The sequence below is a fragment of the Lissotriton vulgaris genome, chromosome 10 (assembly GCF_964263255.1).
Source record: "Lissotriton vulgaris chromosome 10, aLisVul1.2, whole genome shotgun sequence".
NCBI lineage: Eukaryota > Metazoa > Chordata > Amphibia > Caudata > Salamandridae > Lissotriton > Lissotriton vulgaris.
The window spans coordinates 76,646,239-76,718,327 of record NC_141698.1 but is presented as its reverse complement, the minus strand read 5'-3'; positions in this window follow the sequence as shown (position 1 = coordinate 76,718,327).

Here is a 72,089-nt window from a genome sequence, read left to right as displayed (position 1 = left end):
GTCCTTAGGATCCATCACGTCCAATCCACTGTACTGTTTGAATGCTTTCAGCAATCTCTCATAGAACTCGTGAACGGTCTCTTTAGGTTCCTGAGTTGTTCGATCTATCTTAACCCAGTCTATGTCCTGCACCGGCACTTTCTCCTTTAACCATGCAATTACCCTTTCGTACTTTTCCATGACTCTCTCTGATGGACCATTTGTCCGGGCATCCCTCGCGGGTTCACAAGTGGTCCATTCGACATTAAGTTTGCATGCCGTCCACAAATCTCCGGGTACGACAATGTCAAACAAAGTATTCAAGTCGATCCACAACACCTTAGAGATCTTCACGAATCTCTCTACCTGTTTATACCACTCAACGGGGTTCTCCCTTAGCTTTGGAAAGGAATTGGTAAATGCCGCTAGATCCCCCCTACTCCAGGGCACATGCACGTAGCTTCCGTTCGCAATTTCTCGCAAAGGGAAAGCTTCCATTCGCATTAGCCCTCCCTCCGGGGACCCCGGAAGTATACTCCTTCTGACGGTTCCCCTCTTGGACCATCTTTCCTCCCATTTATCCAAATCCCTCCATACTCTGATATTCTGGATCAGTTCTTTTATGTGTATTCTCAGCCCAATCGTCCTACGCTCATCTAGATCTTGATCCGTGCAATTTAGCCTATGGTTACCCTGTAAAGCTTTAGTTCGTGATAGGTCTATCATATACCTGTTTGCCAAATTAGATAAATTTTCATGAACTGACCTCGCTTTCCGAGTAACATCTTTAGACATAAACAGTATTTCATCCGGTTCATACAGCTCTATCCTTTCTATTGGCAATGTGCCGTCTATTATTTCCTCTAAGTCTGATTTTAAACTCATTACATCGAGCCGTTTTGCTTTTATCTCAGCTCTCAGTATCTCACTCCTAGGTGGTTCCTTTACATCCCTCTCACCCCCACTACGAGTCCTACGTCTGGGCACAGGTGAGTTATGAGGAGTTCTTCTCGCTTCTCTTTGTTCCCACCTCTCTAGATCCCAAGCCTTCCCATCCTTCCTTGGGGTATGGTGGAACAATGATCTATTCCCCATCACTGCATCCTGTCTTTTCGGTTCGGACTCTTTAGGTGCGAGATAGGATCCCCCGTTCTGTTCTATAGCACTGCAACTCCCTTGCTGTCTGGTGTCGCTCAATAAATGATAAGATCCTTCACGGTCCTCCATGTTTCCGCGATCTCTTCCGTGATCACCGGATGTATGGCGAGACCCTTCGCGACTCCCTATATTCTCGTGACTCCAATGTCGCACATTTTCGCCCAGGGCATGGTGAGTGCACCTGAAACTATCTCGGTACTCCTGCGTCTTTCGTTCCCCCTCACTAAGAATGAGGCGAGGCACTCCCCCACACCCTGCACTCCTGTCGTCGCACTCTTGTCTACTGCCACTGGTGGTATGGCAAGTATCTCCTTTGCTTCCTTGACTCCCTCTTTCCCACTCCGGGCTGTTTCGCCAGCTCCGCAGTGAGAGAGGATCCTATTATCCTGATCTCTCCACTCTGCTTCTGTTTCTAATCTTTTATTCTGAGTCTCTTCGGCAGCATCCCATTCTTTCAAATACTCCCTTAATTCCTTAAAGGATTTCGGTTTCGGTCCCCTCAAATCCATATGTCCTCTCTGACCCCCTTGTTCTATCCAAGGACCCGTTGCTGAATCCAATGGGGTACTTCGACTCCTTGGTCCGAGCAACTGCTTTTGGGAATTGATCGTATTATTCCTACTTTCTATCTCTGCCCTTTCCCTGTCCCATCGTGCCTGTTCCTCCTGCTGGGCTCCCTCTGGGTTGTAGATTGACACTATAGGACCTATGGTAACAGGTACTTGTAGAGCGTCGGGCAGTTGATACGACCTAGCACGCTCCGTTTCTGGCGCCTTCTGGACCACGAATCTTCCTACTACTCTCTGTATGGGACTAGATTGAGGTATCTCCTCACCTTTCTTGGGGTCCCACTCTGATGTGGGGAGCGATTTATATTCCCCCCACCTAGCTCCGTCCCCTTGCTGTAATTCGGGACTTTCGGCTTCTCTGTTGTACGGAGGTGGTCTATCTAACAATAGCCTCTCTATCAGATCCTCATCTGGCTCGCTATCCTCGTCTTCTTCTAGAGGTTTCTTTTCTCCCGTAACCTCAAGCATTGGGTACAGTTTGTCTGCTTCTATCTTTTCCACTTTTTAGCTTCGTCATCCCATTTAGCATCCTGCACTGCTTTTACCGATCGTCTCACTCTTTCTTGGCGCCTATTCAAGCTCTTATCGTGTGCCGCCCTGAACCATGCATTAAGGGCTTCGAACTGTGTTGGCCTCGGTAGAGGTCTCGTTGCAAGCATTATCGCTTTCAGTTGGTTCAATGTTTCTACCCTAAACGTCCCGTATCTCGGGAACGTTAGTTCCTTATTCCCTTCTGTTAGCTTATTCCACTCAGAGATCCATAGTATTGAGTGTAAGCCTACATTCACTGCCATATAATAAGCTGGTGTGCCTTCTGGTGGGGCTTCTTCCCCTGCATACATGTTTCCTTTATCTCTCTTAAAGATCGCCCTTAAACGTTTAAAACACTTCATTTTCAAAAATCTACGATTTTCCTTAATTACTCTTCCTTATTTACGTCCCGATGACAAACCACCAATCTCTGCGCGGCTCTCGCTAACCAGCCTATCTCAGCGCGGTTCTACGCTGACCGGCCAATCTCAGCGCGGCTCTACGCTGACGTCACTCGTCCCCTCTGCAGCAGTTCCCCTCCTTTCTCAGCTTGCCTCGCGGTCTTGCATACGTCTCATTCACACGCCGAAAAATGACTACTTCCGTCCAAGCGATCACTTTTCTCTGACTGTACGGCCACAGTCTAACTGTAATTGTCACCTCAACTGGCGAGACGTCTTCCTCTCACTTCGGACGCTCGCCTTAACTGATAGGTTACTTACACACAGTAAACGTACGACCAGCGTCCGTTACTCATACACTCACTCAAACAATCCCCCTATCATCGGTCTGCGGGCGATCAATGGTACCTCATGACCCCCTTTAATGGTAGACAATTACTCTGGGTGTTCGATACACCCGAACCACTTAAGCCCTCTCTGGACTTAAGATTTTATCCGGTTGCGCGCGCTCACAACCTTCCCTCAATCACACTACAGGCATTCATCTCCGCTTGACATTACAACACAGGTACAACATAAAACACCGCAATCTGGCAACGCATGACCCTTATACTCACTCTCGACCGACTCTGCTGCTTTTCTCTCGACGCACCGTCAGCACCTTCTTCGGCAGGGATTCTTCTTCTGGTCGTCGATGACTAGGGACCTTGGGGTAATCTAGACCTGACCTAGGTTGCCTTCCTCAAGAAGAAAACCATCTTTCTCTGCTACCAACTGCGGGGAATGAGATTTTGATACCTTTTCTGATCACTTAAATACCTATCTCATTCATCATTTTGGATCGATTATTTTCTGTCATTGAGTAAAAGGCAAACCCCACATAGGTTAGATCAACCCAATAGACTGACGCAACTCTGAAGAACCACTTACAATTGATATAGTTTAAAAGTTTAATATAAAATCAGAATTGAGTGTATATACAATCCTCTCAGGATAAGATTCAACAAATATACAGGAACTAAAAGGAACATAAATTCCCTAAAGAACCTCAGTCTACAAAAGAATACAATTAAAATCAATTCAAGAATCAACAGATTAAAAAGCATAGATACAAAGTGGTTCCGTTGCGTCATCTATAAAAAGAGAAATAAACAAGTTAAATCTGTCCCTACACTATGCTAGATAACATCCCTACTTCGCAAGTTCCTTACCCTAAAAAGGTGTCAGCAGTTTGACTTCCTAAGAAGTTCAAACTCTCTTAGCCTCTAGAGGTAACTTATGTCGAGAAGCAGTACCCTTTCTGCCTACCCATCCGCTCTCTAAGGGTCCTCGGCCTACTGCTCTCTTGCGCTCTGCTCTCTGATCTTCTGTTCTGCGCTCTGAGCTCTTCGCTAACTTCTCCCCTGGGTGCTGTCCCTAAATACACAATCACCGTATGGATGGAACGCCCCTTTGACGCCCACCATGTGGTCATTACATATGATCTCATTCTCTAGGTCTTTCCATAGCTTCGTCTCTTCGCGTCGTCCGTTAAGTTGACCTTTCTTCTTAGACGCCATCTTCGTCTTCGTGCTGGTGACTTCATTGACATTCCATTTGACACTTTCAGAGCAAAGTCTATCACCTCATCAGAACTCTATTCTTTACGACTATATTCGTAACCTCATTTGGTCCTGTGAACGGTCATTCCTAAACAAGACCCAAATTCCAAGCATCTCTTATCTCACTTAGGCCATAAACTTCGTCTAGCATTGTCACTTGAAATTTAACAAGACCTTTGACTCTTGGCTCGCACGTTTAGATCAAAGCTATCCATGATTCCTGTGAGCCCACTAAATTACATGTAGCAGACTACACTCCTGCGAACCCTTGGTCAGTCAGGTTAAAATCACACATGACCAAACTCTTCTAACATTCCTACAAACTCTTCTACACAGTATAACCTTTAACACACATTTATATATATCGAATTTAGCAAATCCTTTAACTATAAGCGAATGCATCTCACATAAAATACAACATTATACTCGTGCTTACACAGTGATATATATATGCTACATATTTCTTTACTTTGCATTTCGTAACGTTTCTCCCTGTTATAATTACATACGTTCTCTCCTAGCACGTTTTACTATTCTTAAGCATTTCTACACATTTCTATATTAGCCCACTACGTATACGGGCCTTCTAATTCTAATGCACATTCTAAAGTGAATACAAATACATCTCCTATCACATTGGTTACTTCGGTTAATTTTACATTATAAGTGCTACTTCATGTTACAACTTCTACGTTTATGCGATATGCTTGTGAATATGGTATAGATATACTTTTTATTCAAATTGCGCTCTCTCAGTACAAACAACGGCAGCAGGGTGCTTGTCTAGTCCTATACAAAATACCAATAACAGCAAGGTGTGGGTGTAAGGCCCACTCCTACACATCACTTACACCAACATAGAGCATGCACCAGGTCATATATCTGGCACTTGCAGCAGCAGGAAGGATGCGTTCGCCCTGTGTCCAGCCCCGCACACATCTGAACCGGCCGTGCCAGCGAGCATGTGAATGTCAGCCCCTACAGACCTCAATGACAGAAGCAGGACGCGTACGGCATTTCGAGCCCCACGCAGACACAGCAATGCTTTCAAACCAGCTGCCTGTGACCAGGACTCACCATGGAGGTGGACAACTTCCTTTTGACCCGATTGGCTGTCCACAGCATCCTGGAGGGTCTGTTTGGGGTCCATGCGGGCTCGGTCGCCGTCAGCAGGGTTCAGACACGAGGTTTAGCTTGCCGTGCGCGCCTCGCACCAAGCCCTGGACAGTGGACTCCGAGACCCGGCGGAGCCGCCTGCACTGCCCCGGCCAGCCCTGCGCAGGGGAGCTCGGTATGTCTGGGATGCCCTGTGAGTGAACCACAGCTTTGTGTGCTTGGTTTGTGGGTGTGCTGTAGTTGCGCTTTGGGGTGCGCCATGGCGAGGGGACGGCACAATACGTTCCCCAAACCAAGCAAATATCCTCACCAGGCCAAAGGATAGTAGTGCTGCTGCTCTTTTTCTCAGAGTTTTTTTTTTCCAGTAGCTGGAGGGCAGGGTCTTTACACAAAAGTTAGGAGTTATTCAGATAGAAGGCAAGTTCTTTATTTAATGTTAGGCCATTATAGCTAATGTCTCCTTGTGCCTGTTACGGCTCCATCCTTCCTCCGACTCTAATCAGCTGCTAGACTTCACCCACAACCCAGACCCAGACATTCCATACACCGTCACACTTCACAGGATAAACCTCAACAACAGCATGCACACGCAGCCTATGCCTCACATGCACGTCACTAGTTTTTAGAGCTGAAGCCAAACTGTAGTCTGTTTCCCAGCGTACTTTTCAGTTATGGAGCCAACACTTGGTAGCTTGAAGGAGGCATGATTGTACCACCGCAGCACAGCTCATAACCAGCCAATGCACCAGAGATTTATAACATTTTTAGGACAGTGCCCCCACTTGCTACAGCACCATATCCAAAAGACAAGCAAGAACAGGCAGAAACCACTACCTTCGGCCTCTTATGTCCGTTTTGATTAATAAAATCGGTCCCTACTTCCAGTTGTCCGGTTCGCGTGGAGTCATCAGCCGCTCATTATTCAAATGGGAACTATCAATTCTGTGCATTGCATCTCCCACAAAGATGGCCAAGGGAAGACTGCCAAGAGCAGTGACCAGTTCCTCTAACCGGAATCCAGCATCTAACTCCTCCTTTTCAGTTACAGAGAGCACCGAAGGAGGCGCCTCGCTCAGATATTTTTCTATCTCTTCCGTGCTTGCTGATATGTCTGAGGAGTAGAGATCTGTATAGAACTGTTTAAAGACCTCCCTTACCTGTCCTAGCTCTGTTACCATATTTCCTTGAGTATCAGCAATTTATTTAATATCTGCTGCTTTACATTGTTTTTATGTGCTCTGTTTAATCTGTTTAAATAATTATTTTAGGCAATTATACGTATTCTCCATTTGTATTGCACTTTTAAAGCTTTGCAAGTTCTTGTGTGCCTCTCTAGTTTAGGTTGCCATCTTGGTAGTATTTCCGGTGGGAAGTTTAGACACTTAGAGTCCCATATATCGGTCGACCAAGTGTAAAACACAAAACAGCGAAATAGGCAAATGGACATAACAACCAGTAAATTGCTTTATCTGGGTAAAATGCTATTATCTGCTGGAATTAATTTTACATGACGTTCTAGGTGTATTCTTGTAAAATGTGTTTTATATAGTATTGTTCATGCTAGTGAAACAATAAGAACTCGCTTTTTTTAATGCCGACATCACCCATCCACCCCTCTCAAGTCACTGCAAGTCATCTAGCTGACTATCTGGAAGAGTTAGGTTTCTTCTATTTACGGCAGCTTACCATATTTCTTCTATGTGATTTTCTGTATCTGGGACAAAAATCAGGCCAGGTTCTTAATTTTCTAGATACTATGGAGACCTTTGGCCTAAAACTCTTTTCAAAACACCCCACACACACTGCAGGGCATCTTTTAGACCCCATTTGTTCTGCAATGAGCTTGCTAGTGAGATAAAATTGGAATCAAGCCATTTAAAATCTGTCCAATCCGGCCAAATCACAGAGAAGGCAATCTCCAATTTTAATGACTATTTGGGCCATGTGTATCAAGCTAAATTGCTTTCGCAAACGCTGAAATTTCAGCGTTTGCGATCGCAATTTAGCTGTGTGCTATGTAGATAAGTTTAAACTTACTCGCAAAATAGGGAATCACAAAAATTGGGATTCCTTATTTTGCGCAAGCATTTAGAGAATCGCAATTTGCGATTCCCTAAATGCTATGCTAGTAGGCATTGCAATTTGGAATATTGCCTAAAGAAATCACAAATTACCACCCACTTCAAGTTGGTGGTAATTTGCGATTTCCTTTAAAAAAGCACTTTTTTGCTTTTTTTAAAGTGCCCTGTGGCACACATACATGCCCTCAGGGCATGTATGTGTGCCACATGTGAACACATGCACATTTCAGGGGTGCAACAGGGTGCCTTTTTGGAACCCCTGCACCCTTGAAATTGCGTGCGCAATTTGCGAGTACATATTGGGTACTAGCAAATTGCGCATGCAATTCCCATTCATTCCTATGGGCCTCTTGGCCCTTAGGAAGGAATGGGAAGCCAATCCTTAATTGCGACTCGCAATTTGCGAGTCGCAATTAAGAAATGCGAGGGAATTGCAAAAAAAAGCTCATTTTTATTTACATATCGTTTTGCAATTCTCAAATAGAGATTCTCTAAAAATCGCTATTTGAGAATCGCAAATGAATTCTTTCATATATATGCCCTTAAGACTCTTATATTGCCCATACAACACAAAATGAAAATACTGCTCAAGAAGGATAACCCTTGGTTCTCTTCAAGCTTACCTGCAAGTAAATTAGAACTGCGCAAGCTGTAGCATCTCCGGTTTAGATCTTATGTCATAGATAGATAGATAGATAGATAGATAGATAGATAGATAGATAGATAGATAGATAGATAGATAGATAGATAGATAGATAGATAGATAGATAGATAGATAGACAGACAGACAGACAGACAGACAGACAGACAGACAGACAGACAGACAGACAGACAGACAGACAGACAGGCAGGCAGATAGATCATTTCAATTGTTGACACTTAGTGACTAATTCAGCGGGTTGGGTAACTGTCAGTGGCGGCACCTCCGGTAAGGTGGAGAAGTGTTGCCCCACTGGCAAAAAGGAAAAATAAAATGACAATAACGTATCGTTATTGTCACTTTATTTTACCAATTGATTGCAGCCTCTGTGCGGTGTGGGGATAGGCTGGTCAGAGCAGCCTTTACAACGAAAGTAGTTGTAAAGGCATGAGTGGTAAAAGCACATGCGATGTAACAAAATGTGTAGTAATGAATACGAGTTATTACAACGGTATGCAGGGAAACAGCCACGGTGTAATGGCTGTTTCCCCGACCAATCATTTCATGCGCACTTTGCATGTTCCTACCAGGCTGTATTACACAGCTTGATAGGAACATGCACAGGCTCCATGTTCGAGACTGAGCGCCGATCCACGGCACTCAGACCAATCACGACACTGCATTGCAGTGTTGTGATTGGCTCAGGGGAGCCTGTGTGTTGGGTGCTTCCTGCAGCTGGCAGGACTACAGGAAGGAAGAGGAAGCAGGGGAGGAGGCGGCCGGTTGTTCTAAGGTAAGTTTTTTTGTTGGTGTTAATTAACCCCGCCTGCACGCCTCACCACCCCGTCCAGTAGCAGCCGCTACTGATGACTGTACATATGATACTCTGCAGAAAGTACTACAGAATCTATTATTTAAATTGACTTGGTCATTAGCTTCCAATTTGCTCCATATAAATAGAGAAAAAGAGTCAAATGTTCTAAACAAGTATGCAGAGCAAAAATCAATTTGGTCCACATCTAATTGCGTTCACATTTGTAAGGGATGTCACGTTTAGAAGGGGAACAGCAAGTTGTTGTGTCATGTTACAAGCTTCTTACAGCCGCATGTACTGACAAATTCAAATTGGGGCAAATTCTGCTGCGTAGGTGTTTAGAGCGGAAATCAGTTCCTTATCTGATAATTATTAACTTTGAGGTTGTTTATGTAGTCTGCTTTATCTACTTCATATTCAACGAGCTTTATTCGTAAATAAATAAGGAAGTCTGCACCACCTGAATGTAGAATTACTAATTTCAGTGATTCACAAAACTCTTCCAGGTTATTCCTGGGAACCCACACTAGCCACAGTTTTTCAGGTGTAGCATTCGAAATGTTCTGTAAATTTCATTCTTATATATAAGAATATACTAGTTTACATTCATGGGTGTGGAAAATAACACATGCTCACTTTTTTACTCCACAAAGAAAACATTGATCCACTTCTTTTTTTTAATTTTTTTTTTAATTCTTTTTTATTGTTAACAGGCTGACAAGGAAAGAGTACATTAAAACATAAATGCATAAGTTTAACATATATAGACCATATTAAGCATATAATAGAACAAGTAGGCCATAAGTTATTATGGAAAAGAAAAAAGAAAAAAAGAAAAGAGAGGATAAGCCACCTGAGAAATAACAGAGTTATAACAGTTTCTTTTTAGCAGTAATACAAAGAGTTATCCAAAATCAATTCATAATGATTTTTCCACTAGATCCAGAGAAAAATAAAAATATAACGTTATCGCTCTATAAAAGTTCCCCAAATTTTTTCATACTTTTTCAATGAGCGTATACCTCTAATATTTGCTAAAGCTAATTCCATTGAATGTATCTCGGTTACCAATGCACCCCAATCCCAAACCTTGGGTGTTTCTGAGCTGGTCCAAGCTCTAGCCAGAGTTAGCTTAGCGCAAGACATAAGTATCGTGGCCAGAGCGGCCTGTGGAAAGGAAACAAGATAAGTGTCTAATAGAACCGAAGTAGCCGTTAACGTAGGTAACTGGATCTGTTTCATTTTCAGGACATTTTCAATTTCGCACCAAAAGGTCCTAAGATTGGGACACGAGAATAACATATGTACCAAATCAGCTGCTTCTGTAAAGCATTTGGGGCATTTTGTGCGGTCACTGTAGATGTTATTGGATGACCATTTAGAAATTCTTTCCGGGGTGTAATACAGCATACAAGTTGTTCTGAATTGTTGAAGTCTTAAGCTAGATGATCGTACCCGTTTATTGATGTTTGTCAGGGAACTCTCTATCTGTTTAGATGTTATATTTGAACCCAATATTCTGATCCATTTGCCGGCCAGTGTAATACAATCGTTTGATTTAAAGTTGGTAAGAGATCTATATGCTTCGCTTATTACAGATTTATTTTTTAGTGAATATAGACAAGTCCATATATCACATTCAGTAGCCTCCAAGATTTGTTTTTTATTAATCAAATAATCATGTATTTGTAAATATTTGTACCTCATGTTTTCAGGCAAATTGTATAATATTTTCAAAGTGTTAAATTCCAGAAATCCTTGTGTGCCATATAGGTCCCCTAAAACAACAATTCCTGATCTAAGCCAACCACGTTCAATATTATTGTTAAATATACTTGGAAGGCCTGGATTACTCCATAATGGAAGCTTTGAGTGAAAAAAGCTAGTATTACAGAATAAGAGTATATTGCCCCAAATCTTTGTTATGTCTCTTGCGGTCTTAAATTTTACCCTTTTATAGTAATTAGGGTCATTAGTTCTAAACAGGAACATATTCGAATCGGACTTTAGCATAAAAGAGTGAAAGAACAGAGTCCTTCCTTCATTAAGTAAAGAGCGAAGGCGAGTAAAAAAAGCGGACCAAAAATATAATTTAAAGTCAGGAAAATTGAGCCCTCCTTCATTCGTGTTATTTTTCATATATTTCAACGATCTTCCTTCTTTTTTGTACCCCCAAATAAAGCTACTCAGTACGCCATCAAGTTTCTTAAAAAATTGGTTATTTAAAGCGAGTGGTATAGATCGAAATAAATACACATATTTGGGCAATACCTTCATCTTGATCAGATTAATTCTACCGATTAAGTTCAAAGGTAGTCTATGCCAGTTTTTTTTAATAATAGGCTGGTAGATTTAGTTAGTTCATTATAAATTATATTCTTGATTTCCTGTAGTTTGGCCGTTATTTTAACCCCGAGATATGTAGCAATATGGCAGATCTCAGGCACAGTCACAGTTGGAGTATAATTGGCTATTATTTGTGTTTTTTGTAGATTTAGTTTATAACCCGCCACATTCCCATATTTCCCGGCCTCTGATGCTATTCCCTTTAATGCCTCGACTATGTCTTCTGTATAAACCGCGATGTCGTCGGCATATGCAGTTATTTTCAATTCTTGTAGTCCTGATCTAAATGGTGTAATCTGAGTTTGTGATTGAAGGGCAAACAAAAAAGGTTCCAGTGAGAGAGCAAATAAAAGAGGTGATAAAGGGCAACCCTGACGGGTTCCTCCCTGAATTGAAAAATCTGAGGATGCCAGCCCCCCGTAACTGGTGTATGCTGTTGGATTATCATATAATGCTTGTATGCACATCAGAAATTGTCCCCCAAACCCAATTTTGGACAATACGCACCAGAGAAAGTCCCACCCCACTCGGTCAAAAGCTTTTTCAGCGTCTAATAGAATCATACCGAGTGGGGTGGATTCAGTCTCTGCAACGTCGAATGCAGTGATGGCCATATTAACGTGTATGGTGGTGTCTCTCCCAGTTATAAAGCCATGCTGTTGTGGGTTGATGATCTGGGGCATAATAGGAGCAAGTCTTAGTGCTAAAATGTTGGCAAATATTTTTGCGTCTGTATTTATTAAAGAGATAGGGTGGTATGACCCTTTCTCTTCCTTTGGTTTGCCTTTCTTCAAGAAGAATATTATTTTTGCCCTGTTCCAGGATTTAGGTGTCTTTCCATCTGAGCCTACAGACTGTATAACTTTTAATAGCAGTTGTTCAAGTTCGTTTAGGCATAGTTTGTATATTTCTAAGGGTATAGTATCTTCCCCTGCCGCTTTTCCTACTGGTAATGAGGCAATAGCTTGATGTAGTTTAGCCATTGTTATATCATCGGAGAGTGAATCTATCTCTGGCCTGTGTTGTGTATCTGTAGTGTGATCTTCAATGTATTTCTGTATGTCATCTAGATTAGGCACCATTTCTGGAGTGTATAGAGTTCTATAAAAGTCGGCGAATTGTTCTAAGATGTCTTGTGGTTGGGTATAGATTTTATTACCTGCCCCCGTATTTTTGTAATTATGGAGTTTGCCCTGTCCTCAGCAGCTTTATGAGCTAGTATTTTCCCAATTTTGCCCCCCCCCTCATATTGTGTTATTTTGAATTTGTGTAAGTTGTTTGTACTTTTGAGTATAAATTTAGTCTTGGTTTCATTTTTAAGTGAACAAAGTTTAAGACCAATTTCTGTACTTGTTGATAAGTTAGACCGAAGTGCGGATGATAGTAGTTCTTCTTGAATAGTTTTTTTTGACAACAATAAATCTTTATTTTTTTTAAGTTCTAGATTTAGTCTGATCACATAAGTCTGAGTAAAGCCCCTGATTCTTGCCTTACAGGCATCCCATACTATAGCAGGTGAAGCTGAGTTTATATTTATATCTGTAAATTCTGCGAGATGTGACTTAAGTTGCGTCATATAGCGCATATCTGAAATCAGATGTCTGGGGAAAGAAAATGGCTGAGGAGTAGCTCTGGTATTTGTTGTTTTAAAAATCAATATTATAGCATTGTGATCAGAAGAAATTCTAGGACATAAAACCATGGAGCTGTTTTTCAATAGATTGTCACTTATTAGTGCCATGTCTAGCCTTGAGCACAGCTTATGGGGTGCGGAAAAGTAAGTATACCCCGGTTTATTTGCGTGCAAGTATCGCCAGGCGTCTTTTATATTGTGTATACGGCATAAATCAAGAATAGATAACCTGGTTTTGTGCATCCTTTGGTGACTGCTAGCTCTAGTTGAATCTATTTTGTAGTCCATAATACAATTAAAGTCCCCCATGATAATAAGTTCTCCCTCCCAATCCAGAAGTTTAATATTCAGTTGGTCGAAAAGAGTGGGATCATCAGTATTGCAGCCGTAAACCACACATAAAACATACTTAATATTCTCAAAACTAATCTGTGCTATTGCCCATCTGCCGTCCTTGCCACAAGAGGTTTGTAATATTTCAGCCCTGAATCGTCTATCTTTGAGAATAGCAACTCCTCTTATAGATTGCCCAAAAACAGAACAGACGATAATATCGTATCCCAATTGGTTAAATAGTTTCTTGTCTTTCCCCGCAATATGTGTTTCGGATAAAAGGGCGACATGGGGGTTATGCATTTTCAATTCTTCTTTTATCAAACATCTTTTGTTCTTACTATTGAGCCCTGCTAGGTTCCAAGCTAAGCATTTTATTTCATAAATCTAAAAAGTAAAAAGAGAAAAGAAAAAAATATAGGCCTTAAGTTTTAAGCTTGTCTCAGATTGTCCAAAGTATTGTCTGTAGCCTCTTATCCTCATACACTGTCTGCTTCTATTGTCATTAGTGATTAAAAAAATTCTGAAATCATTTTGTGAGTTTACCCCCTCAGCCTGTGAACGATTTTTCTTGGTTTTTCCCTCCCCCCTTCCCCCCCATTGTGCGGAGAAACCCCCCCTCCCACCCCCCTCCCCCCTAGCTCTTACCCCAGCCGGGGAAGAGCCATCCCTCTGCATCTGCTGCCGCTGAAGGGGCAGCCTAGAGAGAAGCAGCCCAAAAACCACCTAACCACCCCTCTTTTTCCATCCAAAATTGCGGACATAGCCCCTAGCCAAACTTAGATAGCACCTTTTCGGCTTCCTTCTCGTCGGACAAAAAATAGGTATGGCCTCCTTTGATAATTTTAAGACGGGCTGGTTCCTGTACGAACACTTGCGCACCAATGGATTTAAAAGGGTCGATAAATTTCTTTAACTTCCATCTCCTGTCCATAGTAGCTTTGCTCAAATCAGAGCGTGCGAATAAAGACAGATTCTCAAAAACAACAGGGGAATTAGGGTGTGCTTTCAAGGAGATAGCCTGTCTTAAAAGACAATTACCAAAGCAAAGTAGGAAAGGTCTAGGAAATTTACTCTCCCTATTTCTCTGAACTAAGGGGAGACGATGGGCTCTTTGAACCTGAGAATCCAGATCCCAGTCAGCTAGGTCAGGGAAAGCTTTCTGTAATAGCTTGACTATGAACGCCCTAGCATCTGATCCTTCTGAACCCTCGGGAATGCCAAAGAGTCTTAGATTGGATCGCCTTTGGCGATTCTCTAAATCTTCCACCTTGAGTTGTAGGGCAATTATCTGTTCATCATGTTGAGACAAAGAGGATTCCATTCGTACGGATCCCTCTTCAGCGTTGACAACTCTTTGTTGGAGATCTTCAATATCCTTAGAGATCCCTCCGAGTTTGGAAGCCATCTCCGATAGTGAACTTTGTAACTTAGTGTTGTCCTCGCGGAGTTGGAGAAAGTGCTCTTGCGCTTCATCTCTGTGATTAGTTAGGGTTTGCAAGACAACATCTAAAGGAGAAAAGATAGAATTTTGTTCTCCAGAAATGTCAAGTTGGGGTGGAACTGGGCCAATTGATGTTGTTAAGTCCGGGGACCTCTGCACCGATGGACCGGCTAGATGGTTAGATAAATCCAAGGATGAATCCAAGGAGATAGCAGAGGCCGTAGTAGTTTTTGAGATCGGGTCTAGAGGTGCTGCTGGCGACTTCGGGAGAACCGAGCTGGAGCCTTCAGGTAGGAGCACTGGTTCACCCCCGGAGGCTGATGGGGTCAAGCCGGGGCCAGAGCAGCTTTTCTCAGTTTCAGGTATTGGTGGACTGGTGCCAGATAGCCGTAAAGTCATGTTCTTGACTAACCCTTTAGCCTGCATCCATTTCCTCAAGGGGTTTTTATCAATGAGAAGAGTCTTTTTGGTGGCAGGAGCAATGATGTTAACTGGTAAGCTATCCGCCATACCCACTTTCCCTTTCTTGCTCCTCGTCTTCATTTTGATTCTCAATTTAGCCTTATCTTTTCGGCTAGCCCGATGTTTTGCCACATCCAAAGAAGTACCAGTGACAGAGTTATCCATTTCTCCTTCCACCGCCTCATCTGTCTCCTCGTATTCCTCATTCGACCAGTCCCTTTCTAAATCTTCAGACGGCCCAACCCCCCCATCTAGGGGAATAGAAGCATTTGTGCCACCCCCGGTCGTCAAGATCTCCAAACAACCAGATTCTCTAGATGGAGCCTCTACATCCTGATCCAGTGTAAGACTCCTCTCATCAGGACACTCCAAAGATGAGGGTCCGGCACCCATACTTGCGTTAATTGAGACATCCGCATTATCAACAGCTTCAATGTGTCTCGCGTTATTCCCATCATGCAACTTTGAGTTAATCCCAGTACTGACCACGTCGCCCTTTTTATTGTCAATACTCAAAGTGTTACTTGTGTTAAATAAAGCAGGGTCAGTTATTTCTGGTATGGCAAAAGTAGGGGGGCGAAGAACTTGCCTGTTTGATGCTGGACCCCCAGCTGATGGATTTACTGGGGTCACTGGATTCACTGCAGGGATTATAGCAGAAGTAGTGGCAGTGTCATTATTAGAGATAGCAGATAGTCTCCCAGGTGGAGCCCCAGCCAGTAAAGCTGCTTCAGGTACACCTGCTCCAGGTACTGCAGGTAAAGTAGCAGGTACAGTAGATATACTTGGCGCCGTAAAAGCTGCCTCCGACTCTGCCACTGCAGTCTTGGTTGCTCGCGTGGATCTTGGAGCATTTTTAGGAGCATTTTTAGGAGCCATAATCCCTCCTAGCCTCAGCTCTGACTGCTCGGTGTTTCGCGTTGGGAAAGGAATCTGCTGACCCAGCCGAGCTCTCAGCCCAGACAAGCCGCGCGCCGAACCACGGAGCTAACGCAGTATTGTGAATCGCACGAGCTGCATGAGCTGAAGGGGGCGTTGAAGCAGTACTGGCCACAGCATTCGATACGCCGCGAGTTCTCCCGCAATCCCTCTCAAGCTCCGGGCCGCCCAAATGACTGCGGGAAACGGGAAACGAGAAGCAAGCCGATACAATCCAGATAATCGAGGCACAGCGCTCAGGAAAGCCAGGTACACTGCTCAGTGTTTCGTTTTTCGTTTTTTCATGTCCGGCGTTATGGCGCTTGAATCACGACCAGTCCCCACGTTCTTTCCAGTAACAACCCCATCAGGTGGGGTGGGTCGGTGGAGCTTAGACGGGCTGCTGCTCTACGGCGTCCTCACTCCGCCATCTTGGATCGCCCGAGAGTCATCATTGATCCACTTCTTTACACCTTCGCAGTCCTGGGAAGAGATTACAGGACTACAAGGTGTTTTAAAAGTGTTGTGAATACCTAAGAAAATATAAGGTTGTGGGTGTGAACAACGGTCCAGGGCATTCTGCTTTCCACCCACCAGAGTAGATTTACTCACAATGAAACCACACTGTGAGTAATTCTATTTAGTGTGGATTTTTTTTTATTTACTCATAAGTGAATCTATGTGCACGTATGAATCTGATTCACACACACAGAGTTTTGATAATTAGGCTGCTCGTTCTTATGTTCATTGATAAAATATTGGTTGTCTGTGGTTTTTTTCTGGTCATCTACAGTTGCCCTTGGTCTAGCCATGCCTTTGTCCAGGTCGCTTATTGGGCTTCCTGCAATAAATATACTTTTCAATGGGGAATAACTGACGTTTCCTGATTTTCAAAATATCTCACTGCCCTTCTCATGAAAACACTGGCCATGTTGGTAGAATACAAATCTTCATGGTAATCCAAGGAGTAGTTGAAACACTCTTAAGTCAATCGTAGTTGGGTTTGCAACTATTAAGAGGAGTGAATTTTAGCCAGTGTATGAACAATGTAAGCTTACACTTCCACTCTGATCACTATTTTATCCTGTATTTTACCCGAATATGATGTTATTGCTGTTATTGCTCTGCTATCTCTATACCTGTAAAGCGCTTTGATACCCGCAGGGGTCATGTTTGCACTCTATAACACTATCAAAATAAATAAATAAATGTGCTGTAATTTGAAGCTGTCTTTACCACCTCCCCTGAGCATGCAAATGCTTTACATATGTGTGCATTGACATGCCTATATGTTAACTCTTCGGGTTTGCAGAGACCGCAACAAGTTAGCCGAAAGTACACTTTCCCAAAATATTCAAGGACTGGAGTTAGAACAGTAAATTATCAGGTTCTTGGATTTTTGGCCCTATTTCCATGCCTTTTCAGTGTTTTTCAGAAACCATAAAAGTCTGACAACGTCTGGGAGAGACAGACGTCAAAGCACCAGCAGTGGTTGCACAACATTTAGTCCTGTCCCAATCATCAGGGACATATTTAAGGAATTTAGGGGCCCAGGGCTAAACGGATTTTGGGGGCCCTTGCTCAGAACAGGTTTGAATTCTTGATCCTGTTTCAACTCTATTATGCCATCTTTGGCCGGGTCACTGAAAATGCACAGACTTACTCATCCAAATTCTAAATGTGTTTATTTCTAAAATTCAGGGACAGTGGTGTGTTTTCAATATTGTAACACAGCAGCAGCTCACTAATATTACTGCAAATAATCTCTTGAGACCCCCTCCCATTTCTCATACATGGGATCTGGTTTTAATCTAAAAGAAAAATATTTATGGATGTTTGATGAAACCTAAACACAACATTTGTCTGCAAAATGCCTGTAATAGACTCTCACACTTCATTCACATTAAAAATACATTAAAGGTAAACTGTATTTAAAAGAATTTGTTTAAATATTTGTCAAAGTCATCAGGGCAAGACTCTGCAGAACAGAACTGGCCCTGTAAGGGGCAACTTGAAAGGTTGGGGCCCTGGGCCAGAGCCCACTTTGCCCATGCGTTAAAACGTCTTTGCCAATCATGGATGTAGTCATCACATGTGCAGCAGGTGCAGTGGCACCAGAGCCCAGAGGTCCGAAAGGGTCACTGCTCCCCAATTATGACTGTCTCTTACCACTCAAACAGGGGACATGAGTCCCATTTTCCTAGCTTGCATTATGGCTCATGGCACACTTGCTACGCCACTGGCCCCGGTCCAGCCTCCAGCATTCCCGGCCCCATTCGCACAGGCAGCCTTGACGACATTACTGAACCAAAGAAGAAAACATGGCCAGCTGATCTGAGAATAACAACAGCTTCAGCCTCGCGTCTTTCTGTGCACCAACTGCCTCTCCTCGCGTCAGCCTGTTTCTCGCGGACACGCTCTACCCGTGAACACATTGGGTGAACATATTTTTAGAATATATTTTTTTTCTCTCCGGCAACGGCGGTAAACAAAATCTTCCGAAAAGGCATAGTTTGCCTTTTCTCCAACCCGTACTAATTTTTTGTGCCTTTTTTTCTCCATGGGACTGTTTTGCAGAATTATATTACTCCGTAGAATATTCTAGGGAGTAGTGGAGAAGGGGCTGGTTGTTTAGAGTCCTTTTTATCTCATTGTCTTTAAATTGAATTAATTCATGAATTTATTTATTCATTCATTCATTCATTCATTCATTCATTTAAATATTCCTTTATTTATTTATACATTCTTATAAAGCACACTCAACTAGTGGGTGTCAGCAGGCTGTACATAAAACTAAGTGTAGATAGATGCAATAATACAAAGAAGACATCTGGACATGAAATTGCCATAAGAACAAGAAAGAGTGAAAGACCAGCTCAAACCAGAGGAGCTGAAACAGGAGGCAAAGGCTGAAAGGATGGTTGAAATAAGAGTGTGCAAGGAGAGAGGTAGGACAAGGATCGAGAGAAGAAGAAACATAGAAAGAGTGAGGGCACTAGGAAGAGAGTATTTACCTAGGAGAGAGGAGGAAGAAGAAACATAGAAAGAGCGGGGGCACTAGGGAGAGAGTATTTACCTAGGAGAGAGGAGGAAGAAGAAGATTAAAGAAAGAGCGGGAGGCTCCTGGGAGAGAGTATTAACTTAGGAGAGAGGAGGAAAAGGAAACAAAGAAAGAGCGGGGGCTCTAAGGAGAGAGTACTTACCTAGGAGAGAGGAGGAAGAAGAAACAAAGAAAGAGCGGGGCACTAGAGAGAGAGTATTTACCTAGGAGAGAGGAGGAAGAAGAAACAAAGAAAGAGCGGGAGCACTAGGGAGAGAGTATTTACCTAGCAGAGAGGAGGAAAAAGAAACAAAGAAAGAGCGGGGAGCACTAGAGAGAGAGTATTTACCTAGCAGAGAGGAGGAAAAAGAAACAAAGAAAGAGCGGGGAGCACTAGAGAGAGAGTATTTACCTTGGAGAGAGGAGGAAAAAGAAACAAAGAAAGAGCAGGGGCACTAGGGAGAGAGTATTAACCTAGGAGAGAGGAGGAAGAAGAAACAAAGAAAGAGCGGGGCACTAGGGAGAGAGTATTTACCTAGCAGAGAGGAGGAACAAGAAACAAAGAAAGAGTGGGGGACACTAGAGAGAGAGTACTTACCTAGGAGAGAGGAGGAAGAAGAAACAAAGAAAGAGCGGGGCACTAGAGAGAGAGTATTTACCTAGCAGAGAGGAGGAAGAAGAAACAAAGAAAGAGCGGGAGCACTAGGGAGAGAGTATTTACCTAGCAGAGAGGAGGAAAAAGAAACAAAGAAAGAGCGGGGAGCACTAGAGAGAGAGTATTTACCTAGCAGAGAGGAGGAAAAAGAAACAAAGAAAGAGCGGGGAGCACTAGAGAGAGAGTATTTACCTTGGAGAGAGGAGGAAAAAGAAACAAAGAAAGAGCGGGGAGCACTAGAGAGAGAGTATTTACCTTGGAGAGAGGAGGAAAAAGAAACAAAGAAAGAGCGGGGGCACTAGGGAGAGAGTATTAACCTAGGAGAGAGGAGGAAGAAGAAACAAAGAAAGAGCGGGGCACTAGGGAGAGAGTATTTACCTAGCAGAGAGGAGGAACAAGAAACAAAGAAAGAGTGGGGGACACTAGAGAGAGAGTACTTACCTAGGAGAGAGGAGGAAGAAGAAACAAAGAAAGAGCGGGGCACTAGAGAGAGAGTATTTACCTAGGAGAGAGGAGCAAGCGGAAACAAAGAAAGAGCGGGAGCACTAGGGAGAGAGTATTTACCTAGCAGAGAGGAGGAAAAAGAAACAAAGAAAGAGCGGGGAGCACTAGAGAGAGAGTATTTACCTAGCAGAGAGGAGGAAAAAGAAACAAAGAAAGAGCGGGGAGCACTAGAGAGAGAGTATTTACCTTGGAGAGAGGAGGAAGAAGAAACATAGAAAGAGCGGGGGCACTAGGGAGAGAGTATTAACCTAGGAGAGAGGAGGAAGAAGAAACAAAGAAAGAGCGGGGCACTAGGGAGAGAGTATTTACCTAGCAGAGAGGAGGAAAAAGAAACAAAGAAAGAGCGGGGAGCACTAGAGAGAGAGTATTTACCTAGGAGAGAGGAGCAAGCGGAAACAAAGAAAGAGCGGGAGCACTAGAGAGAGAGTATTTACCTAGGAGAGAGGAGGAAAAAGAAACAAAGAAAGAGCGGGGAGCACTAGAGAGAGAGTATTTACCTAGGAGAGAGGAGCAAGCGGAAACAAAGAAAGAGCGGGAGCACTAGAGAGAGAGTATTTACCTAGGAGAGAGGAGCAAGCGGAAACAAAGAAAGAGCGGGAGCACTAGAGAGAGAGTATTTACCTAGGAGAGAGGAGGAAGAAGAAACAAAGAAAGAGCGGGGCACTAGAGAGAGAGTATTTACCTAGGAGAGAGGAGCAAGCGGAAACAAAGAAAGAGCGGGAGCACTAGAGAGAGAGTATTTACCTAGGAGAGAGGAGGAAAAAGAAACAAAGAAAGAGCGGGGAGCACTAGAGAGAGAGTATTTACCTAGGAGAGAGGAGGAAAAAGAAACAAAGAAAGAGCGGGAGCACTAGGGAGAGAGTATTTACCTTGGAGAGAGGAGGAAGAAGAAACATAGAAAGAGCGGGGGCACTAGGGAGAGAGTATTAACCTAGGAGAGAGGAGGAAGAAGAAACAAAGAAAAAGCGGTGAGCACTAGGGAGAGAGTATTTACCTAGGAGAGAGGAGGAAGAAGAAACATAGAAAGAGCGGGGGCACTAGGGAGAGAGTATTTACCTAGGAGAGAGGAGGAAGAAGAAACAAATAAAGAGTGGGGGACACTAGAGAGAGAGTATTTACCTAGGAGAGAGGAGGAAGAAGAAACAAAGAAGGAGTGGGGGACACTAGAGAGAGAGTATTTACCTAGGATAGAGGAGGAAGAAGAAACAAAGAAAGAGAGGGAGCACTAGAGAGAGAGTATTTACCTAGGATAGAGGAGGAAGAAGAAACAAATAAAGAGCGGGGAGCACTAGGGAGAGAGTATTTACCTAGGAGAGAGGAGGAAAAAGAAATAAAGAAAGACCGGGGCACTAGGGAGAGAGTATTTACCTAGCAGAGAGGAGGAAAAAGAAACAAAGAAAGAGCGGGGAGCACTAGAGAGAGAGTATTTACCTAGGAGAGAGGAGGAAAAAGAAACAAAGAAAGAGCGGGGAGCACTAGAGAGAGAGTATTTACCTAGGAGAGAGGAGGAAAAAGAAACAAAGAAAGAGCGGGGAGCACTAGAGAGAGAGTATTTACCTAGGAGAGAGGAGGAAGAAGAAACAAAGAAAGAGCGGGGAGCACTAGAGAGAGAGTATTTACCTAGGAGAGAGGAGGAAAAAGAAACAAAGAAAGAGCGTGGAGCACTAGAGAGAGAGTATTTACCTAGGAGAGAGGAGGAAAAAGAAACAAAGAAAGAGTGGGGGACACTAGAGAGAGAGTATTTACCTAGGAGAGAGGAGGAACAAGAAACAAAGAAAGAGTGGGGGACACTAGAGAGAGAGTATTTACCTAGGAGAGAGGAGGAAAAAGAAACAAAGAAAGAGCGGGGAGCACTAGAGAGAGAGTATTTACCTAGGAGAGAGGAGGAAGAAGAAACAAAGAAAGAGAGGGAGCACTAGAGAGAGAGTATTTACCTAGGATAGAGGAGGAAGAAGAAACAAATAAAGAGCGGGGAGCACTAGGGAGAGAGTATTTACCTAGGAGAGAGGAGGAAAAAGAAATAAAGAAAGACCGGGGCACTAGGGAGAGAGTATTTACCTAGCAGAGAGGAGGAAAAAGAAACAAAGAAAGAGCGGGGAGCACTAGAGAGAGAGTATTTACCTAGGAGAGAGGAGGAAAAAGAAACAAAGAAAGAGCGGGGAGCACTAGAGAGAGAGTATTTACCTAGGAGAGAGGAGGAAGAAGAAACAAAGAAAGAGCGGGGAGCACTAGAGAGAGAGTATTTACCTAGGAGAGAGGAGGAAAAAGAAACAAAGAAAGAGCGTGGAGCACTAGAGAGAGAGTATTTACCTAGGAGAGAGGAGGAAAAAGAAACAAAGAAAGAGTGGGGGACACTAGAGAGAGAGTATTTACCTAGGAGAGAGGAGGAACAAGAAACAAAGAAAGAGTGGGGGACACTAGAGAGAGAGTATTTACCTAGGAGAGAGGAGGAAAAAGAAACAAAGAAAGAGCGGGGAGCACTAGAGAGAGAGTATTTACCTAGGAGAGAGGAGGAACAAGAAACAAAGAAAGAGTGGGGGACACTAGAGAGAGAGTATTTACCTAGGAGAGAGGAGGAACAAGAAACAAAGAAAGAGTGGGGGACACTAGAGAGAGGGTATTTACCTAGGAGAGAGGAGGAAAAAGAAACAAAGAAAGAGCGGGGAGCACTAGAGAGAGAGTACTTACCTAGGAGAGAGAAGGAACAAGAAACAAAGAAAGAGTGGGGGACACTAGAGAGAGAGTATTTACCTAGGAGAGAGGAGGAAGAAGACATTTACATGGAAAAAGCTGCAGTGACGTGAGAAACTGGTGAAGGAATGATACGTGAAGGGAGAGAGAGGAAGGAGAGGACAGAGAACAGGGGAAAGGAAAGTAAAAGGGAAATGTCCACATTATATCATATATTTAGGCTAATGAGACCCATTGTATAGGACAACATTCTGCCATTTTGATTCCATTGTCCATACGGTGTGTGACTGCAGTGGTACCTGAAGGGTTAAAAAGTGATCGTCCTGATGCAAAACTCCATGCTGTAAGTAGAGTTTGAGAGGCAGGCTTAATTTGAGCCTATGACTGGTGGTGGTGCCCACTGGCACTCATTTTAGGGGGACAGCACTTATTTTTCCTCATCAGATACTGACCAAGAGCAAGAAAGAAGGAAAGACAAAAAGGGGAAAGATGGACGATGAGAAAGGAGGAAAACCCGTCACAAAGGAAGAAAGCAGGAACATGCAAGAGTGAGATAAAAGGAGGAGGGAGTGTCTGGAGTGGATTAAAGATGCACGAGGCGGATTGAAGGCTATACTGCCTTAGTATTCAGCGCACTGAAATTAAATAGCGCTGGCTGTGGGTTTATGGGCGGAGCAATGTATTCATTTTTTTGCAGATTTATATAGCGCAAACTCGACCCAAAGGTTTTGGAGCGCTTTACATGAGCACCAGTTACATTTCCAAAGGATGTATTCATTTTTTGGTAGGCACGAGGAAATTAAATGATTTGCCCAGAATCACAGGATATTGAGCCGACCCTGACTTGAACCTGGTTCCCCAGCTCCAAAGTTGAAGCCCTGCCCCTAGCCCTTAGATTAAGCACTGGAAGAACTTTCTAAATGTAGATTTTTAAAGACTGCTAAATGTAAAGCAAAGATTTGCCCTAAAAGAGAACACTTGAGGGCCTTAGTTAGACTTTGAGGTAAGAGAAGTCTACAAGCCCTACCTACTCACAACTCTAGTTACCGTTTTGGTTGCTGATTGTATTTAATTATAAGGAGGCAAGGAAAGAGAACGGCCTGCTTTAATTCTCCACCCACAATACTTTTCAAAGAATCTTACAGTAGTAGAAATAAATAAAATAGATGTTTTAGTAAATGAGGCTAAAGCACTATTGCCAAAAAAAGGATTAAACCAGATCTCATGCCAGCTTGTAGGAAAACACCACCAGTGTTGCTTTGCTAAAGGTGGCAAAGACACACAAATAATAATAATAATAATAATAATAATAATAAAACATTTATAAAGCGCATGGCTGCACAAACTGTGTGTCCCCACGCTAACTGCTAACTGAATCTGTCAGAGGGAGAGGGGGGGAGGGGACAAAAGGAAAATCATTATTGAGGGAAGAGGTGTGTTTTTAATTTAGCTCTGAAAAGCGTTTCTGAGGGTTCCATACGCAAATGAACTGGGAGAGCATTCCAGTGTTTAATTCCAAGGTAGCGAAAAGATCTTCCTCCCATTCTGGCTCTGTAGATACGGGGAAGTTTGAATTGTGTAATTCCCGAAGATCTTAGGTCTCTGAGGGGACGATGGATAATCATCAGATTTCTGAGGTAGATAGGTCCTTTATTGTGGGCGATTTTATGGGCATAGCAGAGGCTTTTGAACCTGATTCTTTCCCTAACAGGGAGCCAGTGAAGTTTGGAAAGGGCTGCTTTGGAGGATGTTCTTCTGGGAAGACCTAGTACCATGCGGGCGGCTGCATTCTGTATGCATTGTAGCTGGTGTAACTGTTTTTGGTTAAGGCCTAATAGGAGAACATTTCCATAGTCTAAGTGGGGAGTTATGAGCGCGTGCACTATGGTTTTTCTGGCCTCCGTAGGGATGAGATCAATGATCTTTCGTAGGGTTTTTAGAGTGCCGAAGCATTTGCCTGTGATTTTATTGACTTGAGATTTTCCCGAAAGATCCGCGTCAATCATAACCCCTAAGTTTCTGACCTTTTCCACAGGGTGGGGGGATTGCCCAGAGCCGTGGGCCACCATGCCTGGGACCATATTGAATTATTGTTCCCTACCACCAACACCTCTATTTTGTCTCCGTTTAAACGGAGGCAATTGTTGTCCATCCAGGTGGCTACAGCACTCATGCAGTCCGAGAAACTACTGGCATATTTCTCGCTGTCTGGGGTAAGCTTGAACATGAGCTGGGTGTCGTCGGCATAGCTGACAATGCCCACCCCAAAGCTCTCTATGACGTGGGCCAGGGGCTCCATATAGATATTGAATAAGGTAGGGCTCAGACTCGAGCCCTGAGGAACCCCATAGCTCACGTCACGAGAAGATGATTTAAAGGGTGGACAGTGCAGCTGGAATGATCTTTTAGAGAGAAAGGACTGGAACCAGGCCAGAGCGTGGTCTTTCACTCCAATGTCTGAGAGTCGGGACAGCAGCGTGGCATGAAGCACAGTATCGAAAGCTGCGCTTAGGTCTAACATGACCAGCGCTGCTGTTTCTCCCTCGTCTACCATCTTGCGGATGCATTCTGTTGAGTATAGTACCGCTGATTCCGTAGAATAGCCAGGTCTAAAACCCGATTGAGTGGGGTGGAGTATATTTTCCTTTTCAAGAAAAGCCATGAGTTGTGAGTTGACTATTTTTTCTATAATCTTGGCACATTGTGGCAGGAGGGAGATGGGTCTTAGGTTTTGAAATTGAGTGATAGGGATGTTGGGGTTTTTTTTGAGAGGGATGACTTGCGCTGTTTTCCAAGCCTCTGGTACATTGCATTCTTGAAATGAAAGAGTTATCATATTTCTTATGTGATCTATTAGAAAGCTTTCCATAATGTCTTTACTTTTGTCCAAAGGACATACATCGGTAGGGGAACCAGAATGTATGCTATTAATAATGGTGATCAAGTCTTTTTTTTTCAGGGGTAGTGAATTGAGTAAGGGTAGGTTTTTGAGTAAGGGGGGTCCTGATCCTTACCTCTTTTACTGATATAGAGGGTTTGGGGAAAGTGGCGTGAATTTTCTCGACTTTTTCGATGAAGAAGTCGGCTATTTGTTCGCATATGTCGTTGGAGTATGTGTCCTGCGTATCTAAACACGAGGTGTCTGTTAGATCTTTATAGATACGGAACAGTTCTTTAGAGGGATTGGCTGCCTCTTCAATTCTGATTTTGTAAAAGGCGCTTTTTTCCTCTCTTACCATTTTCTGATATACTTTTAGTTCCGATTTGTAAATTTCCTTAAGCTCAGGGGAGTAGTTTTTCCTCCATTTGCGTTCTATTGCTTTGCAATGGGACTTTGCTATTTTTAGTTTTTCCGAGTACCACGGTTCTGATTTGGTTCTCCTGACAGGGGGTTTCGAGGTCCACGGGGCGATGTTGTCTAATGCCTTCCCTAGCCATCGTTCATAGTTATTCCATGTGTCTTGTAAGGACTGACATACCTGAGGGGTGTGTTTTTCTAATTCTAATTCTAATTCTAATAATACTGTTTCAAACACACACGGCTGCCAGAGAGATAAGCCTCCCCAGCCAACATTAATAACTAGAGAGAAAGTATTAGAGCCCATCAGATCATCCGACTGAACAACACTGCAGGTAAATACACCCAAACAAAGGCTGGGAGGTAGGTCTGTTGCCCTTAGGAGAATCCCTTTCAGAATGTTTGCTCCAGCCACGTTTTTTGGTGTGACCTTAAATTATTGATAGCAGAAATAACAGAATTAAAATCCATGGAATTCCAAGAGGGAGTCAAAGGCTTGGAGACTACAGGTGTAAATAACCCCAAGGACTGATACTGTCTTCCAAAAATCACAGAGGGTTCAGATACCCCTCAGCCTAACCCAGGTATTCACAGAACCACCCCCAACCACAATATGACATTAAAACTGTAGAAGCATCTCTAGGCGAGAATCCCCCACCACCTATCCAAGCAAATGTTCCAGGCGAACAGTAATATTATGTTCCCTGAAGGAGTGATGCCGAAAAAAACTATTTTTTTTAACCTTTTACTCTCTGTTAAATAAGGTCATTTGCTGGATAAGAGAGGATAGGGGTTGCTGATTCACTATGAAGAGTGATATTCCAATAGCAGGGATAAATCAATATATAACTAGGCACCCCTCCACTTGAGTTTAGATGACTTCCCCCAACAGGGTCTGCTCTGTATTCAATTTAGACCTGAACAATACATTCTTAGGCCCGGTCATTACCCAATGAATTTAACTTTATATAAAAACGAAAGTATGTCTGTCTGTCTGTTTGCCCTTTATGCATTACTACACCATTCATCCAATCACCATGAAACTTTGGGAAGTTGTTAAGTACACTCCCGCGAATGTTTCTGTAAAAAAAAGATGTTTTAAACCGGCCCCCAAGGGCCCTCATAATCTTTTGAATACTGAAATAAACAGCGAATTTGCGAGCATCGTCGACAGTTATGACCCCAAAATGGAAATCGATTGGTCAACCTACATCAGAAGCACGAAAGGAAAAGGCATTCCGAGCTTCAGAAACAGACAAGCAACAGGAAGCAAGATTAGAAGCTGTTCGAATACAAACTGCTCAAGCCTGTGATTCTCAAACGAACGAGAAACGAGAATCAAGATTGGAAGCCGATCGAGTACGCACTGGTCAATCCCGTTCTTCTCAAACGAACAAGCAACCAGAATCAAGATTGGAAGCCAATCGTGGACGCACTGCTCAAGCCACACAATGTTTTAAAAAATAAAATGAATAAGTTTCAATAACAATGACACAATGTAAATTGAATGTTATCATAACGAGTTTCCTTGAATTTCCTTTCTTCTGAGATCACAGCAACGCGCGACGGGTAAGCTAGTTTTGCATAAAAACGTACAGGCAACCATATTGTCCCGATACATCCAGTGGGCTAATTGCCTTGCTCCATGCAGATACCCGAACAAACATGTACTCCAGAAGAGCTCCTAAGATCCAAAAGTGAATTAGAGTGCTTTATGGCCTAACCTAGTGTCAGTGAGGGCTCCTCTGCTAAGGCGGAGGAGCATTGCCCCATTGAGCAGGCCAACAAGGAAAAACTAAAATGATAATAACTCTTTGTTATTATCATTTTATTTTCCGTCCTTGCTCAGCTGGGTAGGGGCGGGGTAGGGCTGCTCTGCTCACAGGGCAAGGCAGGAGTGGTTTGCCCACTCCAAGTGCGCAAGCCGCTTTGGCTGGCCGTCTCGGGCCGGCCAAATCGTCATGCACATTTTGCATGTTCTGCACCAGGCTGCATTACAGCCTGGTGCAGAACACGCACAGCCTCTCATTCTCTGGCTAAACACCAAACCACGGCGCTCAAACCAATTGCAACAATTTTGTTGTCATTTCCTTCCCCCTCCCCCTATGACCTGACCCGACACCCATCGCCATAAAATACCAGCCGCCACTACCGAGAGTATAAAACAAAATATTACAAATCAATTTCTAGAGTGACTTCCATTATCAGCTGTCAGAATTAGGCTCTCCCTATAATCTTTGCACAGAAATATCTCCAGTAGATGGTCTGCCGAAGATGTGGCTGATTTGGAATCAGTTTTTGGCCTAAACTTATGAAGAGGTTCTTGGGGAGGCTTAATGATTGAGGTGTCAGTCTTTGAGGGTAACTAATCCACACATTTTTTTAGATGTGCAGGTTTTATAGTCTTATAGTACTAGAAATTGTATAAACAGCAGCGAGCTTTCTTCTAAATTATGCGTATTGTTCATCAAAAGATTCACCATCTGAGATGACATAAGTAGGGACCAGCGCTGAAATTGAAGAAGTTTAATCTTGGGGATATGCTTTGCATTGACTTGGCTGACTGCAATTTCTAGGCCTTTTGGGTCTCTGTGGCTTTTGCTGTCTCAAGAAGCTTCACAAACTGCTCGATGTAGATTTTTTGCCAATATTAATTCTGTCTCTTGCATGACTTTCAATGTTAGAGAGTGAGAGGATTTAGAACAAAGTTATTCATAATGGAGTCTCTCCAATCTATAATTTAGTTTCTATTATAGGTGTTAAAGATACAAGACAGTGACTGCATTCGGTCTTTGGAGTGACTTATGAGGTCTCAACATGCCTAGCAGTCCTAGATGAAAGCGTTTTGCTTGGATATCCCCCCCGGGGTTGATAAGGAGCAGTGTGATCCAATTGAAAGAATCATTGTGGCAGTGTTTTCCAGTAAATTGTATTTTATTTATTTATTTAAAGAGTTTTGTATAGCGCGAACAGGACGCATGGGTATCAGAGCGCTTTACATATCAAGAGTAAGGAGATACATCTTGTACAGAAGAATTAAATAAAGAGATATGACTTATAAAAGACATTAACCACAATATCTACAGATTTTTAAGTGTACTTTCCGTGGCATGAGGTAGATAAGGTTTTCGGTATTTAAGTTCACTTGTCCTGTATCATTAGAACATTTCTGTGCTGAGATGTCCATTATTACCATGCTAAAACATAAGGTTTGTTGTCCAAAATGTCTGAGGTAACACCAGCCTTTAATAGAAATAATACTTTGGGTCTGATTACCATTTTGGCGGTCTTGGAGCGGGCTGCCACACCAGCGCCTTGCTCCAGGACCGCTAAAGTCGTCTGCACACCGCTTGCCGGGTTAAGTGGTAAAATACGGTGGGCGGCCTTCAGCGGCTGGCCCACGGCAGTGCCTTTCAAAGGCTAGTATGTGAGCCTTAGAAAAGCAGCCTCTTGGGGCTGCCACAGTGCGCTCCTTCATGGCGTGAACTGTTAAGTCCATGCCATGCAGCAACTAGGGGTGTATGCATACAGGGAAGAGCGCCATGTGCCCACCATGAAAACTGTGGTGGTGAGGAATCTTGTAATAAGCTTTGCAGTGTTGCAGCAGCACCGCCAAGCTATTGCGGGTCTCACACTGCTGCCACACTGCCGGGGATCTGGGATCCCTGGCGGTTGCAGTGGTCCTTTGACGATCCAACCCCCAAACATGTATTAGGGTGGTCGAACCGCTGGTGCAACAGTGCCCCCACAGCCAATGTGGCCAGTAGTCTGCAGATGGAAAAGCCCCTTTTGTTTCTTTGGCTTCTTAGTACCGCACTCCTCTATTTACTATTAATTTTCTAGTACATGTCCAAAGCTCCTACTGAATAGTTAGGTTCCGAGTCGCTTTTCGGAGAGTCATTTCAGCTTGACCTCCGCCGGAGAAGCAAGGGAGAACGTCCGAGTCCTCCGCCCCAGTGCTCGCTTTTCTTGCCTCTGCCCCCTGTTTATGCTCCATTGTGATTCTTTTTCTGCCCTCTGTTCCCTCATTGTGATTGATTTTCTGCCCTCTGTTCCCTCGTTGTGATTGTTTTTCTGCCCGCTGTTCCCTCGTTTTTCTGCCCTCCGTTCCCTTGTTTTTCTGCCCTCTGTTCCCTCATTTTTCTGTCCTCTGTTCTCTCGTTTTTCTGCCCTCTGTTCCCTCGTTGTGAGACAGAGAAGGCTTCCCCCGCTGCATGCGCCTGCCTTCCTCCGGCTCCTCCTTCCCCCTTCCCCGGCCGACAGCAGCATGAGGACCAGCAACGCCAACCCAGCCCGAGCCCCCTGCACGCCGCCAAGGCTCTGAAGAGCAGAGCTGCGAGAGTTTAAGCGATTAGCATTGTAAATGACAATGCCTTTTATTTTTGTTTTAAAAAACAAAACATAAATAAAAGGCATTGTCATTTACAATGCTGATAGCTCAAAATTGCGTAAATGAGAGACCTATTGCATTGAAAATGCTTGTTTGAAGAGGTTGGCACTAGTGTGCCTGACTAGAGTAGCTACGCTTCATTTACTTCTCCATTTGAATTGACTCTGGTAAATGAAGGCTTTTTAATGACGGTCTTCCTACTTCTTAGCCTATTGGTCAGTGATCTGTGCATGCCAGGGAGCCTACTGTCCCTCATCAGTGTGTTTTAATTGTATCTTACCGTTCATGTGTGTGTGTAACTGTGTTACCTACATCTACCTCGGTGTCCTCTTGCTGCACATCACCCTTTCCTGCTCTCCGGTCTGCTTTCATTTGAAGAGAGAGCCCGCCTCCATTGCCATCACACTAGAGCCTCCATTTTTGACAGTGTTCCCTCTAGTTTTTAGGACTCGGCCTGCGTAGGTTGCGCTTGCCCAGTCTCGCTGCAGAGATTTTATGTTTTCTAGAGTAGGGGCTTAAACCCACCCCGCTTCTCCATTGGCTGGCTTCCTAAACGGAGACCAGACATTGGAGGAGAGGGGCGTCTGTCCGTTTAAGCCCCGTCTTTTTGGGATTCGGGGGGGTGTTTTTTAGTTTTTTTCTCTCCTCTTCCCATTGGCTGGAATTTTACATTCCAGCCAATGGGAAGAGGAGAGAAAGAAAAACATGCCCCCGAATCCGAAAATGACGGGGCTTTTCGGAGAGTCATTTCAGCTTGACCTCCGCCGGAGAAGCAAGGGAGAACGTCCGAGTCCTCCGCCCCAGTGCTCGCTTTTCTTGCCTCTGCCCCCTGTTTATGCTCCATTGTGATTCTTTTTCTGCCCTCTGTTCCCTCATTGTGATTGATTTTCTGCCCTCTGTTCCCTCGTTGTGATTGTTTTTCTGCCCGCTGTTCCCTCGTTTTTCTGCCCTCCGTTCCCTTGTTTTTCTGCCCTCTGTTCCCTCATTTTTCTGTCCTCTGTTCTCTCGTTTTCCTGCCCTCTGTTCCCTCGTTGTGAGACAGAGAAGGCTTCCCCCGCTGCATGCGCCTGCCTTCCTCCGGCTCCTCCTTCCCCCTTCCCCGGCCGACAGCAGCATGAGGACCAGCAACGCCAACCCAGCCCGAGCCCCCTGCACGCCGCCAAGGCTCTGAAGAGCAGAGCTGCTCTCCCACTATGGTGGTGCTTCTCGAGCGGGAGAGCAGCGTGGCCACCTATGGGGCTGAGCAGCTGCCGGAGGAACCGGGGTGGCCGCCGGAGAGGAGCCGCCGCCGCCAAGCCGCCCCTGGAGTACCTGCAGCGGCCGAGCTACTGCGACGCGGCGTACGCCCTGGAGCAGATCTTCAAGGTGCGTCCTTGGTGCATGTGTGTGTGTGTGTAGTTGGGTCTGCTTGTGCTCGTGTTTTTCTTGCCTCTCTTCCCTGCTTATGCTTGTGTTTTTCTTGCCTCTCTTCCCTGCTTGTGCTCTTGTTTTTCGTGCCTCTGGTCCCTGCTTGTGCTCGATTGCCTCTGTTCCCTCGTTGTGATTGTTTTTCTGCCCTCTGTTCCCTCATTGTGATTGTTTTTCTGCCCTCTGTTCCCTTGTTTTTCTGCCCTCTGTTCCCTCGTTTTTCTGCCCTCTGTTCCCTCGTTTTTCCGCCCTCTGTTCCCTCTCGTTTTTCTGTCCTCTGTTGTTTTTCTGGCCTCTGTTCCCTCATTGTGATCTGTTTTTCTGCACTCTGTTCCCTCATTGTGATCTGTTTTTCTGCACTCTGTTCCCTCGTTGTGATCTGTTTATCTGCCCTCTGTTCCATTGTTGTGATCTGTTTTTCTGCCTTCTGTTCCATCGTTATGATTTGTTTTACTTGCCTCTGTTCCCTCGTTGTGATCTGTTTTTCTTGCCTCTGTTCCCTGTGTGTGGCTCTCTGTGTGTGTGGGGCTCTGTGTGTGTGTGTGTGTGTATGTGGCTCTGTGTGTGTGTGACTCTGTGGGTAGCTTTTTTTGTAGGTGGCTCTATGTGTGGGTGGCTCTGTCTGTGTGAGGGTGGCTCTGTGTGTGTGTATAGGTAGCTCTGTGTGGGTGGCTCTGTGTGTGTGTGGGTGGCTTGGATGTATGACGCTACAACGCATACTTTTACCACGCATACCATTACAACGCGGTATTTACAACGAATACCGTTACAACGCATAGGGCTTAGAGGTGCTGGATAGTGGTAAGTATAATTTTATATTCCAACTCCAGTCCCCGTGGACACTAGGGAAGGTGTTGGATATAAAATTATACTTATTCCCTATCCTAGAGCGCCCCCCAGCGCAATGCGTTGTAATGGTATGCGTGGTAATGCCTGCGTTGTAATGGTAGTGCGTTGTAAAAACTTCGTTGTAACAGTTGTATACCGGGTGGGGAATGTGAATGACTCTGTGTGGGTGGCTCTGTCTGGGTGGCTCTGTATGTGTGTGTGGGTGGCTTTGTGTGGGTGGCTTTGTGTGTGTAGCTCTGTGTGTGGGTGCAAATGCAATAGGTCTCGCATTTGCGAGAGATTAAGCTATTGGCATTGTAAATGACAATGCCATTTATTTATATGTTTTAAAAACAAAAACATAAATAAACAAAATGTCATGAGCAATGCCAATAGCTCTAACTTTAACAATGCCGAGACCATTACATTGTAAATGCTTGTTCTTTCATCTGGGATGTTCAGGTCGTCTCTGGTTTATTTAGGGTCAGCGTCTTTGCGGAAGTATGCAGGAGGCATGCTGCTGCCGCAACAAAGACTGGTCCATGTGCACATGTCTGTGCACAGGCCGGGCCTAGGGCCAGGGATGCTCTCCATTAAGGCTCAGTTGAGCAGAGACAATTTGCTATGCATCTCCCAGCATTGCTGCCTCCTCCCCTCCATTTCTTCTCTCTCTCCTGAACTTGCGTGACCTATCTGTACTTCCCTTACCCTCTGCTATGGGGACCTCAACTCCGGGAGACCCTTCTGCTACTGGCTGCTTCTACACTAACAAGGCTTCCAATACTCCTGGTACCAACCCTATACGCCCAGCAAACTAGCAGTTCCCTTATTGTGATATCACAGCAAGCTCAGTCACTCTCTGCCGCTATGCTCATATAAGGAGTGGGTGCACCAACCACTGTACAATACCAGTCTCAGTGGCCTGCAGATATTCTAAATGTTGAAGGCTGCCACTCTGGCTTTATCAACTTGTTGATTTTTCCCTTGTTGGCGGGTTTATTTTCAAACTTGCCTAGAGGTATCACTTTTCACTAAAACAAGTCATGACGTGGTGTGGTTTGTAAATAAAGTGTTACAAAATTACGTGCTACCCTGGTATGGAGCTGAGCTGAGCTCAGGTTGCAACAGGGAATGGGAGAGGAATCATCTGCTGGGTGTGGCTTTGGTGAGCCTGCATGGCTAACACAACAAGCATCTCAGCACTCGTCCTCATGAAATGCATCATCATACCGAGCAAGCATGGCGCTCCTTACTGAGTTTGTACAAATGAGAATTTGCCAGTCAAGATGGCGCTTGCGGCTGAAATGTACATGCGCACGGGAAATTACATCAGCGCCGGCGAAATGTGTCGTCATTGGAATCCTGTCTTCTCAGAGTGGTGCTTTAAATGGAAAAATGCACACAAACGGAGATAGGTCCTTAACGGGGTTGAGGGAGGGCTGGACCCTATATAAATCTAGCAACAAGAAAATTGCCCCCTTTCTCAGTAAATTTAAGTGTAGACCAAATAAACAAATTAATTAAATCTGGTCCGGTATATTTATTTATACCTTTTACTTTTTTTCTTTATACAAAACAACTTTCAAAAAAATGGCAGAAAGAGGATACACAATACAAAAGACAATTAACAATCTTATTCCATAATACTTGACACAAAAATGCTTTACAAAAATATTCAAAAAGAAACATCAACATTACATCCAACAAACGATCCACATTACAGTATAACAAAATAATAAATTAATAGATTAATAAAGTGTTAATCTGATGCACTTGGTGTAGAACACCATATTGGGCAGACTAGAGGAGTAAGATGTGTCTCTGTGTAATGGGACAGGATGGCCTGAGGGATTGACCACTGGTAGTAATGGGAGACTTATTGAAGTCTTGGAGTTGGAGGTTTCACATAGGCAGTTTGCCTTTCTTTCTTCAGTATCTTACCCTGACGCCCATGGTGTTTGAGGATCCGGCTACCCTTCTCACTTTAAGAAAAGCACCAGATTATCATTCTAACCAGGATCCTGGGATACTCACCTCACATCTAGGTAATCTTGAGTCAATCTGCTTACTCATCCGTAATTAAAACAAAGTCTTTCTTTTAATGCAGGCAAAATCATGCGGTATCCGGATTGCATAAAGGTAATTGTGTCGCTCAGAGCTGGCCTCATTGGTGAGTTATCTCTGCAACTTATTTTTCTACAATGGTATGTTGAATATCTATTGTACCTCTAGTGACATTTGTGAAACTCCTCTAAAATATAACTGAGTGTATTGCGCTTTCCACAGAAGAAACAAAAATAAAAAATAAACATCCCAAGGTAAACCAGTGTAATGCCAAGATTCATTTGGGGTCACTTAGGATTCCTCAAAGCCTTCTCTCCATGATCATGCTCTACGTGATGACTACAATTCGAATATATGACGTAACAACCCAAACCATTACAACGCATACTTTTACATCACAGTTTTTACAACGCATCTACCATTACATTGCATGATTTTACAACGCATACCATTACAATGCATTTTTACAATCTACCATTATAATGCATAATATTTTTTAGTGCAACAGTAGGGTAAATGTTGGATAGCGTAGGAGTAAAAATGACTATTCCCCCTCCAGTGAGTGCAACATTAGGGAAAGTGTTTGATAGCGTAGGGGTACAAATTACTATATCTACTCCAGTGAGTGCAACAGTAGGGAAAGTGTTGGATTGCGGAGTTGTAAAAATCACTATTCCCAACTACCCCAAAACCCATACCCACCCTAAAACTTAAAATTCTCCATTACTAACCTTACAATGCATTGTGATGGCATGTGTTGTATTGGCATGATTTCTAATGACATGCGTTGTAATGACATGGGTTGTAATGGATAGCGTTGTAATGGCAAGAGTTGTAAAGGCACCTGTGTTGTAAAAGCTGCATTGTAAAGGCATTACGATGTAATGCCTGCGTTGTAATGGACGTTTCTCCTACAATTAAAACCAAACAAAAAAGTGTCTTCAGACTACTGAAGTGGATCCAGCGGCAATGGTATCCTGGCTGTATTTATCACCCAAAGTCACAGAAAGAAGAATATGAGTGACTTTGACACCCTTTGTACAACTTTAAAATAAGGACACACATAACTGACTGTACAGTGAGCAAAAATCCTGGGATACTCACATTCATTCCGCAGAGAATTTCATTATTGATCTCAAGAAAATGTACCTTCGAATCTGGTAGATATATTTCCTTTGTGGCTGGATAACCCCATACTATGTATATTGCATGTTTATATCCTAAAAATTACGCATTTTTCAAGCCATCATGGACCAATGATGTACCACCCGCGTCTGTTCCAAGCCAGGAGGCTTACGGTGACAATGTCATGAAACTGGACCACGTAGGACTCCGTAGGGCATACAAAGATCCCATTCCGTAACATTGGACTCCATTCGCTGAGCCGGAATGCTTTCCAAGGCAGCAGCTTGGAAGAGAAGCGGCTCAGCGAGCAGTGATCCTACAATTGTCCGCGACATAATTGGACAGACCAAAGTGTAACCCAAGTAAACAACCAGAATTCCATGTAGTCTGTCTGAAATCATTACAGCATGTGTGGTTTTGGAGCAGGAATAGCTCATGTCTTTCTTTATATAAAATGGTTTTTCTCATGGATCTTTGAAAACATCCAGAAGAGAGTGCAAAAACAGACCCCATAGAGCTATTTCAACAAAACAAAAAAATATTTCACAGAAGGGGTCTGACTGGCTGTCAACTGACAGGCGATTGACTGCTCTTAACAATGCTCACCAAATTTGTTTTGAGTAGCAGGAATGCTCTTTAACACCAAAACATGCAGTTGAAGCAAGGAAAGCAAATATTAAATGCAAAAATATTTGACATCGGTGGCATTTAAACACCAATGTTTCAGCAAGTTTAGCAGAAATAATAGGAAAAGAAATTGCAGTACTAATTAAATAAAGCTGATTGGAGGGTAATGCTGACACAGTGTAGGGTAGATCGCACTGTGGGGGAAACAACCTTTACCATGCAGTCATTCCATCGCAACATCCTTTACATCGCATGTCATTACAACGCAGCCATTACATTGCATGTCACTACAACGCATGTCATTACAACTCATGCCACTACAACGCAGGCATTACAACGCATACCATTACAACGCATAGTACCCTTACACTATCCAACACTTACCCTACTGTTGCACAAAACTGGAGTTAGAATAGTCATTTTTACCCTACACTATTCAACACTTATCCTACTGTTGCACTCACTGGAGTTAGAATAGTAATTATTACCCCTATACTATCCAACACTTACCTTAAATGCAACTTAATGGTATGCATTGTAATGGTACGTGTTGTAAAGGTATATTGCGATGTATTGGAATGCGTTGTAAAGTTAGTTTCTGAAAATGCGATGTAATGGCATGCTATGTAAAAGAATGCATTGTAAAGGAGGTTGCTATGTAAAAACTGTGTTGTAAAGGCATGCATTGTAAATGTATGCGTTGTAACGTCATATATTCCACTGTGGCCAGACATCATTATTTTCCTAGATGCATATACCAGGTGCTGGAGAGAGGGAGGGTCTATGGCACTGCACACTCTGTGTCCGGCTAATGAATATTAATAAGTCAGGCAATGGATTTGCATTGAATGTCCTGCAGGAGTAGAGTAGAAAGGAAATCAAAAGAGGCCTACACAGAATACAGTGGCGTAGCAAGGGGAGTGGTCCGCCCCGGACTGCACAAGTTTTGGGAGCGGCGGTCTCACCGACACCACCCCTACTCGTTACCTGTGGCAAAAGCAGGAACTGCCATGTGCGGCACAAGACCTAACTACGCCAGTGACAGAATAGCAGGCCTCCTTAGCTTCTCTATCCACCCCTCATTGCATCACGTCATCTCTGCCGCTGCCCGCGTCCCCCACAGGGGGACATCAGCAGGGCAGCCCCCTTAGTCCCACTAGTCGGAGCCCCCCCTCCGTCAGTCCTCGTGGAGGGGGAGGCTCGGGCAGTGCACCTGCCCCTCCCCGGCTGGGTGCACCAGTGACCTGCATCCGGGGGAGGGCGCGTTGGGGGCGGGCCGGGTACTTAGGCCCCTGTAGCCCTGCATTCAACCTCTTTGACGGTCGTCTGCCCTCCCGGCTGCCCCTGTCCGGCCTGGTTCAGTCATAACACAGGGTTGGTCCTCCCCTTTCTCAGGCAAATAGTGGTACGTTACATAATACAGTATGTATATCTTGACTACACATCCATGTGCTAACTGATAGGCACCTGCCATGACGATAAGAGCACTTGTATATTACGCTTACACCTACAGTCAAAAATATAGGTTCCACTTTCACAAGTAAGTGGAAGCATAAACGGTGCAGACACTGGCTGTTCGAGCCCCGTTCAGGCTGCCTACTATTGAACTACAGGAAAAGGTACTAGCATGGCCATGGATTTATTCCACAGCAGCAGCCAACAAATAGTAATCAATTCAGGGGTGACTCAAACATCTAGCATATAGGAGGTCCTGATCTAAAGAAACCCCTTAGTGATGTTGTAAGGGTGGAACACAAGGCCCAAGTGGCGCAGGGTGAGTGTTGCAAGGAGGCTTACTGGGCGCGGTAACCAGACCGCTGTTGGTCAGTAGCACGACCAGGGGTGGGTTTTGCTGTCACTGGTTGAGAAGAGGGAATTGAGACTTGGACTTGGGGCACCAATCAGCTCCCCCGGCAGAAGGGTTGTGTATAGCGCAAGGCGTAGTTGCATGCGCCCATCCCCTGTACTTACGGTGCCAAGCAGTTCAAAATTGACTTTGATATTTGCCTGAGCTGCGCCAGGCATTTCCCTCACCAGGCACCTTGATTCCCAAATTATTGTATATAGGTCTGTTTCACACATGCACACTCCAAGAATGGGAATATTTCATATAAACAGCCGGGAACCAGGGATTCTTTGAGTTTCTTGCGGGTCAAACGGGCGTAAATAGTGCACCGCAAGGATTGAAAGGTAACACATGGCGGTTGAAACTTGGCAGCTATGGATAGGGGCGGCTAGCTCTAGGTGGGCTACGCAAGAAAGCGATGTGGTAGCTTAGTTAATTTGATGCTGCCTAGAACGGGACTGAACTGAACATGGACTAGGACAGCAGACTGGCTGGTTGTAGAGGTAGTGCTCCTTTTGTAGTAAATATAGTGAGGCAAGGGTATAGTGGAGAAATACCAGGCAATCTTCAGCACATTGCCAACACGCTGGGTAACCCTGTGGATTAGTCGGGCCTGCATAATCCCTCTTTACTTCCTAATTTCTGGCCCACGCTGAGACATTCACTTAAGGTATCACAGAGTCACCAGTGTCTTATACGTAGGCCCGCTGGCACTAAGGATGAGGAGCAGTTTGCACAGAATCTGGGCCTGCTTTAGCCGCACATCCTCCCCCAGTCTGACCCCTCCAATACAATTGAGCTGACTCCGCGTCAGGTCTGGCTGATACAACAAAGCCTCTAGCTGGTTTAACCTCACGGGACGCAGGTGGTGCGTTAAGGGCCAGGTGTGCGTTGGTTTGGCTGATTCACTTGAAGGGTCCCAAGGTTGGCAGGCAATTTTTAACAGCAAAATTCAACAGTTAGGGTTGACACGCAGGGGAGGCTGCACAACATGTAGTTACAGCTGTATAGGGTGCTTGCTAAAAGCTTCATAGGGTACAACGAAGGCCAGGCAAAGGGGGACAACTTGGATAGGTGTTAAACAGGAGGGATACCTACATAGTGTTAAAAGGGATGTAGCCTAAGCAAATCGCAAACTGGCCTTATATGCATGATGGAGATGGTTGCGGATGGATAGGGGGCTATCCAACCAAGGTAATATGTTATGGGGGCAAACATGCACCAAGAGAGGGAGCCCTGAGATTATCCTAGACAGCCTAAAAGACCCGCCCTATAGCCAGGCTTTCGTGAGTTGCGGGACAATCCGGCGAGGGGTACATGGGGTCAGAGCATAGGTTGCCACATCATTTAAAGAAGGAGTGCGGTGGCATTCCCACGGCTCTGGAAAGGGCAAGCATTCGTTCTTGTAGACCCCCCTCCTACACAGCAGGTACAAGGGGTCACCCATGCACATGTCGCATATCACAGGTTAAGATAGTCCCCAAGAGGTGGGAACGGCCACCGACATGCCTTGACAGGACAGGGCCAGCCACTTACAATAACAGGCAACTCTGAGGAATATATATGTTACAGGCAGGTGTTTTCAAACAGGGGCCTTAGCCAAGCTGGCTGCCAGGCAGGGGCCCACACAACTAAGGTGATGACATTAGGTTGCAAGCACGCACCAGTAAATGGATGCTCAAGCCCATTGCCAGAATGGCGAGATAGTCCCCAAGTTGGGAGGTGGCCATTGTGCGCCTCGCTAGGTCAGGGTCAACCACTACTTAGGGCTGATAGCAGGGACATGACGGGTCCCCAGCGAATCCTGTAAGCCTATAGCTAGACATATGACCCACTCTAGTAGGCGATACCAGTACTTGTATAAGTATCCAGGGTCACAGGTGTATAACAGGGTCCGGCCATGGGTAGGTTTGCACCCCACGAAATGTGCAACGACTTAGGTGGGACACTGTGCATTATTCCTTCATTCCTGTGGTGACCCCATTGTCAGGGCGCCAAGGTTAACGTGAACATAACCATGAAATTGTCTGGTCAAGGTGGCAAAGTCAGGAAGAATATGTTTCTCCTTGACGTGCGGGAGGCACTAGAAGCTGCGAGATTTAAGTAAGGAACTCTGAGGTGGGGGGCTCTGTCATCGACGGTAGCCTCCGCCAGAGCTGTGGCGGAGTTACAAGGCGATCTGGAGGCAGAATGGTACAGTAAGGGTACCTCTGCGGCAGACGGGTACAGTAAGGGTACCTCTGCCTGGCACAGTAAGGGTGCCTGAGCCAAAGACCTGGAGCCGCAGGGAGGTTCCGGGAAAACCGCAACGGCGCCCCGTTAGTCCTTCGGGCGGTTGGGGGGCCTTACCAACCGGGGGTGTGCCACACCACGCTCCGCCCTGAAAGGGGGGGCGGGAGTATGACATGATCACGTGATCCGTAAGGGGATCAACAAAGGCTGCACTGTCCGGGCGTCGATCCACCGTGCCGGATGGCTCATAAGGCGGGCGAGGCAGCGAGGGGCTGCCTGCCCTGGATCGCCCGTAAGATAACCCACAAAAACGTCATACTTTTTGATGTATGAAAATAAACCTGCAGCAGTTCTTTACCCATAATAATGTGTCCTGTGTAATCATTATGGGCAAGTGTATAAAATGCAGGGGGGAGCGGATGACGGTGTGTGCACTATGCCGCTGCCCGCGTCCCCCACAGGGGGACATCAGCAGGGCCGCCCCCTTAGTCCCACTAGTCGGAGCCCCCCCTCTCCATCAGTCCTCGTGGAGGGGAAGGCTTGGGCAGTGCACCTGCCCCTCCCCCGGCTGGGTGCACCAGTGACGTGCATCCGGGGGAGGGCGAGTCGGGGGCGGGCCGGGTACTTAGGCCCCTGTAGCCCTGCATTCAACCTCTTTGCGGTCGTCTGCCCTCCCGGCTGCCCCTGTCCGGCCTCAGTACTGGTCGTCCTGCGCCTGCCTGCCTCGCTGCACCCACCCTATCCTCGTATCCAGCAGCTTGGCAGGTGGCATGCTGATTTGGATGTTCTAATGTTTTCTTTTGTGTTGCAGGCGGAGTTACAAGGCGATCTGGAGGCAGAATGGTACAGTAAGGGTACCTCTGCAGCAGACGGGTACAGTAGGGGGTACCTCTGCCTGGCACAGTAAGGGTGCCTGAACCAAAGACCTGGAGCCGCAGGGAGGTTCCGGGAAAACCGCGACGGCGCCCCGTTAGTCCTTCGGGCGGTTGGGGGGCCTTACCAACCGGGGGTGTGCCACACCACGCTCCGCCCTGAAAGGGGGGGCGGGAGTATGACATGATCACGTGATCCGTAAGGGGATCAGCAGAGGCTGCACTGTCCGGGCGCCGACCCACCATGCCGGCTGGCTCATAAGGCGGGCGGGGCAGCGAGGGGCTGCCTGCCCTGGATCGCCGTAAGATAACCCACAAAAACGTCATACTTTTTGTTGTATGAAAATAAACCTGCAGCAGTTCTTTACCCATAATAATGTGTCCTGTGTAATCATTATGGGCAAGTGTATAAAATGCAGGGGGGAGCGCATAACGGTGTGGGCACTAATCAAAATTGTACCGTTCATGAGTGGACGAGTAAAAGAACGCATCAGGCCTATCAACGTTTTGCAAAAACGTTTTAGAGGCGTAATCCCTTAACCCTTAGTACCCCAAACTCAAGAAATGCTGGAAAAATGGGACTAATCATTACACAATAAAGAAGCAAATTACCATCGCAGTAAAAAGGGTATTACTAAACGTTGATTGTAACAACAAAATAATTTTACTATAAAATTCAATAGTGTTTGCTATCTAAAGTGACTAGCAACTGCGCGTTCCCAACTGGAAAATTTCAGCTGGCCAACTTCCTGTCAGATACAACGCGCCTTCCTGCGTCCCTACCCAAGAGCGGATCTCGCTTGCTGGGCCCCCCTCCTCTGGCGGCGTTCAACAGTTTTGTGGGGAGGGGACTAAGAGAAATAAAGAAAAGACACAATGGCTCGCCAATCACTTTTCTCATACTGTGAAGAAGTTAATTCCACACCCCAGTCTAAATATTGACTACCCTTCTCAACAGCCAAAGATATATATGTATAATATTGAAACTTGTTCTTAAGTAAACCGAATTTCCAATTATTTCACCCCCTTTGTGAAAGGCGGAAAAGCCACTGTGTGTAGATTCTCACCGGAAGCACAATACCAACAAAAGGGTAAATAGGAAGGCAATACACAGCATAAGAATGTGTGCATAAAGCCCATTCTGGCCTGCATATCAAGTATAAACCGGGCCATTGCTTTATCCGGAGCCCACGGTTGAAATTCTGCCCCCAATGTGAATCTAATCACCCATTCAGAGCCCCTTAATGACTTGTCATTTCTCTGCCCTGCCATTTTCTGTCCAATTAATTCTTTTATTGTGCACCGGATAAAGAGAGACAAAGGCCCTTCCAGGCAATAATGAATCATTAAAATTCAGCCGCTCTGCGCCTCTTTCCTTTGGCAGGTCCCCAGCGCACCGGCCTGTTTTGCATTCGCTGTGTGCGCTGTGGTTAAAAATCCACCACCCCAGCTAGGCTGCGTTAACTTCTTCCGAGAGGGGCCGAGTGGAAAAGTAAAATTAAGAAAGCGAAAAGATTTTTTTTTTTTTTTAACGCATCACCAGGACAGACTTTGAGATTTGAGAATTTTGGCCTGAATGGCTGCACCTGTTTTGATGACTATATTTGTTCGCCACTGTTTTATTAATTTTTGTATAATTGTGTTATAAATACATTATTTGTACTTGATTAATTGTCTATATAATTATTTGGTTTTTATGTTTTTGAATTAAATGTTTTTATTATGAATATGTATACTTAGAAATAAATGCAATCTTGTGTTTTTTAATTGGTTGTTGTGCTTTTCATACTTCTTCTCCCTGGTTGTATTATCAACTTTCTGTTTTTCTCATATTGCACCTGTTTTCACTCAATCACGTAAAAAGACATTTTACAAGTTGGGCCATACATAGTTAATTTCACTTGCCGATTAATGTTTTAGCCTTGCTGTCCATGTGATGAACACACATCTCCGATTTGCATGACACAAATATAGCCAGGTGTGTGTGGTACCCACTGAGCACACAAACAAACCAGAAACAACATTTTGGTATGGAACCTGCAATGGGACGTGACTGTCTCGCCCAATTTAATCAAGAAATAAAAAAGATCAGCGTTCCAAGGTGCTTCTGTGAAAAGTTGGCCTGATATGTGATGTCCACTATTCTAGTGGGCACCCTGCATCAGTCCAAACAACCCTTATGGTGATGGTTGTAAAGTCAACCTTATTGACCAGCTATCCTAGTGGTAGCATGGACAAAGCAGTCTTAGGCTAATACTTCAGAGAGCACGTGAAGCCAATTGTTTTACCAATAATAACCCCTTGAATACCAAATGAAAGGGCACCACACAAGGTATATATCAAATATATATGTATTTATTACTAACACAACCCCTCTGCACTCTTTATGAGTTCAGAGTTCGAGATACAGCACAAGTTACTAAATAAGCATACTATAAGTTGCACAAATACAATTCTGCCCTAGGGGCCTCACGAACCATATACTAAGTCAGTGGTATAAGAACCACTTCAGGACAGGCGAATAGGCCTAGGGCCTAAGGAATCGCTGGAACTACACTGAACAACCACAGGTTAGGAAGTAGGAGTCTCACAGGATGCGTGTGCAGTGTCTAAACACACACACGGGTTCTCATAGACTTTCAATGGGAACAGTAAAGTTTGTAAAGTAGTGGATTTCGGGCCCTTCCGGATGGACTACGGGAAAACGCAGTTAAACTAGGACACATGGATAGTTATTACCCACGGGAGCACCGGAGTACTCGAGTTACCTCACCCAGGGAAGTCGGGTGCATAGGTGTTCTTTCGTGTAGGGTTTTGTCGTCGAATCCTATGGAGAGCTGCACAAAGATGCTGCAGGCGACCAGGAGGAAGATGTCCGGTTGGATCCAAGGGTGGATCAAAGCAGTGAAGAACCTGAAAGTAGAGGGGACAGAGTCTGGGTCACTAGCCAGTGACCAGGAAGGAACCAGGAAGGAACCAGGCAATGTCGAGCTGCAAACAGGTGAAGAAGTGAAGCTTGTCTCTGCAGCCACGTGGACCAGGAGGTGTCGATGACAACCAGGAGCTGGATACGGATTGTCCCACAAAGGCTCTCGCTGTTGGCGGTGTCGGATTCCAAATTGGAGTCAACAAGCCTTGGCAAAGGCAACCCACGCAGGAAGGTAAGATCGGCTTCTGTTTAGACCAGCAAGGTCTGAGGAGCTTCCCCTTTACAGGAAAGCAGGAGCAAGCCCGGAGCAACTAGGCAAGTGGTGTTGATTTGTAAAGATGTCTTCAGAAGGGCCACTAGCCAACGGGCTATCAACTGAAAAGATGCATCAAGGAGAAATGCAGGCGCAGGCCCCACGCGGCACTCGTGGAGTGTGGAGGGATGAGCTTCGGTGTACTTACAGCTCGGGGTTGGGGATTCTCAAGTCCCAATGCACAACTTCAAGGACGCCTCAGAAGGTGCACAGTTAGCAAAAAGCAGGTACTGCAGGTAGTCCGGTGCCACGTCTCTCGTGTCCACCACGGGTCTCAGCTTTGCTGTGGATGTGGGTCGAGGTCAGAGAAGTCTGGAAATCTAGAGGCTGCGTCGCTAAGTCTTCGGGCTCCGACGGGAGCATCGACAAAGCAAACCAGCAAGTCACTGACGGTGCCTGTTTGCACAGGGTGGTCACTCCTTGACCACAAGGGAGATTCTTCAGTCTTCTAGTTGCAGTAGAATGTCAAAGGTCCAGAGTTTTGTTTTAGGGTTTCAGTTCAGGATAATCTAATGTCTCTAGACACAGCTCCTAGCTTTATACTAATCTAAGGGGCTGTATTACCTGCTAGGTCCCTCCTATGGGTGGAACCTGGGAAGGGGGTGGTTACACCCCTTTCCCTTTGTCCAGTTTCGCCCCAGTAACTGGTTTGAACCGGGCTATGCATGGAGCACCTTGTGTGCCCAGGCAGTGTCTCATTTCGTTCAACCCAACCTGCCCCACTACACTATAGCCTGTCTGGGGAGGCGCTCGCACCTCCCAAGGCAGGAAACCTATTGTCCAGGCCTCCCCTGCCGGAGTTTCGTCCAGCAGCAGAAGGTCAGACTCGTGTCTGTGGCAGCAGCATCCATTTTGTGATGCTGAGGCTCTGTTTAACTTTAACCGGGTAAAGCTACAACTGCATGTCTTCTCCCTCTAGAAGGGTGGAATGCTACCCCCGCCGCCAGGACTGGCGGGGGGTGGGGGGGGGGGGGGTAGTCTTCCAAAGCGTATAACACCTTACTCGACATGTTTAGATAAAGCAAAACCAAAGTTAGCATTAACCGCGATATTATAATGCACTTAAGAGTATATGGTATGGCTATATTATAGAACAGCTATAAGGACATGGTTCCGAAAGCTGCAGACAGGCTCAGCTCGTGCTAGAGCACCATCTCATATAAAACCAAGCACTCTGCCTTCAGGATTGTCAAGGACTTCCATAGGAGTGACTTATAGGTATATATGTGTCTATATATAATGGTAGGTATAGGAATACTATACCTAAGCAAGGGGGGATTACACAAGCTTGCCCCAGCTGAGTGATCAGCCAGTTGTGTCAGTTTGGATGGCCAGCCAGGGGTGGCATAATACATGCTGCAGTCCCTGGTAGGCCTTGGATGCACCTATGCCCTGGGTACTTATGGTACACTATACAGGGGCTCATAAGGGGACCCAATATCCAATTGGAGATGTACCTAAAGTACATGGCGTCTATTTTAACAGTGAGAGCAGATAGCCTGGAGCCCTGATTAGGAGGATCCCAGTGCAACTAAGTCGAAACCCAGCTAAACACTAGGCAAAAAGTTGGGGTAACCATATAGTCAGATATCCACCTTCCTACAGCTTCTACAGATGTATTGTATTGCAGCATTTACATAGCGCTTGCTACCCCTATGTGGGACGCTGAAGCACTTGCCTACATGAATAACAAAATGATTCTACCCTATTTTTTATGTTTTATATTTGATATGCTGTGATACACGGACAAGTGAGTGTTGCTGATCCTGGAAATGTCAGGGAGAAGCACTAAGTGTTTTTAAAATACCCGTCACACACTAAGAATCCCATAGTGTCATGCTTCATCATAGGGGTCTTCCTGTCCCTCTACGGGGCGGGCCCTGCTTCGACCAACGAATGCGCGGGAGCACTTGATTTTATGAAAATAGGCTATGTGTGGTGTGGATAGTGGGAGTGGTAGGGAGTGTGAAAGATACACAAATAGGGGCTTTTAAAAATTCCCTGGCTAGTGGAAAAAACAAACTTTATTCACTTCCCTAGCTGGAAATATTAAAAAGGGGGTTATGTAGGGGGTATGTATTACGCCCTACTTGGTTGACCTGTTTCGTAAGCAGCACTGCTTCACTCATCAGGACCTAATATGATCCTTACTGCACTCAAAAACTATATATTTATATGTAGATTGCCTATTTTCCAAAAGATAGACTACAAAAATAGGCTACTCTGTTTTCCTAGCCTGCCATACTATCTCTTGACCATACGGTCAAGAAGATTCCAAAGGACTCCTGGTGTCCCGTATCAATTTCCCTGGAACACCCTAGGTATTTTGAGGTGACCATATAGTTGCGGATACATTTCTTGACAAATGAGCAACATAACAAATTCTGATTTTAGTAAAGCGGTACAAAAGGGGGTGGTGATGGACGGAGCATCTGAACCAATCAAACACTCACACCCAGTCAACAAATCTAGGTTTAATCCATCACCGTTCTTTAGCCCACTCTGCCACCCCAGTTCAGACATGGCCATATGCAAATCAGTCTGACCCTGTGCCTCATGGGAACAGTCCAGCCCGAACTGCCAAGCCATGCCTTCCCTGGACCGGAACAAGCTTCCTAGGACTGGTTTCTGGCATTACAGAAGGACTGGGAAAGTCTGGACCTGAGGTATGGACATGCACTGGGCACATAGTCTGGAAATGTGATTGTTCCTTTTTCTGCCCAGGTAGGTCGGACAATAAGCGCTGTCTGTACCGAGCGGGTAATAGGCCAGTCCCACAAGAATTTTCTAATCTCCAGGCAAATAACCCTACAACTATCAATTTACCAATTTCTTTGTTTTATGGTATTGAGATATTGAAATAGTTTTAGACTAACTTATTTCTTCATTGTCTAATTCTATTGTTGAATGTGTGGCATAACTTGTGAGGCCCTGATGTGTTAATCTTGCTTGGACTCCTAATCCACCGTACTTATCCCACTTTCCTCAAGCCAGCAAGCCAGAGGAAAACCCATTAGCAGAATTTCCTCCAATATATGATCCCTTGGGTGGAGGATATTCCACCACTGAACTCTCCTCCATATTGAGCACTTTCTGCACATTTTGCATTACCACTAAACTCTAAATCAATGTCTGCTCCTTTTGAACACTGCCACAAGTTGGCAAGTGTCTACATGCTCGCGTAGCCTACATCAGAAAGAACTGCTGAGCTGATCCCCGGATCAACGGGGCAATGCCCATAAACCATTCCATTGCCCCATACATCTCCAATTTAAAAGTAAAGAAGTTGTTTCTGCACAGAGTAGGAGAGTGCACTTTTTTTATAGAGCCCAACAACAAAACCATGAAATTGAGGATAAGAAAATGAGGTCAAGATGTGATGATGCAGCAAATAAAATGGCAGTCATATAGTTAAGGTGCCCTACTGCGCATGGTTAGGGCATCTGATTATGAGTCAAGCCAGCCTGGCAAGATCCTAGCAGAAACTGCTCCATAATCTGGGCGCAAACGGTCCATAGAGTGCCACAAACTACCTTCATGAGCTCAAATGCCTGTTAGGCGAGCCTTGAAATCATTTGGTTGGCATCATCTGAAAAGGTTCAGGATGGTCTTCCTGGGAGTGTTTACTGAAGTTTGCAGAACAAAAAGCATTCTAGGTCATTATAGCATGACATTAATAGCATTACAGAACCAACACATTGAGCAGCAGGGAGACCACGTCAGGACCACAGACCCTGTCAACAGTAAACATTTCATGAGGGGTCCTTGTAGAACCACTGACTCAGAACCCTTTTTATTCCTGTGTCTGCTAGTGGCATCTTGTGATGTTTGTGAATAGTGGTACACACGGGACAGACAGGCACACACTCCCAACCACTCACAAGCACACATACTCACACAATTCACAAGCAGTACACGCACACACCCATCCACATGCGTGCATACATTCACGCACACACCCAAACATTCAAATAGCACTCCCTGGGCCACAGTGGTGATGACAGGACCAGTGGATGGCAAGAGGGAAAGTATCAAGGCACTGGATGGAGCTGGGGCTGGAGGCTTCAAGCAGGGAATGGGAACATAGAAGATTCCACCTCCTACTCTCACTGGCTAACCTTCTGATGGTCAGCCAAAGAGTGGAGAACCTTCACTAACTCTTCCCTATCTCCTCTGTGATGAGGTGTCATTGAAGGACAGGCAGCCCATGGCACCTAAGGGCTTACACCTGAAGAGTCTAGGGCTGGCTCTATTGGTTACTCTCCCTCTCATCATGATGGTGAGGACCTCACAGGGCTTTGCTGGGTTGATGAGGTCACTGCCTTCAGGGCTGAGAATTTGACAGCCCTGCAAAGTTTAACTCAGGATAACAGTTGCCTGCACATTAGCGCACGTAAAGCGCCTGGTAGCCTGACCCTGACTTGACGAGTGTCTGTCAGGTTGACCTTCACTCAGCCTGACAGACACGGATCATGCTTTGGGAAATGGAGGTGGCAGACCCCGCCACCCATAGTGACAGGAAGTCCCAGTTCTCTGCTCCATCTAGAAGCTGCCCTGCTGTTTGCCTCTGCTAAACCCATCTCTGATCAGACTTTAATCAGACCATTATTGTGCCATCACCATCACCCATTAACCTCTAGCCTCAATTATGACTTATGTTTGTGCCAATTTCCCTACTAAAATGTTTTTTTGCAGCACAGCAGCTCCTGACTGAACAGAGACACTTTGTTGACGCAGTGGTCCAGCGCGCACAGAGCCCAATGGCGGTTGCCATACTTGCTGTCCATTTGACAGCACACCCACTGCTGAGTATTGCCTTATCATGGTGCTGCATCAGGTGTTCATAGCAGCCGGTTCTCAAGATAGTTCTGGCTATATTAGGCAATTTCACCAGTGGGTTTAGATGGTGGGGCGAGGAGGGCTGTGGGAAGGCGATGAGAGCACGTGGGGCTGGGGGGAGGGGATAAGGAAGGTTGGGAGGGCCATCAAAATGGGTTAATCAGTAGTTGGGGTGGTGTGGCAGAAGAGAGGGTTGTCTCTGATTCTTTTTCTGTTTCTCCTCTTTGGTAGAAATACTTACAGCTTAGATGCCTCCCAGCTCAACAGAAGCAGGATAATTAGTTTCAAGTAAAGTATCAAATACAATTATTTTAAAAAAAAAATGGTATGCTTCTGTTGTAGGATGAAAAGCAGTAGACCTCTGCAAATGGTTCTAAAATCCAGTGGGACTGCTTTAAAGAAACAAGCATTTGCAATGCAATAGGTCTCGCATTTATAGGAGTTTGAGCTATTGGCATTGTGAATGACAATGCCTTTATTTATGTGTTGTTTTTAAAACAATAAAAAAATACATTGTCATTTATAATCCCAATATCTTTTGCAAGTGCGAGACCTATTGCATTGCAAATGCTTGCAAAAAAAACATTAGGAGGAGCCTGCTCATAGGGAAAATTTTAGCCTGCCTCCTGTGTGCTGCTATCCGGTTCTTTGAGGTCCAGTGAGTAGACATTCCAGAGCAGGAGGTGGTCGCAGTCTGCACTCATTCCCTTATCAGCAAACGGGAAGGGCTAAGCGTGTGGCCAATACCTTTGTGGGGCAGGGGATTGAGAATCCAGGTGAAGCATGGTGGCCAGGTCTTCTATGGCTCACGCCGCCTTGCTGGGAGGGGAGGCATTGTTGTGCTGAGAGGCAGAGGAAGGGGTGAACTGCTAGAGACAGCTGCCAAGTGGAGCCAGTCACGTCGTTCAATGAGTGGCCCATGGCAGCAGCAGTAACATTTCCTGCAAAAGTGGCCTTTTTTATATTTCATTTGTATTTAAGTTTAATAAAATTTGCGCTGTTACACATTTTAACCAGCAGTATGCAGAAATTCATGAGCCCACATTAACAAACTTAATGTTGAAGTAGGTAATTTGAAATAAAAATGTATGTTGAAAAAATTACCACAATACACAAATACAGGCGGATGTGGTGGTGGGAGAATAGCATGGTGAGATGTCCCTGGACAGGTGGGAGGTGGTGTTGGGGGGGGTGGACGGCTGGGAGCGGAAGCTGAACAGCCAACAACTGTACCTACACAACCGTAGACACGAGCATTCCCTTCCGCCATGGCCTCTCGGTGACCCAAACAAATCAACGAGAAACACCCTTAAACAAATCACAAGGCACCTCCTGAGGGCCTCAACGCCGACTCCAGCACCCCGCAGTGCTGTGCCGGAGGTCAACGCGCTTGGAAGCAGGAGCTAGTCGAGAAAGCGAAACTCCGAAATGAAAGTGAAATCATTAGCTACCCGAGGTGCCCTGCCCAGGAAGGAGGAGCTGCCACCGCCTAAGCTTTAGGGCGAGGGTAGTGTAAACACCCCACGCGCCACAAGATGGAGCTCTCCAATATCACGATAGGCTTAGACAACCCAAGAACATCCCAAAATATTATGCAGTTTGGTGTAGTTCTTTTGCTCTTTCTCACTGACAACGCACTCGGCGTCGTTTCTGATTTACCGCCCTAGAAACAAGATTATACTGTTCAAACAAGTCGCTCCAGTGTACCATGGGTCTTTCGATACCTTACGTAATTACTGAGGTCCTGATTATGGAGGTGATATGCGCATTGTTTTTTTAAACTCTACATAATGCGGGGAGGCAGCGCAGCAGCCCGAGGGGTCACGGGGTACAAAACAGGGTTCCCGCCATGCCATGACCTGACCCTGGGACTCTCCACACGGGCCCCACGAGGCCCGTGCCATTGTCTCATTGTTATCCTGGGATCCGAGGAGGAGGAGGGGCGGCCATCCCACATGCCAGTAATGGTAAACAAAAAAGTGCAGAGCAAGTAATTATAAAACAGACATGCCAGTAATAGTAAACAAAAACGTGCAGAGCAAGTAAAAAAAGCATTATTAGACAAACGTACCACAATGCGAAATGGACATCCCACATGCCAGTAATGGTAAACAAAAAAGTGCAGAGAGAGTAATTATAAAACAGACCGTCTCACGCCGCCAGTAAAAGATCCAATTCGGGTGGGCGGGGCTAAAAGAGGACAAGGCGGTAACCAGGAGGGACTAAAAAGCCTCAGTTACAATAAAAAGACACGGTTTACCATAACGAGTGACGCAAACCAATCAAAATAACGGGTGAAGTCGAGACACCACTTCTGAAAGTGTACTGATTACAAGAAGCCCTCGCAGAGCGAGCAGCCCATGCGCTGCAACGCCAGGTGAGACCTTAAAATACAAGCACAGGATTCAGTCCCTATTTGTTGCTGTTTCCTCTATTTCACATTATAGCTGAAAAAACAACATTCGGTAATTTTAAAAGCATGTGGAAAGAGGTGGATAGAAAGCATGAGTTTTGATCCAACTTTTAAAACCCTGGTAGATTCATTGATAACATTCTGAGACATTGCAAATCAAAAGAGCATCGCATGACTATTGCATGTCCACCCAGCATGCAACAGTGAGTGACGGAAGTGCTGCCCCCTGCAGGCAAGCTCTGTTGTGGGAAAATGATCTCACTTGTCCATGAATATATAGCGCTATCTAGACCCGAAGGGCCCGATTCACAGAACTAAATTAAGACAAAATCCTAAACTTACTACTTTTGGTATTCACAGAAGTTTGGATTTTGTCTTAAGTTTGTCTTAAGACAGACTTAAGACAGACTTAAGATAGACTTAAGTTAGGATTTTGTCTTAAGTCTGTCTTAAGACAAATTTAAGACAAAATCCTAACTTCTGTGAATACCAAAAGTAGTAAGTTTAGGATTTTGTCTTAAGTTAGTTCTGTGAATCGGGCCCGAAGGTATCAGAGCGCTTTGCATCAGTAAATGTTCACATCAAAGTTAACAAGTAGGTACAGAGCAGCTGAGTGACATCAGATCAGATGAGCGGTTCCTTACAACGACAGACGGGAAAATGCGGCACGCAGCACCGCTACACCAGTCTGCTTTGCACTGAGGGGATAAATAAACCAATTGCTTCATACAAGTCGGAACAGACGCGCATTAGGACTTCTCAACACCTACTGTGTTGTGTTAAACGGTAACTTATCAAAATGTGCTGCACAGGCATGTTTACCAGGGTTTCCAAAAATTAATGGTCATATTTTAGAAAATGTATACTGTGGGCAGGCGCTTGTCACATAACACTTTTTGAGAAGACTGGCTGTTATGTTAATAGCAAGCTGTTACAAATGTTCTTATGCATCAATTAGACAAGGTGAGAGAGTGGGCCAGTCTATTGCTGCAGAAAAATCAAGTGGTTTTTTTAACTTTGATTTTACTTGGAGATTTAATTGTCCTTGGGGCATTAAAAATCAAATGTTGGCAGAAGAGCTATCAACAATGCCCAGTTAAGAGGTTTATCAGGTGTCCAGAACATATCTTACAACACGAAAATATTACTTTAGGGAGGTGTGCCCCAAATTTCAGGAATCTAAAATGTATATGGTTCCATCTAGAAGGCCATGGCCGACATAAATTGATTGTGCGGTTCAGAGACTTATTTCCCCTTCTACTCTTCGGTTTTCTTTCCCTTGTCATCATTTCTCATTTTTTCCGTACAAATCCGGGTGAAATTCATTCCCTCAATCAAAAATCTGTTTATTTAACCACGAGGGCATCATAAACAACAACAATTCATCATTTAAAATAAAATTACATTTCATATGACATGTATAAAACTGGAAGTATTGTGTAGATCAGTGTTACATTTAATGGAACAAGATTAAGATTAACAGCTAGATTCATCAACGTAAAATCGGCTCGCAAAGGGCCAGATTCTGAGAATCTGGCCCTTTGCGAGCGCAATTTTTGCATTTGGGATTCATCCTCCCAAATGCAAAAATCGCTATTATAATATTCGCAAATTAGCGAGGAATTGCATTTAAGGAATCTCTATTTGAGATTCCTTAAATGCAATTCATGAAACATTTAAAAATTGTGAATTCGCAATTTTGGGCCGCTATTTACCGCAAAGTCAAACCTCGTGGTAAATAGCAGAAACTTAGAAAAATGCACTTAAGTGCATTTTTCTAAGTTGCATGTTACACACACACGTGTGACATGTGTGTGCTCACTGAGTGAGAGTAAGAAAAGAGCTAGATGCCAAAGGCCTGTTGGAATAGTAGCGTTTTTAGTGACCTCGAAACTCCATATAGGAGGAGGAGAGTCTTAAAGGTAGGGGGAGGTCATTCCAAAAGGTGGGTGCCAGTAAAGCAAACTTCTGCCCCCCAGCCCGCTTCTTTTTAAAACGGGGCGTAGTTAGTAAGGCCAGGCTAGAGGAGCAAAGGTCCCTAGAGGGAACATAGGGAGAGATTGCCGAGTTGATAAAGGCAGGGGCAGTGCCCGCTCTTGCTTGAAAAGTCAGACACCCCAACTTGAACCTGGCTCGTTGTTTTATAGGGAGCCAGTGTAGGCTCCTAAGCAATGGGGTCGAGTGATGGGACCTGGATAAGCCAAAAACCAGGCGGGCAGCCTGGTTCTGTACCAACTGCAGGCGCTGCAGAGCATAAGCAGGAGCTCCATTATAGATGATGTTGCCATAGTCAATCTTTGACAAGACCATGGCCATAAGGATCAGCTTTAGTGCAGAGATGGAGAAAAATCTGGCAACTTTCCGAATAACTCGTAGTGTAAAGAAACAGGAAGAAACCACCGAGTTGATATGTGAATGGAGAGTTAATTGGTTATTAAGCATGATTCTGAGTGTTTTAACTGAACAAGAGGGGAGAGGAGGGGACCCAAGTGAAGGGGGCCAGAAGGAGGGGGACCAGGGGTTGGCATCACCGCCCGTCGCCACAAGTTCTGTTTTATCTGGATTTAGTTTTAACTGATTGATGTTCATCCAGTCTCGGATAAATAGCATTGTGGTAAATAAACTTTACCTAATCATTTTTTCCATTTAATTATCAATACAAGACAGCTCATTAAAATGAGAGGCAGAGTCCGTGGAATCTGAGTCATACGGGCTTTAATATAATGCTTCGAAGCATGGGACATCGGGTTCCATCACCACTCAGGTTCAGGAAGGGACGTTCTCACTTTTTATTAACAGTATACAATATATATAGTAAAACAGTATGCATGGCAGTGAATACAGTAGGCGTAACAGGTGAAAAGAGGTGATAAGAACACATGTGCGTAACAGGAGGCGTGTAAGAAGGCGTACACATGGGCGTGCACTGGACATGTCAGAGAAACGTAACATAAAACGTCACAAGTGGGTGGATGCTTAGTGAAAGTTGCAGAATCAGCAGAAACTTCTAACCTATATGCGCGCGCAGCTGAGCATGACGTGTAACCGGGTAGAACTGGGGGCTTTGACTTTTGCACGAGTAGAGGAGACTAATGTCTGGGGTGTCAAAACGACCTGTACCTATAGCATATCTGATATCGTATGTTTTGAGGATGTAGTGTCTGGAGTAAAAGGTTTCTCGGGCAAGGGCCGTTCAACACTGATTGCGAGTGCGTGCAAAGGGATCTTCATGTAGAGTGCGGGGGCCATGGGCCTACCATGGTAACGGGAGCAGTAAATTACTTGCATGGAGACAGGGAGGCAGGGCCCTTTGCTCTGCAGCCGGGAATATGTTTACCTATTTCACTAAACTGGAATGTGTTTTCGAGGAGGCTGGACAGATAACTTGTAGGTAAAACATCATTTTGGCAAGCGAGCCAGGCCGAGCCGGGCACCGCTCGTCTAAGGCAGGAAGTAAGGCAAGGGTCAGGGATGCATACAGCTCTCAGAGACAGGAGAGATGAGACTCAGGGCCTCGTTTAAGAGCCTAACTCGACTGGGCCAGAAAACGTGGACGAAAACGTGAAAGTGTACCATGTAAAGACGTTGGCACCGTAGATCTAGAAACCTAATTAACAGGATATTTATGCATGGCTGGATAGCTGACATGTTAACGTTGGACGCAAATGTATTTGCGTCTCTCTAGCATGAACAGGAAAGAAGTTACACGACATACAAGGAACATGGGTGCATGGATAGGGTGCGGGTAGGGGGACGCTTTGGCTACCTGAAAATTTCTATTACCTCAGCATGACGGACTGGAAACTGCCAACTCCTGAAAGGGAAGAAAGATCAAAAATGAGTTGCAGATCATCTGCATAATTATATACAGTGACCTCCATATTATGTAAAGCAAACACCAGTGGAAAGACATAAAGATTAAATAATAGGGGGGAGAGAGCAGACCCCTGGGGGACACCACAGTTGACATTACGCAAAGGAGCCGAGAAGGTGCCTAGATGGACTGTCTGAGTACGGTCCATCAGGAAAGACTCGACCCAAGCTAATGCCAACCCCCCTATCCCCGCCGCCCTGACACGTGATAACAGAATGTCATGATCCACAGTGTCAAAGGCGGCGGATAAGTCTAATAAGACCAGTATCTTGGGGGTGTTGGCGTCGAGTCCCTCCCTAAGTTGGTCCATGACCGAGATCACCACCTTCTCGGTTGAATGTCGTGGTCAGAAACCAGCTTGACATGGGGCCAGGTAATTGCTGTCCTCAATAAAGGAGCTCAGCACTTGAGAAACATGCGCCTCAGCCACCTTTCCCAAGTAGGGGAGCAGGGATATGGGACGGTAGTTAGCTAGGGAAGAAGGGTCAGCCCTGGGCTTCTTTAAAATGGGGATGATGGTGGCAGATTTAAATGCAGTGGGGACTAGGCCTTTAGAGAAGGTGTCATTTAAGATAGTGAGGGCGGGGGCAGGACAGGCCAAGAACACCTGGGCCAGGATACGGGCCAGACACGTGTCAGAAGGAGACCCAGATTTTACACGCTTAAGGAGCGGGGAAAGAGACTCACTAGTTAGCTCCGGAATGTGAATGAGGCACTGGGTGTTCTGTGGCGGGGAACAATCTAAAGAAGGGTTTGATGGGGGAGGAATGTGTGCTTTTATTTGTGCCACTTTGTCAATAAAAAACTCATTCAATGAGTTACACAATGACTGGGAAGGTATGATCATAGGTGAAGGCCTGTCTGATAGTGCTAACTCGTGGACAGTTGCAAAAATTTCACGTGGCTGGCATTCTGCTGCCAGTATGAGTTGAGAAAAGTAATCTTTCTTGGCCTCTTGGATGGCTTTTTTATACTCTGATAGTAAGGTGGTATAGTTAATTTTACTGGTAGAGCAGTATTTCGACCTCCAAGCCCGTTCAGCTTGACGGACCGTTAGTTTAAGTGCTTTCAGAGCAGGAGTAAACCACTTGTTAGCATGGTGATGGTGGTTGATGGTAACCTTCTTCAAAGGGGCCTTTTCATCACAAAGATGGATTAGACAACTGTCCAGAGTGGCCAGCTGAAGTTGAGGAGGTGTATCAGTGAGATCAGGGCAGGTGGCAGTTAAGGAATCGCAGAACGCAGGAATATCAACACGATTCCAACTTCTAGCCCAAAGGGTTTTAGAACCACGGGGGGCATTTCGCAAGCGCAGGTCCAGGGAAAAAGACAGTAGATGATGGTCGGACCATACGCAGGGAGCGGTGGACAGGTTGGTAGTGGGTAGGTTAAGGGTCCATATTTGGTCTAGAGTATGGCCCCGAGTATGTGTAGGGGCACGGACGTGTTGGATAAAATTTAAGCTCGATAGCAATGAGGTAAAATCCTTAGAAGTGAGGTCTTCTGCGGGATCACTGGGCCAAAATATAAATCGCCAAGCACAAATACACTAGCGTTATTGACCACTAGAGGGGCCAGCAGCTCCTGGAAGGCAGGAATAAACTGGGAAGGGGTTTGGGGAGGGCGGTATACCAGCACACAGGTTACGGGAGATTTGGGTAGGACAGAGCGTGCAACCAAGCAGTCCACTGCAGGCAGAGGGGGGATGCTAGTATTTGAAACCGGAGGTTGTCACGGAAAATTAAGGCAACCCCACCACCAGTTTTGCCGTCAGGTCGGTCAGCTCGTAGAATGGAATAAGAAGGAGGAAGGGCCGCCAAGACACTGGGTTGGGAATCAGGACGATACCATGTCTCGGTTAAACACAATACTGAGAGTTCAAAGGAAAATAGACTTCAGCTTTTGTTCTAACAGAATCGGTTGTACAATGTTCCTGGAAACACAGAAACAGGGTGTCTGATAAAAGATGGGGAAAACTGTTACTCACTCCCAAAACCAAAGTGCCCTGACAAAAAACCATGATTGTCTCTCCAGTGTGGCAGTAATTGATATAAAAGTAAACCCATAGAAGGCTGGCACAAATACAAGTCGAAGTAGGTTTATGTTCTTTGATTTGTATAATATTGTGAATTTTGTTTAAACATTCATGCAAGTTTTTAAAGCTTAAAAAAACAGCAATATAACCCGTCTGCCGATATCTAAATCGGGCACAGAAATGTAGACCGGGGTGGCGGGAGTGTGTGTCTGTTCTGCATGGTATACCAATAAACACCAACCTACATTGACCAATTTGCAAGTGAAACTGTTATTCTGACTTTTTGTCATCCACTCACAAGCGTGAGAGGGTGGTCCCATAACACCTAATGCACCCTGGGAAGGAATCTCATGGTGACTGACCATTACAGTAGGCAGGGGTATCTATGTCCGTACTAGACTTTCTCCAATAGTTAATTGTTGAGCTGGGATCTTTTTTCTACGAAATACCATCACTTTTGTCTTACTGGTGTTAATGTCCAGTATGGTCCTCTCACTGTAGTGTTCTAAACAATCTCAGCGTCCAGACATATCTCGTCAAAAACAGCATTGTTGTCAGTGTACAGAAGGATAACGCCATTACTAAGTTTGACTTCTGAAGCTTTTGTGCAAAGGGCAGGTTGACCATATATGTGAAAAACAACATGAGGTCAGAATGCACTTGTTTTTTTAAAAATCATTAACGGGTGTATTTACCTAGAACAAGCTCCACCTGTACCTGAGCCCAATTTAATGTATCAAATGTCATCAGCAAGGTGAGAAACCACTGCAAATCCCCCAGCTGTCACTTATTATGTCACCATCCAAATGGAAAATGACATGCTTTTCTTTGATCAACTTTCTTTGCTTATGAAGCCTATTTTTTTCACCCATGCATCCTTATATCTTCTCACTTCTTACTTTCTTTTGTCTAAAACTTCTAATTCAAACTCTTGTTCTGCCTTTTCCTAATTGCTGTTGTTGTCCATCCTGAACATTATTGTACCGCTCCAGATTATCCAAGACTCTTGTACTTTCTTTTATTCTCTAATCCATGTCAAACACATCTCTCCTTGCCTTGTTCATCTTCACTGACTACTCGGGCTTCTTCGATTTAAGTGTCACTTCCTTTGCTTTATGTTTAAATGTGTTCACATGCCTGGTCTACCTTCTTTATAGTCTTCACTTCCATAAAATACTCTTTCTTATTCTCTGCCCTCCATCTATTTACTTCTTTTATGCATTCCAAGATCTCTGCGTCCTTCATCGGCTTTCGTTTGTTTGTCCTCTTAGCACGTAAACGGTGGAATGAACTTCCAGGCCACCTAAGGAGGGTTGTACCCTGAAATATTGAATATACAAAAATATCATGGCACAGTAATATCGTGAACAAAATATTAAGGACAAAATACTGAAAGGTAAGGAAGTATAGTTTATTTATTATTAACGCCACATCTATGTACCTTGAAAAACAAATGTATATATATATATATATATATATATATATATATATATATATATATATATATATATATATATGAATATATGAATCGGATTTAACCTGTCGAGAGTGCTGGTCCTTCTGTTTTCTTGACAGTGGAGGTTAATATATATATATATCTTCTATCTATGCTAATATAATAAAGAGAGAGCCCAAACCTTTGAGGCGGGTAATCTTAGGAACCACAGCACCAATCACAACACCCAATACAGCGTTGGAAAGGGCAGTTGCAGCAGAAGGACATAGGCTATGCAGACGCCCACCATATACATTTAAAAGGTAAAAGAACCGTGCCAGCAAAGTAGTCCCTTCTGGGCTTGTCTGCGTTGTGCTGTGGGCGTGTGCTGGGGGAGTGACAAACACTGGGTGGCGTGTGGTACGTTCCGCCCTTCATGCCATGTCTCATATCGTGTGCTGTGGACGTGTGCTGGGGGCGTGGGCGTGTGCGGGGCGCGGGATTACGGAAAAAAAAAGCGAGCGTTGTGCCCAATATTTCATTGTTTTTTCTTCCCAGGTTCTGTACATTCCAGCTCCGGGTGTGCTTGCCCCGCGCTCCCCTTTAAACCCTAAAAACGAATTCCACCCTGCTCCCTTTAAATACCCCTGCACCCCATAATCGTAACCCACCCTTACTCCTTAAAATACCCCAACACCCTTAAACACTTACCCATCTTAACCCTATAAATATACCCTGAACCCCAAAACCCAAACCCCAAACCTATCCCTAAACCCTAAAAATACCCCTGTACCCCAAAACACAAACCTAGCCCTGAACCCTAAAAATAACCCTGTACCCCAAAACCCAAGCCTACCCCTGAACCATAAAATACCCCTGTACCCCAAAACCCAAACCTAGCCCTGAACCCTAAAAATACCCCTGTACCCCAAAACCCAAACCTAGCCCTGGACCCTTAAAATACCCCTGTACCCCAAAACCCAAACCTACCCCTGAACCCTAAAAATACCGCTATACCCCAAAAACCCAAACTTAGCCCTGAACCCTAAAAATACCCCTGTACCCCAAAACCCATACCTATCTCTAAACCCTAAAACTACCCCTGTACCCCATAACCCAAAATTATACCTGAACCCTTAAAATACCCAAACACCCCAAAACATATATACCCCAGTACCCCAAAACATATACCCATGCTTTTACTATTCATGCATTTACAACGAATTTCGTTGTAAATGAAAGCGTGGTAAAAGCATATAAAATGTAATGCCATGCGTTATAATGGCATTGCGGAGTCATGGTACTTTGGTAATGAAAGTATGCGGAGTGATGGTATGTGGAAAGAAAGTTGCGGAATAATGGGTGTTTACCCTCCTCCGGCAAGTACATTGGTGGCACGGCGGCCCAAATCTCCAGCAACATACTCATATTTTTTCACAACCCATTTGAAAAATGCACTGGTGTCTCTCATTGATGGCCAGCACCGACATACACTTTAGGCACACCTCCCGCCACAAGTTCTAAAATTGCGAACTTTAGAGCTGGGGAGCTACGGTCGAATCTCTGCATCAGCTCAACATCCTGTGATTCCAGGCAAATCGCTTTGTCTCCCCGTGCCTACCTCAAATGAATGTGTTCTTCTGTAATGTAAATCGTGCTCATGCCATGTTTGTCGAGTTCGCGCTATATAATATTGCAAGGAAAAAGAAAGTAGGGAAACTCGAGTTCACACACTACTGAACGCGCACTCTTAAGTGCATCAGCAGTGCACTGTGAATCGGAGCGTTTCACAGGCCTGTCACAGATAAGAAATGCTATCAAAACGAAATCCTACAAAACAATATACTACTGGCCGGCAGCAATTCATACCCGGACAACGTCGGGACGGGCTGCTAGTATATGTATATATATGTTTATATAATGTCATGGTCCAGTAGAAGGCTGTGAAGCCGAAACGCGTTGACCATCCTTTTAACTTGTTATGCACTTGGGTGTGATAAATAAATAATTCTTATAAATCATACCTCTGTTGTGGTGCCATGTACTTTCACTGGAGGAGAATGATCAGCGAAGGGTGAATTTGTGATATATATGTATATATATCCTCAACATGCCTGCTCACACATAAGAACAGACTCCTCCAGCACACTCGGGCTCACACAAAGAGAGGCTTTATTGTGGCTACAGCAACCAGGTAATGCATTTAAACCGCAGCAGCAGTCTTTGTCAAACCTAGTGTTGCTGCCATTTTTGTTTCCCTTTTATACATCCACGTGAAGTTTCAACAACCTTAAACTGACAGTGCCAGATTTTTAAATTAAAGTGACATGTGCATATTCTCTCAAGAGAAAGCGACCTGTGCCAATTTGTTAATTCATCTTAACAAATAAATAAGTATAAAAACAAAATATTGTATACCAGTATGGAATTTCATCAAAGACAGTAAATGTTCAAAATGTCTTTGTGATACAAATAATACACTTTATTGTCCAATTCACAAAAGAAATTGCAAGACACATAAGGATCTAAGTCTCGACATTGCTACTAATGTAATCACGGCCATCATATATATATATATATATATTGTCAAGGGACATATATGTAGAGGTAGGTATCGAAAATCTATACATACTTACCTTTCTATATATTGGACCACAATATTCTGTCGATGGTATTAGTGTCAATCGATATTCTGCAGTCGATATGCAGGATCCACATCCCTAAGGATTAGATCAACCCTATCCAGGTTTTAAAACTTTGCTGGAAGCCCATCTCCTTAATCCGTCTTGATTCCAATGATTCAAAGGTGTTTTTTTTATTAACCCTGGGCGGAGCTGGCGGAGCGGGACTATGCGGAGGTCCACGGAGATGGGAACAAACTCAGTGGAACTCTGCTCCGCTCCGCTCGGCCACCCGCCTCCACCCCCTCTTTTAAAAATTAATTAGACATTAATTAAAACAACAAACAAACACTTACCTGTAATGTGGCGTCCCCTCTCTCCTACATTGGGTGATAATTGTGAAAACTGCGCAAGAGTAGGAGGGCAGCCCGGAGACGCCGCAGTACAGGTAAGTGTTTTTAGAGGTGGTGCTTGACTTAGAGTGAAGAACCAGCAAAGAGGACATGACGTACCACATTCAGACCCAAATGGAAGCTAGGGTGTTCAATTACCACCAAGGCTTTTGCCATCATGCAATTCTCCAAATGAAGCAGTAGTATTCAGGGCAAAACTTTAAAAGCAGAGTCAAGACAGTGATCAATCAAAAAGAAGAGTCATTCATACAATCCCTCTTTTGAAATATCAGTTTTAAGTTGAGGGGAGGTGAGCTGATCTCGAAATGTAATAAAAGGGATAATGAAAAATGAAACCAGCCACTAAGGACATTTCTTTATCAGCACCCGCGACCCCACCTGACCCAGCTGCTCTGCTGGGATTCAGGATCTGCTGCTTGGAAAGTTATATGCAATGGAATGGAATGAAAGTTGTGTGGATTTTACTCTTCTAAGAACTGGGATCATGGAATGAACCTTAGTATGGTGGCATTCTTGTTAAAAAAAATGAGAACAAGAATAGAAATGTCCGAAAAAGGATCTCTAAAATTCTGCGTTTACATTGGTATATTTCCAGAATGACCCGGGCCCCTATATCAGTGCTCACTGCTTTACCTCAAGGCTCAGCTGCCTTTGTTTTAATGTGTTTTACTCCAAACCAGATACCAATGTGTCTGGGCTAGTGGCCGCCTCAGTGAACTTTTCCAAGGTGTTTTCAACTTTTATAGAAACCTTGTTTCAGGAAATGTTTCCCCTGTTGCGTGGTTTTGTTACCACCTGTAACAAAGAAGTATAAGATAAGCCAGTGAGTTGACTCCTTCCCTCTTTCTTTGTTTAATATTTTGAAGAGATGAGGAAGAGGCTTATCAACGTTCCACCACCCCCTCCTGACTCATAGGTGACCAGGAAGCACTGAAGGGGCAGAAAATAAAGAGAAAAGGCACAGAAAGCCCCTGGATCCTTTGACGATTCTTTTATTTATTAATCATTCAGAAAGTCCCTTCTCGTGCTACCCTGCAGAGAACAATTTCAGCAATAAAGTAAATTTATTCTAAAAAAACATAGACATACAGTAGCTGATTTCGTTGCAATAGAAAAAAAGCGTTTTGAGCGCCTCCAAAAAATAATGTTCATGTCCCACAAACTCTGCACTTCGGTTGTGAATGTTATAAAGTGTACCTGGCCGCATATTAAAAAGCGAAATTCTGCCAACAAAAATATACGCAACAAAAGTATTAAAGAAACGATCATAAATGTTATTAGAACATTGACATGTTGGGAGCTCCATTGAAAACAATGGAGTGCTACCGGCTTCTAATGGCCAGTAGAAGCCCGGAGCTCCAGCATTTTGATGTTTGTCCGCAGCTGATGCTGTGAAAAAAAGGCCTCACGGAGCCCAAGAGTATTTCAAACCCCCCCACCCCGGGCTCCGTGAGGCCTTTATTTTGCAAATTAGAACATTCTGCACTCTAGGGGCGGGATGTTCTAATAGCCTTAGAGCTCCCATAGTGGGCTCAACCAGCCGTTAAAGGCCCGCTGCCTTGTTAAAGGTCCTTGCCGACGCTTGAGCAGACCTTTAATGGCCATCCGAGCCTGCTACGGTGGCCCCTAAGGCTATATTAGAGCAATTTCCTTTAGACACTTCTTTGCAATGGCATTGTGAGTGGCAGATATGGGTTGTAAGGGTGGGGATCAGGACCAGGTCTTTTAGTGAGCCGCATGGGAGTGGGGTGGGGCAGCACTAACCACACACTTCTTTCAATATTTATCACAGATCTAATACCCCAGCACAAGATCAATCTACTTCCTTTCACTGTCAAGTTATTTTTCACATTTGACCTTTCATAAGCACATAATAGATCTAAAATATCAGTGTTAAGCCAAGGCCTATGCTACCTCACAATGCCATAGGTCCCCAGTGACATTGACTTTAAGTCCACATTTAGATGGAGTTAAAACTTGCTACTGTGGTTTTTACTTCAGGTTCATTGTCCTACGAATATGGAGAGGATTATGTAGACATTGGCAGGCTGAACTCCATTCCAGGGCAGTGGAGGGGTGTACTCTGCTTCCCTTATTGACTACAGACCCCAATATCTAGAGTTCTCCATCAGCCAGATGGCGCTCTTTCTGCCCTCAGAGGAGCTGCTGCAAAGTTGGTTCCTCTCAAATTACTGACGCCTTACAGTGAGGGCATCATGTTTAACAAAAGCAACCTCCCAAAGCAGGGGTTTTTTGGTCAAATAAAAGATAAACTACTCTGAGGTGCTGGAAGCTTTCTCCAATGTGTAGGGGCTGTAGTTCGTATTTCCAGTTCACAACCATCTGGTGTACGGTCTGTTTATTTATAGTTTTATAGAGCGCAAACCAGACTCGTGAGGGTATCAGAGCGCTTCCAGTATTGAGGGGGAGGAATACGAAGCATAAGGATGCGAGGGATCACATTGGGAAAGCTAGGGATACATTGTACGGGAGGAGCACGTAGTATATAGTTCAAGCTACATGTGGGAAAAATTAAAGCAAGTGGATAAAAAATACAAGGGCTGCATTATACAGGAGGTGCGTGCCGTCAAAGGTCCAAGCTACGTGTGGGATCAATATTAAAGTAGTTCAAAATTAAAGCAGGAAGGCATAATATACACGCAGTCTCAGCTCTTGAGGGGATACCCCGGAGTGCAGGAAAATGTTTCATCCGTGGAGGCCTTGGATAATGCTGAGGTGGAGGGTGGAACATGTCGATGAGGGGATTGAAAGGTATTCATTAGATGAGGTATCTTCCCATTAAGAACGTTTTGGTCTCCTTTTTAAAGTGTGCCAAAGACGGAAGTCTTCTAACGGTCTGACATACACTGACTCACAAACGGCCTCCGCACTCGTGGCGGGGACCTGCAGTCGTGGGGGGAGTCTACGCATGAATGGCGGACTATCTGCAATGAGAATTCTCATTGTGGAGATTCCGCTCCGAGTGCAGAGACTCCCCTGCGACTTTGGGGCTTCCACCATGAGTGCGGAGGCCCTTTGTGAATCACGTCCGCAATCTCCATCAGACAAAGATTTCTGTTGACGGAGCATAGAGAAACATGGAGGTTCTCCCGACTCTAAATAGAGCGATTAGTTTGTGAGTTTTGCGAACCGAGTACTCTCTCCGCCAAACTCTAAATAAGGCCCAGAATCTGGTGCCAAGAGAAGCCGCAATGGAGACATGATACGAAGGGACACTACATCTTATTCTTCTAGATGCGATTACTAATGTGTTTTTACTTGTTGAGGTTTGGAGCCTGGGAGGATGGGTCGACGCAATTCCTGGTCTACTCATCAGACCTTCTTCATGTTTCTAGATAATAGCTTGTTTGAAAATTAGTGAATATACGCAAGGCATCTGCCTATTAATGAACAATAGCAGTGCAACTCCTCAATCCTACAGATACATTTTTCTGATCTCTGCCGCGGCCATGGTAGGGAAAGTATAAACCTTCCCCTAAGGGCCCAGTGTTTTAGGAGCATATCTGTACAGTAAAAGTGACTCTCCCCAGGCTTGAATTTTTCAAGGTGTAGCCCTCCAGTTAGAGGCTCAATTTTCAGGGCCGCTATAATGTATACAGTCAACTACACCTGCAAAGGCTGTACATAGTGGGAAACAGTGGTACAAAATGTATTATTGATTGCCATATGCCTAACACACACATTCATCTAACTTGAATGGTTTCACTATCACATAAGCATTACATTAAAGTACTTTTGTGTCTAAAAGCCTCATTTCAGTATTTACACATCTGCTGCAAAATCTTGTACAAAATCTTACATGTTTGCAACCATAATTCTGCGTGCAAATGTTACTGACACCTATGTTGGGGTGGTAAGTGATTCATCAGGAGGAAGGGGTCCCGTTGGGACCACTTCTTCTTTGAAAATCATTGTGGTAGCTTCAGGGGGACTAGGAAGTGGCCTAATGTCACTTAAGTTATCCAAAATGGAGACCTTTATTTAAGTATTTATTTATTTATTCAAAGCAACCCAGATTCCTTCAAGGAGCTCAGGCTTATACATTTGCCTGGACTATGTTGCTTAACCAAAAAACAGTTTTTTTAAATTCTGCTTTCTTTAATTCTAAGCAAAGCTGAGAAAGGTCAGTCAATGTCCTCATCATGAAACAGAGTGTAAAACTCACTTGCTACATCAGACAGAAGGAAACCTAAGAGGCCAGGTAGCCATGGACCATTGTATGAAAGTGCATTTTTTTGCATGGTTAGCCCCCTCCTTTTGCCTGATGTTTGGTGTGAATTCGAACTGTAAGTGCACTGGGTCCCTACTAACCACATTCCCAGTGCCAGATCTCTTTCCCAAAACACTGTACCATGATTGCCGCAACTTCAGCTACCCCTGTAAGTCCCTAGTAAGTGGTACCCCCTGGTACTTAGTGCATGGGTACTGAAGAGGGTCCTCTGTGGCTGCAGCACTTGCTGTGCCACCCAAGGGCCCCTTCACCAAGGCTATGCACACTGCCATTGCAGGCTACATGTCTTGGTGCCGGAAAATCCAAAGAGTCGACATGGTACACAACCCTGTGTTCTGTGCCTCCCATGCACTGCATAAGATATAGGTAAGTCACCCCTATTGCAGGCCTTTAGCCCTAAGGCAGGGTGCACTAAATCCTATGTGAGGGCATATCGGCGTGAGCAGGTTAGAGTGATGGGGCCGGGTGGGGGAGGATTTTGACAGACAATGACTAGGGAAAATTAAGGATTTATTTAATTTTCCCTCATCCTCAACTGTCAAAATGTCCCCACATTCGGCCCCACTGCCCCACAGCAGTTACCTGCATGTGCCGCGGCTCATTTCCAGTCCATTCTGCGATGTTGTAGGTGAACATTGAAGCCATACAGAGTACATGGGCTGCATACTTGTCAACACGATTTTCCTAGCTCTATGATGGCTTTACTGATTTCTAAGTTCAAGTTCAAGTTCAAGTTTATTGCTTGATTATTAAAATCATTACAATACCCCCCTAGTGCGTATAAAAGAATTACATAGACAATTTCTCAATACATAAAAATACACATCACTTTTTGTTAAAAAAAATTCCTAACAGTAAAATTTGGATATAAAAGATTTTGGGGTTGGCGGCTTTCAAACTTTGAAAAAACTACTGATTTCTAAGATGTTTGGTACCAAACAACTTGTCTTAATAAATCCTCACTTATACCAGTGTTGAATATATGAATGAATTCACATAGAAGACCCTTTTTGAGGGTCCCCTGAAACTTAACCAAACACTAGTGGGGTCTCTGGCCAGTTTCACCAGCCTTCTACCGCCAGATATATTTCCGACTTCATGGGATGAGAGCCAGCGCTCTCACAGGACAGAAACAATACTTGCTGTGGGCTGGGGTGTTTCACACCTCCTCCAGGACAGGTTAGCCTTCCAGGGTGGAAAGCTTCAAAGGCAATGCGGCCTTTGAAATTCAACCCAGGAACAACCAGATGGTGGGGTGGCCAAGCGCCCTTTCCTGCTACACTTTTGGTGGGAGGAAAGACAGGAAAATTAGTTCGATGAGGGCCCAGCTTTCACCTGCACCATTCCTAGGGCGGGACAGGCAAGGTGAACCCCTCTCCTGAAATTCCACCAGCTTGAGATGGTGAGAAAATATCCAATCAGGGGTAGGTTAGTGCCCCTATCCACAGGAAGTGGTCATTGAAGGGTGTAGACACCCTAAACATAGATAGCCCTCTGGCTATTACCTGTCTCCCCTTATAATGCCCCTAAATTCAGTATTTAGGTGGCTCCCTGAGTCTTGAACATCAGATTAATCGGATCAAAGATGACCAGGACAAAGATGCCCCGCTGCATGATAACTGAAGCCTCGCTGCAGAAGAAAAAGGCACAAACCCTTGCCAGCTGCTCCAATGACTCGACAATCACTGCCTGCTGTGTCTTCCTAAACCTACACGGACCCCAAGAACCACAGAACACCTACAACCTTCGAGAAATTGGTGGGAAGCTCCCTTGGAGTGATGGTATCACTCCCCTGAACACCGCAGCCACCGACCCTGTGAAGTCTGGTTTATCGACTTGCTGCTCCCTGATGAGCTCAGCTCAGCACTGAAGCAAGAAGAGGTACAACAGCTTTGGAGGGTCAGATCTGCCTCTCCACCAAGTTTGGAGGCACCAGGACCTACCAGAGCCACGGTGTACCAATACCCGGCGTACTGGACCCCCAAAGTTAAAAACCAGGAAGAGTCCACTTTGGACTCCCAAGGCATTAGAAGCAAGCATCTGTTGAGGGACATCGAGACACCCGAGACCCACTTCCTGAATGACCCAGCTATTCCAAGATCGTCTCTCGAAGTTGCCTGCTCCTGTCCGTGAGGACCCTAAAGATGTCCGGCTGACCTGTTCACTCTGCACTCGGCTCTAGCACTGACTAACCAGCTCTGCTCCTATGGTTCCCAGGCCCCTGAGCCCTCCTCCCTCTAAGGGTGTAAGTCCATCTGTGCAGTGCATTATCAAGTGGCCCCCTTCGTCTTTGCGCACAAGTTTCCAAGACCCTCAGCAAATGCATTTTTCTTCCCCATTGTTTCCTGTAGGTTGTAATTGTGCATAAAAGTGATGCATTTTCCGAAATTTGAAAAATCGTAACTCCATAGGTACTTACCTTAGAACTGTGTTCTTGGTCTTAGAAAATATATAAAATTCGACCTTATTTTTATAAATTTGCCTCTGATTTATTCTTGAGTGTGTGTCTCATGTATTGCCTCTGTGAGAACAACAAATGCTTAGCACTACCCTCTGATAACCCTAACTGCTCAGTCTCACTACCACAAAAAAAGAGCATTAGAATTATTTGCTTTTACCTCTGTGTACCATTTGTGGATTCTCTGGACTCTCTGCACAGTATACTTCTTTTTAGTACATTATCTAGAGAGGCAGCCTCCTACAGCCGTGCTGAAGATCATGCTGTTGAACTGTTGTCCTTATGTGTCAACTTTTACCCCATAGGCAGAGAGTGTACTAAACACGTTGATCCACCAGGCCCTGCGTGTTTAATGGTGTAGTACTAGACCTCTTAATATCGAATGTTGATTGTCGGGAAACAACACTTACAACGCAACTTTTACAACGCACTACCTTTACAACGATACTTTTACAACGCAACATCCATTACAACGCATGCCATTACAACGCAACCATTACAACGCATGTCACTACAACGCATACCACTACAACGCATGCCATTACAACGCAGTCATTACAACGCATACCATTACAACGCATACCTACACTATCCAACACTTACCCTACTGTTGCACCCCCTGGAGTTAGAATAGTAATTTTTACCCCTACACTATCCAATACTTACCCTACTGTTGCACCCCCTGGAGTTAGAATAGTAATTTTTACCCCTACACTATCCAATACTTACCATACATGCAATGCAATGGTATGCGTTGTAATGGTATGCGTTGTAAATGTAGTATGCGTTGTAGTGGAATGCGTTATAAAGGTAGTTTCAAAGAATTCGTTGTGATGGCATGCGTTGTAATGGAATGCGTTGCAATGGATGTTGCGGTGTAAAAAATGCGTTGTAAAGGTAGGCGTTGTAAAAATATGCGTTGTAACGACATACATCCTTGATTGTCTATCTCAGTGAAATAAGTAGCGACATATATATTGATATACGAACAGCAGTAGAATAAATACAGTTTACACTAGAAACTGTGTTACTAAATGATAAATAATGGAGCGCCTTGACTCTCTTGTTGAACATCTAGGTGCTTTTATTGCACAAAATACAGTGCTACAAAAAACCCATATTTCACAGGGATATATGAAATCTTTCACGGTTCCCTCTGAAATGTGTATTCCCTTATATTGATAGCCCCCTGGACCACTATGCAAAGCTTTATCATAGTCAGAGCCAAGCTGCACTGTTATCTGAATTATGTGGAATTATGCAGCACATCTGGCAGTATTCTTTTTATCCCCTGGAGCAATATACAGCATACTTGTGAAACCTGCCAAATATGGAAATTGTGTGGTTTTTCGGTCTATTTGCTGTTGTGCTTCTGCTTAATGGACAGTGTCAAATACTTGATAGAGTGCGAGCATTTGAAAATTAAGGCCTGGCAAAAAAATCCAAAACATTATTAGTTATGTCCTTTGTTCTCAGCATGTTTCTTACTACTCAAAAATTGGAATTTCTGCTACCTGCATAGACAGAGGTAACAGGGTCTGAGTTAGAGAGGGTACAAGAGTGGAATCCCTCATAAGACAATGACGGGTGCATCCTATTTCCTGGAAGAAGGACAATTAGGCTTTTATAAATCTGTCAGATCGTTGTTCAATATTTCACGCCTCAATAATGGAAATGCAGAAATGCCGGTGATTTGCTCAGCATTTCAACATTATCCCCAAAGGCACGTGTACAGGTCATGAACATGCAATCTGAAGTAGCCACGCTTTTTAGCTACATATAGAATTATGATAGGAATAGACCAAGGGGCAGATGTATAAATACCTATTTGCGATTCTCAAATAGCGATTTTTTGAGAATCGCTATTTGAGAATTGCAGAATGGTATGTATGTAAAAGTTTGCTATTTTTTAGCGATTTCTTAAAATTCCTTGATTGCGATTAGCAAATTGCTAATCGCAATTAAGGAATAATTTCCCATTCATTTTCTATGGGCCAGGAGGTCCATATGAATGAATGGGAAGTTATTCTCAATTTGCGACTCGAAATTTGCTAATCGCAAATTGAGAATAATTACAAGGGTGCAAGGGTGTCTTAAGGACACCCTGCTGCGCCCCTGAAATTTACATATGTGCACATATGGCGTACATACATGCCCCAAGGGCATGTATGAGCGCCACATGGCACCTTTACAGATGCCAAAAAGTGCATTTGTAAAAGAATTCGCAAATTAACACCAACTACAAGTTGGTGGTAATTTGCGATTTCTTAAGGGAAAATCGCTAAATTGAAATGCTTGATCCATAGCATTTAAGAAATCGCAATTTGCGATTCCTTAAATGCTTACGCAAAATTAAGGAATCGCAAATTTTGCGATTCCTCAATTTTGCTATGCATTTTGCTTCATACATTCCAAATAGCGAATTTTTAGTCGCAAGCGCTGCTTTTTTGCGAATTGCAGCATTTGCGACTAAAAATGACCTTGATACATCTGCCCCCAAATCTGCTATCCTATGCACACAATGTGAACTGAAAAAAATAAAAGTCAATGACAGGAAAAGCAAGGGATTTCAAGTTAGTAATATTATGGGAAACGGTATTTAAGTAGGGGCCGTTGAAATATCCTTAAGACAGTAAAATACAGTTTTTTTTTAATAATAAACATAATCAAAGAAAGTCAAGTTCCCTTCTGGGCTACCATTTTCTATTATTTGAATGGTGATCTGGGGCTGACATCAACATGCCACAGAAGATGAAAGACAACAGAACGCCTTCATGGTGCAGGTACAAAAAGACCCGTATGTTGAATGAGTAAACATGTTTTTGATTGGTCACAATTCAACCAATCAAACAAGCTGGCTTACAGTGTACTGTTTAACTTGTCGATTATATTTACAGTTGAT